This window comes from Oryza sativa, chromosome 2, assembly GCF_034140825.1.
Source record: "Oryza sativa Japonica Group chromosome 2, ASM3414082v1".
In the NCBI taxonomy this organism is placed as follows: domain Eukaryota; kingdom Viridiplantae; phylum Streptophyta; class Magnoliopsida; order Poales; family Poaceae; genus Oryza; species Oryza sativa.
Genome location: NC_089036.1, coordinates 33,274,051 through 33,335,360, shown reverse-complemented (window position 1 = coordinate 33,335,360; position 61,310 = coordinate 33,274,051). Strand labels below are relative to the sequence as shown.

Below are 61,310 nucleotides of genomic sequence, written 5' to 3'. Positions count from 1 at the left end.
CCTGAGCAACGGAAATGCTTAATACCGTACTCTTGCACTTCGTCAGTTGGTTGAGTACACTGTGCAAGTACCAAATTGGTCTTCTTAAGTGTTACTACTAGGTTGATCACTTGTTGAACCGTTTAGGCTGTCGATCATTAGCATTCAGGGTTATCACTGCAAAGTCCCAAACAAAAAGATTCTCCCAGGGTCTATTCTCCCCTGAACCGTTTTCCCATTGACCGGCCAATGCTGCAAGAAGCTGGATGCAGAGCTAGGAGTAGCTGCAGTGCCCCCACTCCTGCACCTTCCTGCAGACACTCAGAGAGAGGGAGAGATGGAGGACTGTGATGACTGACCAGCACCCCTGCTTTGGTCTCCATGGATTCAATGCCAACTGCACTGCAATTGCTGCCGGCCCCCTGAGACAATGTCAGGCGCTGTCAGCTCTCGCGTCCATGCGATTGAATGATCCATTGCTGGCGTTTGGACCGTCGCCTCTCCTCCCCTGCCTCGCACACAGTCTGCAGCGCATGCATGCATCCATCATGTACAGTGCAGCATTGGACACAAGCCTCTCCTCCTTGCAGCTGCAGCCTTCAAAGCCTGCACTTGCTGTCTGCCGCGAGACGGTGTCTGCCGGCCAGCACCGTGACAGTCTCCGGCTCAAGTACCGGTAGCTGTGCCACTGACGCGCGGGGGCCACCTGACTTCGTCCAAAGCGTCCACAGCACTACTACTGGCACTGCACCACAGGGATTGCCTTCCCTGACACAAGCCTCCACATGGAGTAATTGTTACTGAAGAAATTCCCAGAAATTACATGTCCCGCGTTACAGCTTTCGGTTCATCCAACAGCAGAAATTAACCTGAGAGAGTGTTTGGGAATTAGTACTAAACTTTAGTTTCTCTTCTAGAGACTTATGTTTTTTAGAAAGAGGCTACTCCCAGACACCCCCTCAGTTTTCGTAGTACTGGCACCTGCCTATATGTGCTGGTTTTCGACGCGTACTCTACTAATCTGGAGTTTACTCCAAAACGAGGAAAAACTCAGCTGTCACTGTATCATCTTCATCACCGAATCCAGCGGAGCACGTACTGTATGACGTATCTGTTCTGACAGCGAAGTTGAACAAATCCACGGCGCCCAGTATTCCCACGACAGAGCCCACATGAGCCCGTCTCCAGCACGTACGCGTACAATAAAAAGGCTGTACTACTACTCTGTATACACATCTGCGGCTCTGCACCCATCTCGTCAGCAAAACGAAACGCATGCATAGAGAGGAGAACGTTCAAAACCATTCATTCATCAACCGGAGGATCAGCTGCACAAGCAAGCCACAGTGCAGCATGCGGTGAATCGCACGTGGAGAGGCTCAGGTGACCCCACGACTTGCACGGTTTTGGCTCGCAATATCGCGACGAGACGAGGCCGTGACGGCATGTTATTCTGCTCACACTGTCTTCGCCTCCCCCACTACCACGACCACTCGCGTGTTAAGCCCGCATGTGCTTGCACCTGATCCCGTGGCACGTACTCCCTCGGTCAAAAAAAAAAAAAAGAGAAAGACAAACCCAGACCGTCCGTCTTATTTAAAAAAATTATAAAAAGAATTAAAAAGACAAGTCACACATAAAATATTAATCATGTTTTATCATCTAACAACAATAAAAATACGAATTATAAAAAATTTTATATAAGACGGATAGTCAAAGTTGGATACGGAAAACTAGGATTTGTCTTTTTTTTAGGTGGAGGGAGTAATGGAGATTTTTTTTCCCGTTTTGGACGGGTTGTTCAGTCAGTCATGGCTGGGAGAAAAGGCTGTGGAGATGAGATTTTTAGCAGCGGTGCACACATGCGTGCACGGGCAACCTAGACAGTTGGGATTTTACTACTGACAGGAAGAGGTTGAATTAAACTAGTGTCGTCATTCGCGGCAACTCTGAGTTAGGACAGACTGATTGCCCAGATTATTCGGTTTTTAGTGTATCGGCGAGGGCATCTGACGCCCTCGGGATATGAGGCCCTGCAACGTGGTGGTCGCGGGCGCCGGAGTTCTCTCCCGGTTAGTTTACGGAGCAGGAGGAGGTCGGCGACTACTTCTACTACGCTCTCGTTCAGTTTCAGATTCTTACCGCTGTATCGTGGCGTTTAGTTTAAAATCCCTCGCGCGTTTGGGGTGAAGGGATCCGATGTGTTTTTTGCAGGGATGTGGCCTGGTTTTCCGTGTGTAGGGGAGGGAGATGTCACGGCGCGCGACAGCATTTCTCGTGACAGCCGCTTAACTAAACGCCTCAATCTGAGAGCTGGTCGTCAGGGATCAGCATCTGTCAGGAGGCCGCAACCAGTGGTTCAGCTGCAAGTGTTAAGAACAGTAAATGATCAGCTGGTGGTGGTAGTAGTGCTGCTGCTGCTACTTGCAGTCCCTGCAGTGTCAGCTGAACGTCAGGGGACCCTTCAATTCGCTGGAATTGTACTGCGGTGACATCATACAAACCCTGGACCAAACGAAACAAAACTAGGACCTTGATCACTTGATGCGGCTCGGCTTGGTTGGCTACTGGATTTAACCCACTCTTTGCTTTCGTCCACCCTCGATGGCCGGTTTCCAGTTGAGTAAACAATGTACAGCTTGTGTTGTTCACACCAAAATTAGAAGTTTGGTTGAAATTGGAACGATGTGATGGAAAAGTTAGAAGTTTGTGTGTGTAGAAAAGTTTTGGCATGTTTAGTTCACACTAAACTTCCCCCAAACTCTCAACTTTCTATCACATCACATCCAAAACTTTCCTACTTACATAATCTTCTAACTTTTTTTCCAAACTACCAACTTTCTCCAAACTTCTCCCCAATTTCAGAAACTAAACACAGCCTTTGATGTAATGGGAATGTTGAAAGTTCGAAGAATTATTTTGGAACTAAACACGGCCACAGTTTCTTCATAGATTTGTTGTTACTACTCCAGGAGTACTATCTTTTATACCGGTCAACGCACAGCTTACAGCAAAATGCAATCCCCCCCCCCCTGCTAGTGAACAGTGTCTCATATCCCATCCAATGACCCAAAACCTGCACCTGATTGAACTACTCAATGAGGCTGTATTTAGTTTCTGAAATTAGGAAAAAGTTTAGGGAAAGTTGGTAGTTTGGAAAAAAAAAATAGAAGTTTATGTGAGTAGGAAAGTTTTGGATGTGACGTGATGTGATGAAAAGTTGGAAGTTTGGGGGAAATTTGATGTGAACTAAACATGGCCGCACAATGATAGAAGTGCAATGTGCAAAATGGTAAGCAATCAGCCAATCACCACAATACTGGACCGCGTTATCACTCATCGGTGTCAACCGCTGCGGCAACGTGGGCCGAGGCTTCGAATTCGCCGCGCCGCGTGACGGCCCATCAGAATACGAGATGGGCCGGCCCACCCGCAGCGAACTCATCCCTGCCCAGGCCAGCCCATCCACTCTGGGATATTGTGGCCGTCCGATGCGATCATGCCAAATCTATCCAACGGCTGGTGTATCTGAAGCGTGTCGATGTCTTCCTCCGAAAGGAGCAGCCTCCACATCAACCGCCTCTCTCATTAATTAGCGGACCATTTCTAATTCACCCCTCGCATCTTTTCGAATTTTCGAGAGCTCAAAGCCTCGAACCATTCCCTTCTTCCTCGTCCCAATCCAAGTTCCAACCATCCAGGGCGGGGGTTTTCCCGTTAATCCGCGCCTCTCCGTGTCGGATTGAATTGAAGCGGAGAGGGGGAGGAGGAGGTGGAGGTGGAGGTGGAGGAGGGCGGCGGGTGGCGATGGCGATGGCGAGGCTGACGCCGAACGGCGTGGCGGCGGCGCTGGCGGGGGACACGAACCTGAAGCCGGTGCTGCAGATCGTCGAGCTGCGGGGCGTCCAGGTCAACGGCGCGGGCGTCACGCGCGGGGAGAGGTTCCGGGCGGTGGTCTCCGACGGCACCGCCGCGTCCTCCGCGCTCTTCGCCGCGCAGCTCAGCGACCACGCCCGATCCGGCGCCCTCCGACGCGGCAGCATTGTGCAGCTCAGCGAGTACGTCATCAACGAAGTCGGCCCCAGAAGGTTTTGTTGCCTCCTCCTCCACTTTCCCCCCCATTCCCCTGCCTCTGATCGATGTGTGATTGCGTGCGATTTTTGGCCCGTTTCGTTTTAGGGTTCATGCTTGCCCCTGGTTTTATGTGTGTCAGTCTGCGTGTGGTTTAGATTCCCGCTTTCAGCTAGTTTGCAATTTAAATTAATACTTAGTACTTGCCATTCTGTTGGTAAATTGTCGATGAGCTTCATGTTTCCTACTAGATACTAGTAGAGGTGCATCAAAATTTTTCTGACAATGGTTTTGTTTATGACATCATTTGATCGGTGCTTGTTAACCATTTGTCCAATTGATTTTAATTCTGATTTGAATTATTATTGTCAGAAAGAGGCCTCGGTATTGCAGTACTAATCAGTGGTAACTAAGGCTGTCCTGTGACACAAATTGGTGTTTGTCGATACTCAGTAGTTAATTGGCTGGCATTAGTATTAACGATTACAAAATAGTGTGATATATGTGCTTGGGTAGCCTTTGGTGTTCGCCATTTCTGGCAGGTAGCATGTCAAACGATGAAGGTAATATGGTCAGTTTGACTACTACACACTTTACAGTGTTGTCTGATTTAGTTCACTAATTTAGTTGTGTGCCTTTTTTTCTCTAGCCAACAAATCGCCATGTTTGGGTGCATCGATTTGGCCAATGTAGTTAGATATTGATCAGCATTAATGCTGCAACTGTCTGGTGCTGTGAACAGTTTGGGTCTAAGTACTAAGTATTTTTTATCTTTTAGCTGTAGCCATTCAGTTCAACACAACACCGTACTAAATGCATTTCTTTTGTATCTGGTTCATAAGTAATTGGAAGCATAGTTGTGTCCATTCAAATCATGTTGGCAAGGCGACAAATGCAAAAGTGAAGATAAGTTTCTGACCAAAAGGTGTTGTAATTAAACATAGTATTCATGTAGCAGTGTGAATCATCATATTCTGAGCCTTTTGCATTCTTATTTTCAACTGATCTACTGGTTGATAGAGCAGAATCAAGAATTGTTTTTTGTTGGTTGAGCTGACTTGTTGCAATACCTGTAGGATTATTGTCATTCTGAACCTGGAAGTTCTTGTTTCGGAGTGTGAGATAATTGGGAATCCTACAGCGCTTTCAGAAACTGGATCTCCTATCCCAAATCCGACAAGAGTAGAGCAATTTAACGGAGCACCTCAATATGGTTTGATGGCAGGGAACTCATCAAATACAACCACAAAGCCTAGTGACAATGTTCCATTGTTCCAAAATTCGATGGCAGGAAACTCCTCTAACTTTGCCACTAGGCCCAGTGACAAAGTTCCGGTCTTCCAACCAACAGTCCAGCCATCTTATCGCCCTGCACCTAATTACAAAAACCATGGAGCAATCATGAAAAATGAAGCCCCTGCTAGAATAATCCCCATATCTGCTTTAAATCCTTATCAAGGCCGCTGGGCTATCAAGGCTAGAGTTACTGCCAAGGGAGATATCCGCCGATACCATAATGCTAAAGGTGATGGGAAAGTATTCTCTTTTGACTTGCTTGATTCTGATGGGGGAGAGATACGGGTGACATGCTTCAATGCTCTTCTTGATCGATTCTATGAAGTTGTGGAAGTTGGTAAGGTCTATGTGGTATCAAGAGGAAACTTGAGACCTGCACAGAAGAACTATAACCATCTTAACAATGAGTGGGAGATTTTATTGGAGAATGGATCAACTGTGGATCTTTGTCCTGATGAGAACAGTTCCATTCCCACCCAGCGGTTTGACTTCAGACCGATCAATGAAATTGAGGATGCCCAGAACAATGCTATCCTTGACATCATAGGTGTTGTTACATCGGTCAATCCTTGCACCACAATACAGAGGAAAAATGGCATGGAAACTCAGAAAAGAACTATGAACCTGAAGGATATGTCTGGTCGAAGTGTTGAGGTAACCATGTGGGGTGACTTTTGCAACAGAGAAGGCTCACAGCTTCAAGGAATGGTTGAACGTGGGATCTTTCCTGTGCTGGCTGTCAAAGCAGGAAAAGTGAGTGATTTCAGTGGCAAGTCTGTCGGCACAATTTCTTCAACTCAGCTCTTCATCAACCCTGATTCTGCTGAAGCTCATAGTCTCAGGCAATGGTTTGATAGTGGAGGAAGAGATGCTTCTACTCAGTCCATATCCAGAGATATCACGCCTGGAGCATCAAGGAATGAGATCCGAAAGACAGTAGCACAGATCAAGGATGAAGGTCTTGGAATGGGGGACAAACCTGACTGGATTACGGTGAAAGCCACCGTTATATTCTTCAAGAATGAGTCCTTCTTCTACACAGCTTGCCCTAACATGATTGGCGACAGGCAGTGCAATAAGAAGGTGACAAAGAGTACTAATGGCAATTGGACCTGTGACAAATGCGATAGGGAGTTTGAAGAGTGCGACTACAGGTATCTCCTGCAGTTTCAGATTCAAGATCACTCGGGAACAGCTTGGGTGACAGCATTCCAGGAGGCTGGGCAGGAGTTGCTTGGCTGCTCGGCAACAGAGCTCAACGCACTTAAGGAGCGCGAGGACCCTCGGTTTGCAGACACCATGCTCAATTGCTTGTTTCAGGAATATCTGCTCAGGCTGAAGGTCAAAGAAGAATCATACGGCGATGAGCGCAAAGTGAAGAACACCGCGGTCAAAGTGGAGAAGGTTGATCCTTCGGGTGAAAGTAAATTTCTGCTGGATTTGATCTCCAAGTCCTCGGCGCTACATTAGCAGACTGTGCTACTCTATCAGCTGCTCGCTCGTGCGTGGTGAGGTGAGCGAGGTGAGGTGTTGCAGTGCCCATAGCCCTCGCCCTCCTGCTCGATTTTTGTGCCGGTACTTTAATATTAACGCCACTTAATAGTTTATATCCAGATTAGTGCTTTAATAGTTTATATCCAGATTAGTGCTGATATTTCCATTTTTGTGCCGGTACTTTAATATTAACGCCACTTAATGTATCAGCTTTTATACCTTTTTCTCGATCAAATGATTGCCTTCTAGCTGCAGTGCAATTTCTCCCTTAGTTTTGGTTTGTACATGCCTGCAAAGCCTTACTCTGTCGCGACTAAGAAATCTCTTGTGCTCTTCCATGCAATCGAACATCTGTTTTACATTCGCAAGGCTATTAGGACTTGGGTTAGATGCAAACAAGCGGATCCAGAGAAGAAGTTAATATCCGTGCAAACGAAAAAGGAGCATTTATTCTTTCAATAACAAGGTGTTTAAGGTGACTATGTCAATCTCAAGGTACGTTAGTCAAATCTCTCGGAGAACATAGGAAGTGTTCGTGTGTAGAAAAAGGAGCAAACAATACATACGTCGACTCTTTCTTTTGCACGAGAACGCGAGTCGCGATCACAACTTTGCTATACAAGTGTGGTATTCACAGACGTCCAAAAGCGTACATCAATCTCAGTGGTTTCCCCCTCTATTTGCATGCAACACGTGGATCACAAGAAACCCGAAACTTTCCCCTGTACAACCGTAGTGCTCTGCCCTGAAAACTTGATCGGCACTCTCACGTCGCCAGCTTGAGACTGCATCTCAGCCAGTTTTTTTACTCGTAGCAGAATCGACACTGGTATCGGTATGGCAGAAGGATTGCTCTTCCGTGGACAAACACCCTGTTCAGTGGCAAAGAGAAAGTTGGGTAAATAAATCAAGATGCAAAGCAAAGGGGAAAAAATGCCAGAACGTGAGAAAGTAGGTCGAACAGAACAGCCTGTTCATCATACATCGTTTTCAGTGGAAAGTTGTGTCTGGCTGGCCCTGATCAGATTCCGCCATTTGTCCTGAATAAGCATCATGATTCATTAGAAGAAATAAAATGCACGAACAAACCTAGGAGTTGAAAAGGCAATTGCACCTTAAGATCCACCGAGGTGCGGTACGAATATGATGAGAAGGCTAGTCTTCTAATCTCGGACCATTTGCCAGCCCCATATCGGGCCACACCATCGACCAGCTTCACAACCTCACACAATGTCCATGCTCGATGATGCTTCCGCTTCCCACCCCGCTTTGTTTTGGGATTGTCATCAGAGTCGCAAAAATCCTTGTCCTGCAGACCCTGAACATCCTTTTCACAAGATGTTTCTACATGTACTCCTTTCTTCCCAGTGTTCTTCTGCTAGCAAGTTGAAGAAAAATATTATATAACACATAATACAGAAGTAGATTACACAGCATTAAGCCATTGAGGTACTATGTGTTTCAAATATATTTCTAGTCAGTACTTCATTCTGAAGTTGGATTTTCACTATATTGTCCAACATGAAGAAACATCATACTAGTGGAACTTCTATGGCTTTGCTTACATGGTTCTTCCGTTCACCTTCCTTTTCCAAATTCACTACATCTGCAGCAGGGGCCTCAGTACATTCCACAGAAGGCTCAGGATCCTGATGCAATAAAAAAAGGATTCAGGTAGCTACATTGAGATAATTATACCAAATCTAATAGCGTATGACACATGAAAATATGGTTTTGTCCTAAATTATTCTGAATTGGTATATGGTGCAATATGGTACATCAGATCAAATGGAATATTGGCACAATGATGAGGAAACTATCAAATAAAGACTACAATGGCAAAATCAGTTAACAAAAAGTTCAGAGATTTCCCACATTTAATTTATGAAATATAGCACACGGTGTTTGTAGGAAGTACCATGGGCAAAGAGTGAAATTGTGAAAAAGAAAATTAATAATCTGCTTGATTGAAAATGGGCATGAGTCTTTAGTTAGTTGGCTTCCAAGAACATTTTCCCTTAGATAAGTTTCTTAGGTCAGATGCATTCTGAGCAGGAAGCAATTTACAGGCCAAAATGCGTTAACATAATGCTTTATGGAAATCCATATTATTTTGATAAATAGAGAAGGTACTTGCAATCTCATATCAAAAGAAGAAATTCTAAAAAGGAGCAGAAAAAGGAAGCATCTAACATAAAAAGAGGACATCCCTAAAATAGTTCCAAAAATGGAGTAACCAAATATATTGTTGGTCCTGTATACTTGTATAGTAATCGAATATTTGCGCAAATGTCACAATGATAATAAATGGTAGTCAAATTGTCCAGAGCTGGAAGATTATATAATGCATAGGTAGACAATTACCAAAAATGGAATGAAGTTACTCCTAGGGCGCCCCCTTCTCATCCTTGAAACATAAGGCACATGCACACTACACCCTCCAAGAGTATCTTCTCTAGTAGGATAGGCTGTGCTCAACGAATCAACCTCATGCAAAGGCGCTATCCGTGGTCTCAATAACACCTCATCATATACATGCCTTTTTCCAGGTGAAGAAAGTCTCCCAGTGGATTCATGAGTGTCAATATCTGAGAGCTCCTCAATGTATCTTTTTGTTGGCTTTCTAATTCTCTTAGTAGTTCCTTGTTCGGCAAAAATAGTTACTTGTGGTTCATCATTATCTGTTGGTACTCTTTTGAGTCTCTTGGACGATCTCTGTTGCTCCTCACTATGATAGGAAAGACTTGATGGTAAATCTCTCTCATGTCCAGGATTCATTACTTGGTCCCTAACCAAATTAGCCTCAAGTTCCATCTTTGGTATTGCTTCAACCACTGGTATTTCTTGTTTGGCACCCATGGCAATAACTTTATAATCCCTAACAACACAACCTGAACTTGGAACATCACATGAATTGATCAACCCCATTGCAATCCGTCTTTTGAGCCATAGCTTGTCCTTGACAGTAGTTTGACGCCCAAATGTGGCTCTAAATGCTTCCTGAAGTTCTCTCATTGTAAGATCATCCAAGCAGACTTCTCCCTTTAAAATGGAAAAATCAGGAACTGAACTAGTAACCCCAGAAACAGATTGTCCTGCAGATGCCTCATTTACAGGTTTCGAGCAGGCATCAGCCTTTTCTTTATCAGAAGAAAGGTCATTTAATACTGTTGATTTTGTAGTCTCAGTCGAAGCATTGTCCTGTTGGGCAATGATATTTGCCCCTTGTTCTGTATTTAGTTTATCCAGCTGCTGGTCATGAACAGCTGAACAATTTGAAGGAAGAACTATCGAATCATTCAATGTACATAACCTGTCTTCCTGTGAAATGATATGCATCTATTTAGTGTTACATCAACTTGAATATGTAGATTGAAAGAAGATGTATACAGGTGCATGTTTAGTGGATGGTTTTAAGGGAAGTGCTCAAATAAAAATAGATTGCCCTGGGATTGTATTTCACACAGATCAATCTCTTATTACCACATCTTTCAATGATCTACAGTCAGTCAGATATGTCTCACCGCATATCCTGTGTTCACTTAAAGAACTCAGCATCTTCTCATTACATTGAAGCTCATCCCATAGTTTTGATCCATCCATCCATCTCTATGTCAGTTCTTGATGACGATAAAAATATGTTCCTAACTAGTACTAAACAAAGTTGTTACATACAAAAGTGGAATTTGTTGAGACCGCATACAATTGAACTTTGAACTGCTAATTAGACAAAAAAGAACTAATCCATATTTTTACCATGCCAGAATTAGCTTGAAAAAAATGACCACAGAGGTACCTAAGAACAAACTAAACCTATTATCTAATAGAATTAACATACTATCTGGTCATAAAATGCTTATACTCAATCGAAGATACTTCACTTCGATTAGTGAGGGTATTGAATGAAACAGAAAATAGGTTTAGTGAATCATGTTCATGATGCACAATGGATAAGCAATATACCTCATAGGTTTAGTGAATCATGTTCATGATGCACAATGGATAAGCAATATACCTCTAAGCCAGCATCTAACTTTTGTGTCTGTACATCTGCAGTGTCTAATTTGGAAGGCCCCTCTGTGAAAATATAGTAATAAGTCAACATCTCAAGTAATCAAACCAATCGAATCAATTCATTAATCATGCTAGCTTGCAAACTACAATTTATCCTCACATGGCATGATATTCAGTTATCGATCTAAGGAAGTATGATCACCCAAACAGAAATGACAATAAAGTAGAAATTGAGATAGAATAATATTTCTGAGGGCACCTTCAAACTCAGGCTTCTTCACTATGCAATCATTAGTAAAATATTCCTCCACATGTGTTACATCGTCAATAGAAGGCAGATCATCATCAACCTTCTCATCATGAAGGAAAGTTTCAAACTGTAAGACCTCATCCTCCGTAGCAGGAATAAGTGTTCCATCACCTTCAACCTGAACATTTTATTTTAAAGAAAATGTGTTTCTCAAAGAACTGACTAAACAATTGGAACCAATTATGTATATTAGTGTATAGCCAATAGACCCTATGATGAGAACTTACCCGAACTAACTGGTAAACAACAGGATCAGAATTGTCATTCTTATCAAAGTCATTATCATCACTTCTGTTGTCCAGAGCATCTTGTGGACCACCCACCTCCATAGATCAGTACAAGCTTCATCCAATACCCTTACTAATCGAAGTCTACCAAGGTGAAATTCTACAGTCAGCTAATAAGTTTAGGATTAAGATTAAGTCAATTAAGTAATTCAGCAATCCTGGAGAGTAGAGAGAACAAATATAAAGAACATTTGCAAGGATTTATGACTAAACAAAAGGATTCAGGTAATTGTTGGACAGACTATTGCGATATGATCCACGCTATCTTTAGGCACCACTCTTTTTCCCCTATTACAAAATGAGCAAATCCATGTGTGGTGGGAATGACAAAAGCGATCACACACCATAGTGAGATCCTCAAAATCCCACCAAAAACTACTGAACTGGCAGACAGGGGCGGATCCAACTTGGGACATGGGGGAACAAACAAACTGTTTCTTGTATTAAGGTTAAGGCTCTGAAATCAATAGAAGAAGCTTCTTCCAGATCTAGAAGAGAAACTAGGGTTAACGCAAGCAAATTCCAGACAAAAGTACTCCCGGTGGGAGAGAGATGAACCAGAAAGAGGATGTGGATGCTCACCAGGATCCCCTCCCCCTGCTCTGCGCGCCAGACGGAGATCGGCGCCCCTCCCCTGTTCAGCCGCGAGATGGCGCAAGGAGCGGAGGAGACGAGACGGGGGATTTTCTTTTACGCGAAGGGAAGGGGGAGATACGGAGATACTCGAGCTGCTCCACTCTATCTCAGTTTTTTTACTTTAAAACTGCACTTAAAGTTTGAGATGGATAATCTTGTGCTACTTCATAATATGATATTTCGAAATTTTTGTTCAATTTTGAACACTTTTTGTTCCATGGATAATTGCGTGAGTTAATTAAAAAAATTATACAGTGATAATGGAGTCTAACTAGAGGGCGATGGTATATTATACTCCCTCCGTCCTAAATTATAGGCGTCCTCCTTTTAAGAAAAATCAAGCTCAGTAACTTTTAACTAACAATCATACTAAATATATATACGCTAAGTATTATACATGTTACTTCCTCCGTTTCACAATGTAAGTCATTCTATCATTGCCCACATTCATATAGATATTAATGAATCTAGGCACATATATATGTCTAGATTCATTAACATCAATATGAATGTGGGAAATGCTAGAATGACTTACATTGTAAAACGGATGAAGTATATCACTAGATTTATATTTTAAAGTAGTTTCATGTGATGCTAATTTTATATTCGTTGGCAACAAAATATAGAGTAAATTAATGGTTAGAGTATGTCAGTAAAGACCATGTAAGAAAAATACATGCCTTATAATTTGAGACGGATGGAATAGAAGTTAAGCAAAATACGATATCATATTATATAACGAGTCAAAATCAGTGACACAATGAATTCTCTTTGAAAAATAATATAGTCGAATCGTTTTTTTTATTTTAGTCATAATAGAACTTTTTTTTACCTAAACATGATTGGGGGACTTTGAGAGAAGATAGGAAGAGGGGATAATGTCACTAGCCAAAACACATGGGGGGAGGGGAAGTTGCTTACATCCATGGTATGTTTTGATAATATACTATTATTATTAATTTTGTTCTTCACTGTAATACGATGTAAAACTAAAAAATTAACATATATTACTATTTCATTATTCACTTTTCTTCTTATTTTCTCGATCTTTTTTATTTTCAATGACAATATTGCTAGAGGTCCGCGGAGCCGATAACCATGTGGGGGTATTTCAATGAAGCTAATTTTGCATAGTAGATATTGCTAACTATTATCTATAAACTTAGTCAAATTTGTTTAAGCTTGACAGTCAAAGTGACTCATAATATGAAATAGAGGGGTAGTTGCATGCCTATGCATTACAATATGATCTATAGATAAAAATATGATTTAGTTTATTTCTAATCCATTTTTATGAGATGTTGGCTTTTTTTATTTCTTTAAAGAAGTTATTTAGGGTATAGTTTTTTGAAAAGTGAGGTCAATTTTTTAAGGGAGAAGGAGCATTAATACTTAGATGGATTCTTTTTTATTTCTTTAAAAGTTTTTTAAGGAGAAGAGAATTTTTTTTTTGAAAGATATAGGAATATGTTTTTAAAATAATTAATATCTCCCTCACTGTCGCTCACCCCCTTGTCGTCTTAGGTACTCCTCTAGGCTTTAACTTTTCGATTTCGAAGTAAAAAAATCGCTCTTCACTGGTTTACCAAATCCGATCAAAAACGATAAAAACCAACGATTTTTAGTCAACGCCGTACGGAAAACTAGCTAATACCGACCGGTTTTCATAAATTCAGACCTAACAGTTTCACAAAAGTCAACTGGTTTTCATGAAATTCCATCGGTTTTATGAACCGTGCCACCCTCCGCTGCCTTCTCTCCCTCCCACCTTCCTCAGTACACTCCTCCTCCACAGACCACAGCTAGTCGTCGTGCCAGCCTGCTCGTACATTGGAGCCGAATCTAGTTCGAGAAAGAACCACCATGATGACTATCAGGAGGAAAATAAACATGGCGGGCGCTAACAGGTATGGTGGTAAGAGCAGGTACAATAGCTGTCTATAAACCAGCTATAAAACATATTTTAAAGAGTTAAAAGAAAAGAGAGAAGAGCAGCTGGCTACAGATCTGTAGCTAGCTGCAGCACGAACTTCAAAACGTAATATTTGTATGACATTGTGGGACCATATATTAATAATACAATAAACAATTATTGTATAAATTGACTATTATATTGGTTATAGATGATTTATAGCTAGTAGTGAGCTATACTATTGAACTTGCTCTAAGCCCATCGTCGACAAGAGCTCGTTAGGCTGCATCCAAGAGACAATGTCGCAACGTGGGAGCAGAGCAGAGAAAGACATGCGGAGCTCTCGTCGCGGGCTCATGCTCAAAGGGAGAGTACACTTCTCGTCGGAGCTTCTCGTCCACCCACGGAACAGGCCGGCATCAGGGACCCGGAGTCCCGGACACACGCGGGCGGGAAGTTTAGGCCCATCTCGATTTTACTAGCTGCGTGGCCAGCGTGGGAGCGTGCGGCGTTGCCAACCGCCAACCATGGCACGCGCGCACGGGACGAGGCGCGTCGGCTGCCGGGAGAGCGCCACCGCGCCAGGCGCCCGTGACGTGCATGCGACGGCGTGGCCGCCCCGTGCGGGACGTTTCAAACAAAAACATAGGCAGATTGGTCGTGCGACGACGTGCGATAAAAAGTGGAGGAAGCCTAGACTAGACGAGACAAGCTGCGTGCGTGTGCGCGTAGTGGCCAATGTGGGGGCGGCTGCGGCGCAGTTGATCATTAGCCGCGGCGCAATGTCGCGGTGGATTCGCTTTCCTTTCGTCGTCCGGTGGACCGCGCGCCCATATGCGATGCGCCGCTGCGCGAAAGGGAGGATCGCGAAGAGACGTGCGGAGGACGCGCGCGAAGACTATCAGTGTGGGCCTGACTCGTGAACTCTTTTGGGAACGTTTTTGCTGCAGCGAGTCGATGTACGTGCACGTCTGGATCACCATATTCTAGTGTACCGACCAGTGTTCAACACATCAATCATTTTATTTTAGATAATAGAATAAACATCCCGGCATTTACTTATCAGAGCTACATCCAATTATTACAAAGTATCACTTTAACAAAATGTGTAGTTTAAATGAAATTAAACACACCCAACAAAATAAAAAACCAAACCAAGATAAGAAGAACACATTTATTAAAGTCTGTTTATGAATTTCCATCCATAGCTTAAAAAGAGTTGCATAACCGTCGTCTTAAGCATCAATCATGGTGGGTGGTGTTTCATCGCCAATTTACTTTGTAGGGTTCAGGTTTATAAGTTAGTTTTTTATACAAGCTTTTGCGTCGGCACTGGCCTGCACCATCATGAACCGTAGTTAGAAAAAGAGCACGATTCGAATATCTTACAAGGAAAGAAATTGTTCATTGTATCCAGCAGAGAAACGATGCACCACCCCCGCGCCTTTCTTTGCTCCGGGAAAGAGCTCGCTTTGCCGCTCGACGGAAAGCTTCTCTGTTTTATGAACTAACTAACGACACGTACGTTAATCTAGCATCCCTAGCATCCGGCTAAACGGGCTAAAGTAAATGGAAATCAGTGAACGGAGCACATGCATGCCATACGGAAGGGCCCTAATAGTCACAAAAATTTCCGATCGTCCAAATACCGTTTTCATACCGAGCGTCATTTTTTTTATATAAGAGGTACCGTTTACAACCGTTACCAAGTATTGCAAATTCTAATTTCTTTCTGCATCATACTGATATCAACGCCGAGTAATTTAAATGATAAATATGATCAATCACCGATTGATTGAGCGTCGGTTTCGAAGAGATGCTATCGATTCTCGTTGTTTTCACTCACTACATCTTTTTTTTCGCGAACTCATCACTCACTACATCGATAGACTGTTTTACTGTTAACGCTTCAATTTCCACTGCGGGAGAAAGAAAATGTACAAATTGTCGACGGGCAGTGTCTTTGCATGACTCGAGTTTCGCTTTACCAGCACGCCGTCACCGCGCGCCGCGCAGAGCCCTCACCGTCCGTTCCTCCCCAACAAACTCCACCGCTGGGGAAGAGACGAGCAACTAAAAAAAAAAAAGGCGAAAACTCGAGTGCGCGCAGTGTCATCCGCCCCCGTTTCCACCTGTGCGCGCGCGCGGCGTTTTTCAACCCCCACGGACACCTCCGCACGAACGCACCAACCAAACCAAAAAGCCCCTGCGAATCTGTGATCCTCTCTCCCTCGCCGCGATCGCGTTCGTCCCACGGCCGCGCGCGCGTCGCGGGGGCGTCACTATGTCTCCGCACCACAGCGGCCGTCTCGCGCCGCCGCGCCGCAACCGGGAGAACCCGTCCTTCTCCGCCGCGCTGCTCGACGCCATCTACCACTCCCTCGACGCCGATGGCAGCTTGCCGGCGTCCCCCGCCGACGCCGAGGGGTCACCGGTGCCCGGACGCCGCCGCCGTCCTTCGCAGTGCAACAACCTGTCGCCGTCTGCTTCTTCCGTGCGGTCGCCGCGGCTGCAGAAGACGCCGCGGCCGTGTCGCGTGCGGCCTGACCCACAGCCTTCGCTTCTCTTGCCGCCGCCGCAGCCGCCGCCGCCGATGCCGGAGTCAACAGGAGACGTCGCGGAGAAGAAGAGGGGCAGAAGGAAGAACAAGAATGGTGCCAAGTCGGCGCCATTCGCGTGCCTTCTGAATGCTCTGCTTTGCAACAGGAGGTCAGCCAGGTCGGCCGAGCCGACGACGCCGCGGGCTCTGGCGGTGGCGCCGGCGGCAGTGGCAGTCACCGCCGCTGAGCCGGCGTCCGCGAGGTCGATCCTGTCGTCGCGCGCTTCCCGGCGACAGCCCGCGGCGACGGGTGGGATCCTGACTCCGGCGAGGCGGGCAGTGCGGTTCTCGCCGGTGGCGGTCGTGGTGGACGACGGCGAGCACGGGTGCCGGGACGCCGGGGTGGCGAGGCTGCGCGGCGCGGAGAGGGAGGTGGCCGCGGCGCAGGAGTCGGCGGCGGAGGCGGAGAGGAGGGTGGAAGAGCTGCTGCGCGCGCTCGGCGTGGCGGAGGAGAGCGAGAGGGCCAAGGAGAGCAGCGAGTCCAGCTCCGACCTGTTCGAGCTCGAGAGCTTGCCGGCGTTCGACGACGCCGAGCTGCCGCGGCCGCGAGCTGCCGCCGGACTCGTGCTGGCACGTCCGCGACCTCGCGTTTGTTGAGAGTTGCACACAAGAATTAATACCTCTTCTTCGACGTGTAAGCTCAATGCAGCTATGCAGCGTGCTTACGCTTGTCTGGATGCTGAATGGCTGATGAATGTTTGGAAATGGCACTGCATTGTCGAGTGAAAAACAAGTACAGGCATAGCATTTTGCATGGGGCTATCACATGGCGCTTTGTTGTTTTCCCTGCCACAGAAAAGAGTGTAATAAATTTCACCATGGTGCCCAGGTTTCTCCAGCCGGCCCGGCAGATTTGTTACTCTGATGTCTTTCTGCCCGTTGTTTCCATACAAGCAAGTAATTTTTTTAAAAAAAGAGATTTGGAACGAGAGACCTCCAAACATTTTTTTTAAGAAAAAAAAATGAGTGTATTAGGGATTGAACACAATATTTCAGGGTTGAAGCCATACACCCATTACCATTGCACTACCAAGTACATCTCCATACAAGTAATTGATTGTGTTACTTCCATTGTTTATCTACAATTCTACAAACGTAGGGCTGTTTTGGTTTGACGTCATACTTATCTTACTAGATATTTGGTAACTTTAAGTAGTAGTTGTTTGGATTGCTTTCAATCTTTACCAAATCAATACAATTAATACTACTATTCTACTATACTAAAACTGGGTACTGCCAAATCATACCCAAAATTTGACACTACTAATAAATTAGTGGGATGGTAGAGAACCAAACAAATCCGTACTACCGTAAGTTTGTCTTACAAAACAATTTCAAACTCCCTTGTCGTGTTAACTTTTTCAAACGTTTTGAGGTCAAGAATGCTGTCAAAGAAACTCTTTCGTTCTAGAACACAATTTATATTTATGAAATAAAGGGGGAAAAAGGAAAAAGAAGAACATATCCATGCATCTCAGAGTAGTTCAGGAAGAACATGACCTGCGCAGGACGCTGCTTGTTGGGCAAAAACATTTGGGCTAGTTGGCCTAGCTCTGTATCGCACATATGGCCCATCGGCTCACATGACGAAACGGGCCGGAAATTCCACTCTCCTGGACTCCTGCGCTTGGAGCCGGCCCAAACCAAACCAAATCCCAATCTTGCAAAAGTTTTTACCGCTATCATTCTATCAAGGGCTGTTCTGCAAAATTTGCTACCATCAGTTCGTCGGACCGGGAGCGACTTCTACCATTGGATGTAGCATCAACGGTGGGCGAGAGCCCGCGCCGCTCGCCGGAGGTCTCCTCGCCTCGCCGCCTCCTTCTCCGGCGTGTGCCCCTCCTCCGCTCCTCGTCCCCAAAGCCAATGCCGCCTCGATCTCCTCGCCGACCTCCTCCACAGTACAGCTGGGCCGCCGCCGCCGCCGCCTCCTCCCCGCGCTGCCTCCCTCTCGCGGTCTCGTTCCAATATTGGCCTCCCTCTCAGGTCTCCGCGGCCGTCTCCTCCTCAACCCCACCATGGAGCGTCACGAGGAGGTGGGTTGGAGCCTGGACACCGTACCTGGCTACCTGTTTGCTGCTGTAAACTGCCAACTTGTTCTTGTTGATCTCTGCACTAAGACCTAATCTTCTTTTGTATCAGGAGTTGCCTCCTAATGTCCCATAAAAATTCCTCGTGTGTCTCTTTCCTGGTTTTGGGCGCTTCGGATCAATCCACTTTGGGCTAGAAGAAGCTTATGGTAAGGTGCATTTTCCCTGCTAACAATCTGATTCTGGAGGAGAAACAACATTAGTGCTTTTCGATTCTCACAGATTTTTTGTTAACTGTTCTGAACTCTTGATGATAAATTGGCACGTACTGTTTGGATGTAGAAAAGGACATGTTTTGCATTTCAACTTGTTGTATGAGAACAAGCCTTTTGTCTTGCAATCTGATGAAACACTGTCATTCTGTTATCAAGTTCCATTAGATTTTATTTTGTTGTTGTTGTTGTGAGATGTTGAGTATGCTTCTGAAAGCGTCAGTGGAGAGATCCTGACTTCATGAGAAGGGCAATAAGTGGGTTGAGCAGTGCGAATGGAAATTTTAGGAACAAATTAATTGATGTTTTTGAAGAGAATAATGTTTCAACTGATTCACAGCGATCATCTTTGTCTATAAAACAGAACTCTTTCAACTTCAGCTCCTTAATTACATATAGCAAACGAAAATGACAAAAACTCGGTTATATTATGTCCATGTACTTATTTGTTTGGCTGTGGGTTTGTGCTTTTGCAGCTTGCTATCTAGTGAATGAGTAAGTTGAGCTGAGAGCTAGGGGTTTGAACAAGCTATTGAATCTGTCATTCTTCAGAAACAAGTTCATTTAATCCGGTATGCTGGATAACTGCACATCAAGCTTGAATCATGGTGTCTTATCAGTTCCGGTTTGGTTGAACTAAATCTGGGACAGGTGATACTTTTGGAGCATTGGTCTCACTTCTGCTCACCTTGAATTTGCTGTACTTTTTGTCCTCGTAATGAAACCTGATAAGTTATATGACATGTTGGTTAGCTGTTATTCCAGCTGCACTTGTTTCAGGTTTTTTTAGCAATATGTCTCCGGCATATGACCATTGCTGGGTTGTGAGCTGGTTACTTTCTTGTATGGGCTAATGTTCTTTGGAGTTTGGATTTGACACACGTCCAGAAAAACTTCAAATAACCTTTGAGGTAATAGTTTTTTTACTACATTTTTGCTGGTAGTGTCTTGCTTGTTATATTCTTTGAGTGGTTTCAATTGGAGCAGCATATGGTGTTATCAGTTTTACATTATCAATTAACCATGCTAACTTTATCAATAAGATGAAAAGAATCCATCAGTGTTATTCTTAGTATTACTTCCCTAAGAAGTATAGCATTCACTGCTTTGGATCTGCTGTGATTTGTTGAACTTTTTGGAAACAAGAAATTAAGGAGTATCTAGACCTTGTATTCATAGGTGCTGTCACGCCCCGAACTAGCCCCGAACAGAACCAGCCCGTGACGCTCCAAATTAACCTGTTAACCGATACCAGTCCTAGGAAATAGTGCTGGTATCACAGGAAAACTGAATACCATAGCAACAAAGGTCTCTTTATTATAGAGTAGGATTACAGTCATGTTGGGCTGCGGACAGATCCCAAGCTCACAACTGCATTACAAAAGAGGAAAGCGGAAGCCAAGACTTGGACCATTCATCACAGGCGCGACTTGGGAACTAGATCGAAATCCTAAAACTCATCATAGCCGACTTGCTCCTGGAAGAACTCCTCGTCAGCGGGATCCATCTCATCTTCTTCAGCAACTGGGGGGGATTATTTATATAGAGCAATAGTGAGTACAGGAGTACTCAGCAAGTCATGGGAATTATGTGTTTAATGAAGGCTTCAAAGGAAAGGCTGTTGTTTTTACAATTGATTTTAGTTAAACTCCTTTTTTTTAAAAAAACAACTAAGTGAGTGCTTCTCAAACGACACGGATGAGACAATGCATCTCGTCCGGTCGGAGTATGTGCATTGTATCAGTCTTTGATTGATTCAAGATTGGCACCCGGCCACAACTTTCAAACGGCCACCCGGGCCTAGCTGATCCCGTCAACCACAGATGTTCCAAACATCGAACCCAAATCAACAATAGCAATTTCACAAAGTAGTAGTCAAACAAAACTACGCTAAGGAATCACCTTACATCCGCTCATGACCGTGGGCACGGCTGTTCGAACAGTTTAATAACCTCTGCAGAGGGGGCACACTTTACCCACACGACATTACTAACACGGATCACCCAGCCTGTGCAGAACAGCCACGTCTGGTGTCCTTGAGGCTTTCATGACAAGGCATTTCGAGAGCCGACACAGGTTTACCATATGCCAACGAGAGGGGTCCCAGACCAACAACAGGTTAGGTCCCAGACCATACTATGCCAGGAAGCCCAGGGGTCCTCCCCAACACCACCCTGGCAAATCCACTTGTCTCCCGGCATCAAGGCTCCCCTGATTAGCTAATTACTCAGCCAGGGGTGTCCCATTCCACCCATGTGGTCGTACTTGTTATATGTTCGGATGAAATTCCAAAGGAATAGGTCCTTAAGTGCAAGAGCGGGAAACCGTGCTCCCGAGACGAGACGGGCACTGTGACGAGAGGCCGACGGCACGAGAGTGATCTCTCCGGCCTCGGGCCGGGGAAGAGGAAGAAGATGAGTGCCCGGAGTCCCCTTCACGCGTCCTTCGCATGCACCTGCTCTCCTGGTGCTTTGGCGACGAATGGCGGAGGTGCAAGCAGGGCAGAGCGACGATGGTGTGGCAGGCGCTGACGGCGGCGGCGACTGGCCGGTCGGCCAGCACGGCGCGCGCGCGCGGGAAGCAACGGGTGGCGCGGCGATTTGAGCGGCGTCGGCGGGAGCGGCATCGAGAGGGAGCGAGAGCAGAGAGAGAGAGAGGGGGAAAGAAAGAGAGAGAGCGAGCTCTCTTGCTCAGCGCCCGAGCGGCGCACGTGCCTCGCACGTGCGGGCAAGGATGGAGGGGAGAGGAGAGATGGGCTGAGAGGAAATGGCCGGGGAGAAGAGATCGGCCCACGAACTCGAGGGAGGCAAAATAGACTTTTTCGAGAAGATTTGATTCGGGACAGATTGAGGTTAGGGTTTGGATTCGACGATGGATTGGGGATTTGAGATCTGGAATGGCACGGACACTGGACAACAAACAAAGAAACATTTTTCGCATTTATGATTTTTAAGAGATAGTTTTCCCACTAGGTGCCACGACGGAACGGGCGCTAGAGACCAATCCCCCTAACAAGAATCTCGACCCCGAGATTCAGCACCTAAGGGAGCAGCTCCGGAAACTCGGCGCGGAGATGATCTTCTCGTTCCCAGGTTGCCTTATCTTTAGAATGGTTGCTCCATTGGACCTTGTAGAACTTGATGGTCTTTCTTCGAGTCTGACGCTTTGCCTCTTGAAGAACCTTGATCGGTCTTTCCTTGTAGGTCAGGTTGTTTTCTAGCTCGATGTTGCCCAGGGGAACTTGTTCTTCTGGAACTCGAAGACATTTCTTCAACTGGGATACATGGAACACGTTGTGCACATCTGCGAGACCTTCAGGTAGCTCAAGCTGATAAGCCACTTCGCCACGTCTGGCTGTTATGTGGTAGGGACCAATGTAGCGGGGTGCTAACTTGCCGGACATCCCAAACCTCTTCATACCGTGGAGGGGTGATACCCGTAGGTACACATGATCTCCTTTTTCGAACTCAAGATCACGCCTCCGATTGTCAGCATAATTCTTCTGACGGTTCTGAGCTGTCTTTAAACGTTCTCGGATCAGCTTAACTTGTTCTTCTGCTGCCTTGAGTATGCAGGACCGAACACCAGCGCTTCGCCAACCTCATTCCAGCACAAGGGAGTGCGGCACTTTCTTCCGAACATTGCCTCATTCGGCGACATCTGAATGCTGGCCTGATAACTGTTGTTGTATGAGAACTCGGCATACGGCAGGCAACGATCCCATGTGCCTTCAAAATCTAGGGCACAAGCACGAAGCATGTCCTCTAAGATCTGATTTACTCTTTCCGTCTAACCATCGGTCTGCGGATGGTAAGCCGTGCTGAAGTTCAAATTGGTCCCGAGAGCCTCATGCAACTGCTTCCAGAACCTTGAGGTGAACTGAGTACCTCGGTCTGACACGATCTTTTTCGGACAGCCAAATCGACATACCACGTGGGTCATGTAGAGCTCTGCCAGTTTCTTTCCATCAAAGGTAGTTTTCACAGGCACGAAGTGAGCCGATTTTGTGAATTGGTCCACAATTACCTAGATGGAGTCATACCCGCTAGGGGTTCTTGGTAAACCGGTGATGAAGTCCATCCCAATTTCTTCCCACTTGCATTCGGAAATTGGTAGGGGTTGCAGCAGACCAGCTGGTCTCTGGTGCTCTGCTTTAACTCTTTGGCAAATGTCATAGAGAGCCACATATTCCGCGACATCTCGCTTCATTCCAGCCCACCAGAAATATCCCTTAATGTCCTGGTACATCTTTGTACTTCCTAGATGAATGGAGTAGGCAGACTCATGGGCTTCTTTTAAAATGATATCTTTTAATTCTTTCTTGGCTGGTACGCAGATGCGAGATCCGCACCACACTGTGCCTTGGTCATCTATGGAGAAACCGGTGTATTTCTTCTCGTGTATTCTTTCTATTAACTCTTTTATACCTTTATCATCTTTCTGAGCTTCCCGGATTTGCGATTCCAATGTAGGTTGCACTGTCAGGCTAGCAGGGATGGCCGACTGTACCACTATCAGCCTTAACTTTTCTAATTCTCTGCACAGACGATCTTGGTCTGGCCATACTTTAACTGCATTGCAGTAGGTCTTGCGACTCAGTGCATCAGCGACCACATTGGCTTTACCGGGATGGTAATGGATCCCAAGATCATAATCCTTGATTAGTTCCAACCACCTTCTTTGCCTCATATTTAGCTCTGTCTGAGTGAAGATGTATTTAAGACTCTTGTGATCGGTATACACTTCACACTTGTACCCGATCAAGTAGTGCCGCCAGATCTTAAGGGCATGGATCACGGCTGCTAATTCAAGATCATGGGTGGGATAGTTGACTTCATGAGGTCTAAGCTGCCTAGACGCATAGGCCACGACCTTACGATCTTGCATTAAGATATCCCAAGCCTTGCCTTGACGCATCACAGAAGATTTCAAAGTCTTTTCGTATATCTGGCAGGGTGAGAACTGGGGCAGTGGTCAATCTTTTCTTCATTTCTTGAAAACTGTCTTCACAGGCTGCTGACCATTCAAACTTCTTTTCTTTCTTTAGCAACTCGGTCATAGGTCTGGCTAACTTAGAGAAACCTTCGATGAATCTTCGATAATATCCAGCTAGGCCAAGGAAACTGCGGATTTCTGACACATTCTTGGGGGAATTCCAAGCAAGTACAGCTTCAACCTTCCTGGGATCTACTTCGACACCGTTAGAGGAGATCACGTGCCAAGAAATGCTACTCGGTCCAACCAGAATTTGCACTTCGAGAAATTGGCCAACAATTGATGTTCTCTTAGCTTTTCCATTATCAGCCTCAGGTGTTCAGCATGTTCTTCCGCATTCCTCGAGTATATCAAGATGTCATCAATGAATACCACGACAAACTTGTCCAAGTACTCCATGAAGATCTTGTTTATCAGGTTCATGAAGAAGGCCGGAGCATTGGTGAGTCCGAAGGACATCACCGTGAACTCATACAGACCATACCGCATTGAAAAAGCGGTTTTTGGGATATTCTCAGATCTGATTTTAAGCTGATGGTAACCTGACCTGAGGTCAATCTTTTAGAAAACTTTCGCTCCTTCAATTTCATCGAACAGATCGTCAATCCGAGGCAACGAGTACTTGTTTTTTATAGTTACTTCATTCAGGGCTCTATAGTCAATTACCATTCTCTCAGAGCCATCCTTTTTCTTAACCAGAAGCACTGGGGCTCCCCAAGGGGATGAGCTAGGTCGCACATAACCTTTACTCTCCAATTCTTCGATCTGCTTTTTGACTTCTGCTAACTCATTAACTGCCATTCGGTAGGGTCTTTTTGCAATTGGTGCGGTGCCTAGTGCCAGTTCTATGGCGAACTCAATCTCTCGGTCTGGTGGCATACCCGTTAACTCTTCTGGAAATACGTCGGGATATCCACAGACTATGGGCACTTATTCCAAGGGAATGGCTTGCAAACTGGTTAGGATAGACCGACTTGCGGTAAGGGTGTTAGGGGTAAAGCGAACTTGCTTTCCTCCAGGTCCTTGCAAGGTGATGGACCTTTCGGCACAATCTATCTGTCCTTTGTGCTTAGCCAACCAATCCATCCCTAGGATGATGTCCAAACTTTGCGAGTCTAGGATTATTGGTTTGGCTAGGAAATCAATTCCCTCAATTCTAATGTTAACTTCGGGGCATATTTTAGTTGCCCCTATATCCCTTCCAGGGGAATGCACTATCATTGGAACTTGCAATTTTTGGGTTTTCCAACCATTTCTTTTTACAAAAGCTTGCGATATGAAAGTATGGGAAGCTCCTGAATCAAATAGGACGATTGCGGGTACGGAGTTGATAGAGAACATACCCATCACAACATCTGGAGCATCCTGAGCGGTTTCAGCTTGAATGTGGTTCACCCGGCCTCGACCGAAGTTGTTGGAAACATGAGATCCCTGTCCACTAGCCTGAGAACTAGGACGAGACGGAGCTGGTGCGGGAGTAGGAGTCCTGGCGGTGCTGCCATTAGAACGTCCTGAGTTGGAGTTGGCAGGATCCTGTGGGCATTGCCTGGCATAGTGTCTCATCTGGTTGCATCAGAAACACTGAACAGACGCCATTCCTGATGGTGCCTTGAAGGAGGACACACTATTCGGTGCAGTATTACTGCTAGGGGCACGCTGCTGCGGCTGAGGCGCCAGGCGGTTAGTCTGAGGACGAGGTGCATAGCTTGGCTGGCGGTTAGCATGAGTGACTGACTGGTGATATTGCATGGGTTGTCCAAAGCGAGGGCGAGGTGCACCTCGGGAGGAATTCCCCTGATGATTAGACTTGCGTTTCTTGTATTCCTCGGTAGCTTCTTTTCTAGCATCTTCAAACAGAAGAGACTTGTTGATCATGTCATGGAAAGTGGGGAAATTATGAGCAAGCAACTGAAGTCTCATCCCAACTGCAATTCCCTTTAAGAACTTCCTGATCTTCTTCTTATCGGTGTCCACTTCCTCAGGGGCATACCGAGCCAACTTGTTGAACTGACTCAGGTACTAATTGACACTATTATTGCCTTGCTTAAGCCTGTTAAATTCCTCCTTCTTCATATCAATGGTGCTTTCAGGCACGTGAGTTGCACGAAAAGCCGTAGCAAACTCATCCCAAGCAATGTTAGTGGGGTCAGGATGAGCATTGCAGTAGTTTTCCCACCAATCAGCGGCAGGTCCTCTTAGCTGGTGAGAGGCGTAGAGTGTCTTCTCGAAAGGAGTACATTGTACCAAGTTGAGCTTCCTTTCAACATCCTTCAGCCAATCATCAGCCTCAACAGGCACGACGGTCTGAGAGAACTCGAGCGGACGAGACCTCAGAAAGTCCGTCAGCTTGGATCTGTTGTTACCCATGTGGGGATGGCCATTTCCATGTGCATTATGCTGAAAGCCGGCTATGGCTGTGGCTAATCCCTGCAAGATCTGTGGCTGTGGCTATGCCATCAAGTGCTGCATGTTGTTTTCAACATGGGGTGGGGAAGGCATGCATCCTCCAACAGGGTCGCGATTAACAGTGTGGTGAGAGCGGTGAGAACCATGGGACTGCTCAACCTCGGCATCGCGGGATGCTGTGTGGTGCGAACGGTTAGTGTGGTGAGACTGCTCATCAGCCGACTCGTGATCTGCCTCTGGCTCAACTCTGCCTTCTTCAAAACCAAAACGGTTCGGTGCACGGGTAGCGCGGCGAGGACGGCTAGCCATCTAAACTCCCTGAAAAAGGGCGGGGTGAGAATCGGACAAGCACTTAATGAAGACAAGGAGCAAAATAAATAACAGCTCAGATAGCACACACTAGGCATAAACTGGTTTTCTCAAATCATAAAGACACCTGATACAACGGATGTGGACAAGTCACAGAGCTACGCCGAGCTTGACTGTACGCACACCACCTAGGAGAACCAGACTACCAAACAACACCCACATCAAACACACGGACGCACTACCTCGCCACGACTCCGAAAGAGTTGGCGGCGGAACAAAAGGGCCTAACACACGGACAACTGCTGAAGACTGCCTCCTCTACTCCTCGCCTGCCTGGCTGCCTCCTGTGGTCAGTTCCTCAGTCGAAGAAACGTAGATCGGCGCACGCGAAGGGACCGGCGGAACCTGTCGAGGGCCGGCAACAGCACGGGCCGCTGGCGGAGGGGGAGTTGGGTAGTCGAAGCGGAACACTGTGGAAGAGCCAACAACACGCTTCCGCGCAGTGCGGATGAAGCGTGGGCCACGGCAGGAGGAAGCAACTAGAGTGTGTCCGGGGGTGTAGAAGGGGCTAACTGGGTGTGGGTAGGGAGAGTACACTGGTGAGTACGGCGCACGCGAGCCGGGGGAGTGCGGGCCACTGGGAGTGCGAGCAGAGCCGCGGGAGCTGTGGGAAGACAGGTGGCTGGCGTGGCAGAGGCGGCCAAAGTCCCAAGAGGTAGTGTCAACTGAGGTGACACCGTCCTCGGCCAGGCGGGTCTCGAGTGCAGCGTAGCGGCGTGCAAGGGAGTGGTAAGCCTCAAGGAGAAGGTCGTGCTGGGTGGCCTGAGCCTTAGAAAGCTCAACCATGCGAGTCAGCACAGGCTGAGACTCGTTGTACGGGCAAGGGTACCTGGTGTCAGTGCGGCCAGAAGGAAGGCGTGGGAGCTGCCGGAAGGCAGAGCCCCCGAGGCGGTGGCTGTAGTCGTGGGCCAAGCGACGAAGTGCAGTCCAGGAGAGGTCCTGGTACGCGATCTGGAGAGTGGGCCTGGCCATAGTGAAGTGGTGTGGGCGAAGGCCAGCCCCGTGTATACCTCCACAAGGGTAAAGGTATACCGAAAGCTCACAACGAGGGGGAACACGGTCCACGGAGTACCCCGTGTACTCGGGACACGAGAAGCCAAGGAAGCGGGCGAGGTCACGAAGCTGAGCGACGTGGTGACCCTCACCAAAACCATGGGAACTGAAGCTGGCGTTCACTGCCATCTACAATTTTGAAAGAGGGAGAAAAGATCAGTAACCATTTTAGCAACAAACTACTGAAAATAAAGAAAGCAAAAAGAAGGCTTAGCTTTTCACAAGTAGTTTTTGAACTTAATATCCTTAGGGTCGTCCTAAACGTCGGGTTTCGTCCAAGGGCCAAGCCTGTGCTCTGATACCATCTTTTATCACGCCCCGAACTAGCCCCGAACGGAACTAGCCCGTGACGCTCCAAATTAACCTGTTAACCGATACCAGTCCCAGGAAATAGTGCTGGTATCACAGGAAAACTGAATACCACAGCAACAGAGGTCTCTTTATTATAGAGTAGGATTACAGTCATGATGGGCTGCAGACAGACCCCGAGCTCACAACTGCATTACAAAATAGGAAAGCGGAAGCCAAGACTTGGACCATTCATCACAGGCGCGACTTGGGAACTAGATCGAAACCCTAAAACTCATCATAGCCGACTTGCTCCTGGAAGAACTCCTCGTCAGCGGGATCCATCTCATCTTCTTCAGCAACTAGGGGGGGTTATTTATATAGAGCAAGGGTGAGTACAGGAGTACTCAGCAAGTCATGGGAATTATGTGTTTAATGAAGGCTTCAAAGGAAAGGTTGTTGTTTTTACAATTGATTTTAGTTAAACTCCTTTTTTTAAAACAACTAAGTGAGTGCTTCTCAAACGACACGGATGAGACAGTGCATCTTGTCCGGTCGGAGTGGATGAGACAGTGCATCTCGTTCGGTCTGAGTATGTGCATTGTATCAGTCTTTGATTGATTCAAGATTGGCACCCGACCACAACTTTCAAACGGCCACCCGGGCCTAGCTGATCCCGTCAGCCACAGATGTTCCAAACATCGAACCCAAACCCACAACAGCAATTTCACAAAGTAGTAGTCAAACAAAACTACGCTAAGGAATCACCTTACATCCACCCATGACCGTGGGCACGGCTGTTCGAACAGTTTAATAACCTCTGCAGAGGGGGCACACTTTACCCACACGACATTACTAACCCGGATCACCCAGCCCGTGCAGAACAGCCACGTCTGGTGTCCTTGAGGCTTTCATGACAAGGCATTTCGAGAGCCGACACAGGTTTACCATATGCCGACGAGAGGGGTCCCAGACCAACAACAGGTTAGGTCCCAGACCATACTGTGCCAGGAAGCCCAGGGGTCCTCCCCGACACCACCCTGGCAAATCCACTTGTCTCTCGGCATCAAGGCTCCCCTGATTAGCTAATTACTCAGCCAGGGGTGTCCCATTTCACCCATGTGGTCGTACTTGTTATATGTTCGGATGAAATTCCAAAGGAATAGGTCCTTAAGTGCAAGAGCGGGAAACCGTGCTCCCGGCACGTCCCCCGGTCTGCGATTTTTGGAAATTCATTTAGTTCGTAAGCACCGACCCAGGTGTCGGTGACATGGGATCAGGAGTATCATGACTAGAGGTTTGAGGCAGACACAATCGCACACGTGGCCTGGTACCCCCGAGGGACGTCGGGCCCGAGGGTGATGCGTTCGCCCTCCTCTTAGTCCCCCCGAGGGGGTCGGGCCGCACCCCCCTCCGCCCCGAGGGCCGAGGCGCCCCGACCCCTCGTGGGTTTTTGCTCCGCGTGTATGGGTTAGGTGAGCACAGTGGGGCTCACCTAACCACATTTATTGCGGTTGGGCTGAGCGTGTCACGCCGTATGTAACGCAGTGCAGTGCACTCGTTTATCCGGTCTATGACCAGTCACAGACCGGTCAGATCGCGGGTTAGGTGGCGACAGGCGATCTGACGCACACCTCGCCCCATCCCGTCAGGACGAGGGCTTCTAGGCGCTCGTCCCCAGCTGGAGCTAGCGTGTTACCTCCCAGAGATGGCACGTTAGTCCTGGTCAGATATATGCCAGGCTTCATCCTAACCATTACAGGCAAGATGTTGTGTGAAGAAGGACGAGCATGTAGGTTGCTAAGCTGACACGTGGTGGACAAGAATGACCGACGTGACTGGTCTGATACCGGTCATGTCGTCAGCAGACAGCCACGATTCCACGTCGCGCCTGCTTCCGGCGGAAGTGGAGGTAGGTATGGGCCGTCCCATCAGAAGGTCATTCGGACGGCAACCATACAAGTCTCCGTCTGTTTATGAAAAGGTGGGGTAAGTCCCCACAAAAAAGAGAGAAATGGTGCATGTGGTATCTCCTTAAGATATAAAAGGAGGACCTTGCCCACTGAGATGAGGGAGTAGACTGGACTTTTCCAGATTAGAAACCCAGAACAAGGGAGAGGCTGGCTGATACTTTGTAGCTCCTTCATACACAGATCTCCCAAAACACAGGAGTAGGGTATTACGCTTCTCAGCGGCCCGAACCTGTATACATCGCCCGTGTCTTGTGTGTTTCCTGTCTCGCGAGCCTTCCACATACAGAGAGCTTAGAATCTCTCCATGAGTCCCCGGCCGAACCGGCAAAGGGGGGCCTGCGCGGTCTCCCGGTGAGGAGCCCCACGCTCCGTCATCTGGCGCGCCAGGTAGGGGTCCAGGCCTCGGGACCCGAGGGGAGTGCTCCCAACTCCCTTAGATTGATTGCTTGGATCGCCGAGATCCAAGCATATCTCACAGATAAGACTCTACCCGAGGACCGCGAAGGGAGTGAACGCGTCCATCGCATCTCCAAACGCTACGTGCTGGTAGAAGGGACCCTCTATCGGCGCGTGGCTAATGGAATCCTCCTGAAGTGCATTCCTCGGGAACAAGGTGTTGTGCTTCTTGCCGATATCCATGAAGGCGAATGCGGAGCCCACTCCGCCTCGCGCACCTTGGTTGGTAAAGCTTTTCGCCAGGGTTTCTATTGGCCGACAGCTCTTAATGACGCGGTCGACCTGGTCCGGCGATGTAGAGCGTGTCAATTCCACGCCAAGCAAATCCATCAGCCGGCCCAGGCCCTGCAGACCATACCACTTTCGTGGCCATTTGCTGTATGGGGACTCGATATCCTGGGACCGTTTAGGCGGGCCCCGGGCGGGTTTGAGTATCTGTATGTCGCGATCGACAGGTTCACTAAGTGGCCCGAGGCTTATCCGGTCGTCAAGATCGATAAGCACTCCGCACTTAAATTTATTAAGGGCATCACGGCCCGGTTTGGAGTGCCTAACCGTATTATTACGGATAATGGCACCCAATTCACTAGTGAACTCTTCGGCGACTACTGCGAAGACATGGGCATCAAGCTCTGCTTCGCCTCACCTGCCCACCCCAAAAGCAATGGCCAAGTGGAGCGCGCCAATGCGGAAATCCTCAAAGGCCTTAAAACCAAGACCTTCAACATACTCAAGAAGCACGGCGATTCATGGATCGAGGAGTTGCCAGCGGTGCTCTGGGCAAACCGAACTACACCAAGCCGAGCAACCGGGGAAACGCCTTTCTTCCTCGTCTACGGCGCGGAAGCGGTTCTCCCATCCGAGCTCACCCTGAGGTCTCCTCGGGCTACCATGTATTGCGAGGCTGATCAAAATCAGCTTCGCAGAGATGACCTCGACTACTTGGAAGAGCGAAGGCGGCGCGCGGCCCTCCGAGCCGCGCGCTACCAGCAGAGCCTGCGGCGCTACCATCAGCGCCACGTCCGGGCCCGATCACTCTGCGTCGACGACCTCGTCCTACGCCGCGTCCAAACGCGTGCTGGATTGAGCAAGCTTTCACCAATGTGGGAGGGTCCGTATCGAGTGGTCGGCGTCCCCCGGCCGGGCTCCATACGGCTGGCCACGGGCGATGGCACTGAGCTGCCTAACCCGTGGAACATCGAACACCTTCGTCGCTTCTACCCCTGAGGGGGGGGGTCGGGTGTCAGGTTTCGGGCTCGGGCCAACCCCGCACCCCCCTCGGGCGTGCAGGGTTGGCCGGGGGCTACAACATATGCATATTCTTTTTTCTCTTACATCTGTATTTCAATAAAAGCAGTTTCAATTTCCTAAAGGCTGTATCTGTGCTGTTTTTTCCTTTTGAAGAATCTTGACTTGAAATAGGTCACTCGTGCTCAATCCTGCCCTCGGGGGCTCGGGTCGGCTAAAATCGCCGAACGGGGCCCAGAACCGAGCCGTGCCCCGAGGCGTGGTGAACTCCGGGGGGGGGGGGGGGAATCGGCAAAAACCCACAATCGGGTCACCCATAACCCTCGGTCACCACGTTCCCGGCCTGGCCAGTCTCGACATGTGGATCTCCTCAGGCACTAGCCCCGACCCGCGCCTTTTGAGGACTAGAACTTGGGCACGAGCCCTTATTCAAGCTAAGACACAAAAGGACCACGGCACAGATCATCCTCATCTCATACTCACAGCAAGATGAAATTAACACAAAAATTTCTTCATTTTTGATTACAGATTAAGTTGATCTATACAAAAAAGAGGCCCGAAGGCCTTAGAAGAAAGAAAAGAAGAAAAAACTGAAGAATGGCGGGGGTCTGGGGGCTCAATCCGATGCGCCCGGATCGCCGGCCTCGACGTCACTGTCGTCTGCACCACCGGCATTGCCCTCCTCGTCGGAGTTGGGGGCGAACGCAAGCCGAGGGGCCAAGCCATCGAAGCTGTCGACGATATGGTCGGCGGCATCCCGGACCTGCGCGCGCGCGCGGTCCTCGGTCCCAGGAGGGAACTCATCCAGCGCCATCCATGGGGAGAAATTGGGGTCCCTGGCCTGGTAACTCGCCAGGACGAGCTCCACCGCTCCTTGGGCGAGGTCCCTCGAGGATGACTTAATTGTCTTCTCGAGCTCCTCGGGGAGCCGTTGGAGAGCCCCGGCCATCTTCGAGAGGCGCTGGACGAGGCCTCCCTGGTTGGCGGCGTACTTTACGGTCCGCCCTCTCCAGAGGCCCACTTGCCGACCGGCGCAATCTAGGCGGGAGACGGCGTCCCAAAGCATGCCGGGCCCTACCTCGCCTGCCAAGCGGAGGGCTTCGACCTCCCCGGCGGACGAGTCCAGCGCGCCCTGCAGATCGGCGATGGTGCGTTCGGCAGCTGTGAGGCGGGCGGCTAAGTCGCTTTCGCCCGTGGCCGCCCCGCCGCTGCGCGCCCTCGCGTCCAGCTCCTTCGCCCGCGCCTCGAGCTCAGCGGCCCGTTGGTTCAGTACGGCCCTCTCGGCGCGGGCACCTTCCAGATTGCGGCGCGCCTGCTCCTCCTGCGCTGCCTCGCGGAGGGACAGGCTGACTGCCAGCTGTTGCGCCGCGGCCTCGGCCCCCTCGAGAGCTCGCTCCCGCTCGGTGAGCACGTCCTCGCGGAGGCGGAGCGTGAACTCTTCTTCGGCGCAGGCAGCCTCGTGCGCCGCCAGCGTTGCTTCCCGGATGGTGACAGCGGCCTCGCGGTCCGCCAGATCCCTCTCCACGACGCAGGCGCGCTCTTCCAGCGCCATGGCGCGCGCCTCAAGGGCCTCTTCACGCTGCCGGGACGCCGCTTCGGTCTCCGCCGCCCGCTGTTCTCGGGCAGCGGCAGCGTCAAGCACCCCCTGGGCGGCGTCGAGCTTCTTCCTTAGCTCCGCCTCCCAGCTCCCGTATTGAAGGCGGAGGGTGTCCTGCGCCTCGTTCATCACGGTGGTGGCAATGAGGGCAGCCCCCCGCTCCTCCTCCACTTCCTTGGCGATCTCCGCCAGCACCTTCTTACGGGTTTCAAGCTCCGAGACGTGCCGGCGGTGAGCCTTACGGCCCACCTCCACCATGGCCTCCACCGAGCGTCGCCCCTCTTCGACACGCGCCCACGCGGCGTCGAGCTCCGCCCGCTCTGCCTGCAGGACCTCCACCTGGGCACTTAACCCATCCAACACCGTGGTGTTTGCGGCGGCCAAGGCCTGCAGAAGGGGCTCTGCGTTCAGTGGGGCGATAGAAGGCGTGGGGAAGAGCCGCCTTGGAGAGGATGCCACGCGGCTCGGGCCGCCAATGGAAGTGCCGGACTCGGGGATGTCCCCCGGACCCGGTTGGTCCTGAGCGTCGCCCGAGGGAGTGGGCCCAAGCGACGCGCCCGCGGCCTCGTCGCGAGCTGCCTCGGAAGTCGCCATCGCCTCGTCCTGGCGAAATCCGACTTCCTCCCGAGCGGCTTCCCCGGCCTGGCGGGCCCGGGCGGCCTCCTCCCGAGCAGTTTCCTCGGCCTGGCGAGCCCGGGCGGCCTCCTGGGCGGCCTCCTCGGCTTCCCGTAGGCGATCCGCGGCCTCTCGCCGGTCAGATTCCCGCCTGAGGGCCTCTGCGGCCGCCGGATCCTCGGCCTTAGACTGGCCGGACTTGGAATGGCGGGAGGGATGCGACGGGATCTCGCTGAAACAAAAGAAAAAACCAGAAGACGAACAAGATGGGTGAGTGAAAACTCGTGTCGAGAGAATGAATACAGCCACGATGGGTGAGAGACGAACCTGCGAGGGGGTCGGTTAAACGACCACTTTGGAGGGGAAATGAGGTTTCCCCGAGATGGTTCTGTCTCCCCCATCTTGCGGGGCCGCTTCTTCTTGCGCTCCCCCTCGGGCTGCGATGTTGGCGCGGCCCCCTCCGGGCGCCTGCTGCTGGCACGCGCCGCCCTGCCCCCTCGGGGAGGAGATGGGGGAGGTGTTCCTCCCTGCTTCCTCTTCCCCCGGGCGTCGGCAGGGCGGCTGCTCCCCGGGCCCCTGTCGCGGGACCCAGAAGCACGACCCCCTCTCGGGGTAGATTGTTCCCCCCTGCGGCTCCCGCCTACGCCGTCGTGACCCTTTGGAGCTCGCTCCTCTGAGGCCCCGACCGCCATCATAATGGTCAGGATGGAGGCGCGGTCTGGATCGCTGCAGAGGGGGAGGATTCCTTGGGGAATGAGGGCCGCCTCTACGGAGTTGAGATTCAGCACCCGTTGGACCAATATCTTGAAGTCCTCAGGAGCCCAGTCCCATCTCACTCCCTGGTGGGTCCTCGTGAAGTCTTCGGACCCGGTGTACTCCCAGGCGCCCCGAGCGCGTCGCTGGAGCGGCGCAATCCGACGACGGAGGTAGTCGCCGTACACCATGGCCCCTGTGAGCCCCTGGGATCGCAGGCCCGCCAGGCGGTCGAGGACGGCGTCATAGCCATCCCCCAGATCTACCGGCGCCCGCCAGCTGGAGGCCTGCGCCGGGGGCTGGCTCGGAAGTCGGAGGCGCGCCTCGTCGGCGAGGGGAGTGTAGAACCAGTCGCTCTTCCAGTCGTCCCACTTCTTGCGGAGGGTGCAGGGGATGTAGCGGTTCAGCACCGGCCCCCGTGGCTGGAAGTAGCAGCCACCGACTACCGATGGCGGCGACACCGACTGCACGGTGAAGAACCACCGGAACAGCCGAAGAGATGGGCGCACCCCAATGAACATCTCGCACAAATGCGCGAAGATGGCCAATGTCATCACCGCGTTGGGGGTGAGGTGCGCCATCTGGAGATCGTAGAACTCCAGAACATCCATGAAGAAAGAAGAAAATGGTGGAACCAGCCCTGCCATTGCAAAGGGGAGAAAGAAGACGGACCGCCCCGGGTAGTCTGGCGCCGGGCGTCCCTCGCCCAGCGTGACTATCTCCCGGCCGGTGGCAGATTCCGGCATGAAGCGGCGCGGCAGCCCAGCCTGCCTCTCGCTCACGATCCGGGAAGGCGGCAGCACGCTACCATCGAGCAGAGCGGAACCCCGTGCCATGGCGCCGGAGGAAGAGAAGATTAAGAGCGAGCGCGTGTGGCGAAGGTAGGGCACAGGAAAGAAGGAGTTAGGGCGCAAGCGGTGAAGACAAGGGGAATAATGGCGAAAGGAAGGAAACAGATCCCTTCCTCAGTGCCTTTATACTCTTGCCAACGCTGTGCCCGGCTCCTCGCTTCTCGCGCCCACTATTTCGCCCCCTCGTTTCTCGCGCCCACGCTTCCACTAATCACATTCGCCCGCTTGCGGCGCATGAGGTGGATATGCGGTTGTGGCAGTCGAGATAGATCATATCGTGCGCGCGTTAATTACGCTCGCCGACCGAAGCGACGTTACCATATCTCCAGACGAAACGAATCGCCATGTCCAGATTCGTGTGCTACTCAAGTAATGTGGCAGTCTTGAAGACACCGCTCATTGTTGACAGCCGAGTTACCATTGCCGATGTGCGTGGTTTGTGACCGTTGGGTTTCTGCCCAATTGTGGAGACCGGTCCCACCTGTCACCAGGTCTTAGGAGTGGCGTCACGCCCGACCGTTTCCCTTAAAGAGGGCGATTGCCCTGGCATAACGCCGGGGGCTACTGTCGGTGACATGGGATCAGGAGTATCATGACTAGAGGTTTGAGGCAGACACAATCGCACACGTGGCCTGGTACCCCCGAGGGACGTCGGGCCCAAGGGTGATGCGTTCGCCCTCCTCTTAGTCCCCCCGAGGGGGTCGGGCCGCACCCCCCTCGGCCCCGAGGGCCGAGGCGCCCCGACCCCTCGTGGGTTTTTGCTCCGCGTGTATGGGTTAGGTGAGCACAGTGGGGCTCACCTAACCACATTTATTGCGGTTGGGCTGAGCGTGTCACGCCGTATGTAACGCAGTGCAGTGCACTCGTTTATCCGGTCTGTGACCAGTCACAGACCGGTCAGATCGCGGGTTAGGTGGCGACAGGCGATCTGACGCACGCCTCGCCCCATCCCGTCAGGACGAGGGCTTCTAGGCGCTCGTCCCCAGCTGGAGCTAGCGTGTTACCTCCCAGAGATGGCACGTTAGTCCTGGTCAGATATATGCCAGGCTTCATCCTAACCATTACAGGCAAGATGTTGTGTGAAGAAGGGCAAGCATGTAGGTTGCTAAGCTGACACGTGGTGGACAAGAATGACCGACGTGACTGGTCTGATACCGGTCATGTCGTCAGCAGACAACCACGATTCCACGTCGCGCCTGCTTCCGGCAGAAGTGGAGGTAGGTATGGGCCGTCCCATCAAAAGGTCATTCGGACGGCAACCATACAAGTCTCCGTCTGTTTATGAAAAGGTGGGGTAAGTCCCCACAAAAAAGAGAGAAATGGTGCATGTGGTATCCCCTTAAGATATAAAAGGAGGACCTTGCCCACTGAGATGAGGGAGTAGACTGGACTTTTCCAGATTAGAAACCCAGAACAAGGGAGAGGCTGGCTGATACTTTGTAGCTCCTTCATACACAGATCTCCCAAAACACAGGAGTAGGGTATTACGCTTCTCAGCGGCCCGAACCTGTATACATCGCCCGTGTCTTGTGTGTTTCCTGTCTCGCGAGCCTTCCACATACAGAGAGCTTAGAATCTCTCCCTGAGTCCCCGGCCGAACCGGCAAAGGGGGGCCTGCGCGGTCTCCCGGTGAGGAGCCCCACGCTCCGTCACCAGGTGTCGGGTTTTTCCAAGTCTTTTGTAAAACCCAAGTTTTACCGATCGTTGGATATTTTAAATTTGAGGGGAGGACTTCGACATGCGTGTCCAAAGGCCCGTACATCGAAGTACAGCAGTCGACAAATGAGGTTTAAGTGTTCAATTATTCAAGGAGGGTAATTGCAGCAATTAGGATTAGGGCCGGTAGGCTATCTCGCAAGCCGCGGCCAAATTTCTTGTGTTAATCCTATCCATGCATTATTTGCGGAAAAGAAATACTTAGATTTAAATTATAGGTGCAAGATGATCAAAGGTGACTTGCCTTGCTCGAGATCTTGAGCTTGATCCTCGAAATCCGCGCACTCCGGGTCTTCGGGCTTCGAAGCTACACGCGAACGAGACGACTCAACAAACGGCGGAATTAAAGCCCTATTATTGACCTCTAAGCGTGCCATTAGATAGATCTCGAGATTTGAGGATTTTTGGAAGTTGAACGGAGTCAAACGGATGTACGGTTGAGAAGATATTGAATTTCTAAGATTATTGGATTTTTGGTCTAAAGAAAAAAGGATTTAATTAAACCCCTTTTTGGAAAAGAAAAGAGGGAGGGAGGGAGATTGAACTTTCCTCGGGCGGCTAGGGCGCGGCTTGAGAGAAATGGGCAACTCGGCCGCGCTAAATGGGCCGGCCGGCCCGAGAGAGCATGGCCCATTAGGGCGCGCGGGAGGAAAGGGGAGAGAGAGCCGGTGGTCCGGGCTCACCTCGCGTGGTCCCGAGTGGGACCCGCTTGTCGGCGGCTCGGCTCACCAAGAGCGAGGTGCATGCGGCGCGACACTAGGGTTGGGGGGTGGGTGCGGTGCACGCGTGTGGCTCGCGGTGGACGCGGCGCGCGGGTGGCCCACGCGCAGCCTCTTGGCTCTCCGTGGGCCGCGCGCACGCGAGCAGGGACGGAAGGATTGGCTGACCGGGGTCAGCTTGACCCGGTCCGGCCGAGCTAGCTCTGACGTGGCGCCTTCGTGGCTGCCACGCGGGCTGGCGGGAGGAAGACAAAGGCGCTGGCTGCTAATGGACGGCGGGCGGCGGCGGTTTCTCCGGGACACCGTGCGACGACGAGGGCGACGGGGTGTACACCGGAATGACAAGGGGAAAAGAGAGGGAGCGAGCCAACGGCTCGGATTCACCTGAGGGGGTTCGACGGCGGCGGATTGTGGCGGCGGCAACCGGTGGCGAGAAAGGGGGATATCGGCGACGGCGTGACGGGAGATCGATTCGGATTGGACGGAACATCGCCGAGGAAGTCCGGCGACGGGCGGCTACTACCGAGCGCGGCGGTGACGGCGGCGAGCCTACTGCGAGCGGCGGCAACGGTCAGGGCGGCGCAGGCTAGCTACGGGGAGACTACACAAGCTACTGCTCGAGTCTGAGGGGAGGAGGAAGAGCGAGGAGGGAGAACGGGAAGGTGTTCTACCGAGACGAGACGGGCGCTGTGACGAGAGGCCGACGGCACGAGAGTGATCTCTCCGGCCTCGGGCCGGGGAAGAGGAAGAAGACGAGCGCCCGGAGTCCCCTTCACGCGTCCTTCGCACACACCGGCTCTCCCGGTGCTTTGGCGACAAACGGCGGAGGTGCAAGCAGGGCGGAGCGACGATGGCGCGGCAGGCGCGGGCTCAGGCGCGGTAGGTGCTGATGGCGGCGGCGACTAGCCGGTCGGCCACCACGGCGCGCGCGCGGGAAGCAACGGGTGGCACGGCGATTTGAGCGGCGTCGGCGGGAGCGGCATCGAGAGGGAGCGAGAGCAGAGAGAGGGGGGAAAGAAAGAGAGAGAGCGAGCTCTCTCTTGCTCAGGGCTCGAGCGGCGCACGTGCCTCGCACGTGCGGGCAAGGATGGAGGGGAGAGGAGAGATGGGCTGAGAGGAAATGGCCGGGGAGAAGAGATCGGCCCACGAACTCGAGGGAGGCAAAATAGACTTTTTCGAGAAGATTTGATTCGGGACAGATTGAGGTTAGGGTTTGGATTCGACGATGGATTGGGGATTTGAGATCTGGAATGGCACGGACACTGGACAACAAACAAAGAAACAATTTTCGCATTTAGGATTTTTAAGAGATAGTTTTCCCACTAGGCGCCACGACGGGACGGACGCTACAGGTGCAAAGTTGTAAACTCAGATTCTCTGCTGAGAAGAATCTTGACACTTCAATAGTACTACCATACCTAGTTAAGCTTTGTTGCCTGATGGGTGTTACTTTATTCGTTGCTGCTTAGTATCCCCCTATTGTTTGACATTTCTACGGTTCTTGCTTTTCTGTAGAGTCTGTACTAATACCACTCCATTTGTTGGGCTTGTTCTGTTCTTTTGTGAGACAAACCTGTACTAGCACTACTATTATATCTGCTGAGCTACTGAATCACTGATGTACTTTGCAAACATCTCTTAGATCAAGGGAGCTTAGGTAGACATAATTAAGCTGTATCATGAGACCTAACAGTCTAACAAAGCAACGAAAACCTTTAGTAGAAATAGCAACTAGTGCTGGGGAGAATAATTCTACTTTGGGGAAGCCCAGCACGCATGGAACCCTGGAAGTGGATAGTATGATACTCCAGCATGCAGTTTCCCTTTTCTTGCCTTCCGTGTTGGTCCAGGAATCGCCCAATTTGGCGTTTTATATTGAACCATTTGGTCTCTCTTTTCCATTACGAGGAGAGGGATCAAGTTGTGCCCAATGGGCAGCGAAGAATGATCATGTAAAGACTCTTCTCTGGTTTCTAACTTCCTATGGCTTCTTGGTTAACTCTCCTCTTGCTGTAAGCATGCAGTGAGCCTGACGCTTCAAAAGATGCTTAAATCTTGGGCACACTAGTAGTAGGCTATTGGTGATTTGGAATGTACAAGATTCTTGTTATGGGGTGATCTACAACTATAATGGTGTGAGTACTTGTGCCTACGTTTGACCCTTCCTAGTTTGTGGTCGCAGGAATGCAAGTTGAAGAACCTGAAAAATGCATGCAGTACGGAACAATCGAAATGCTGGCTGCTTTATTTCCAGGAATTGAGACTTGTGGAGTCGGAAAGCAGGTGTTCATGATTTTACGTACAATTTTTAAGTAGTTTCTGTTCTCTTATGCTGGTAACTTGGTTGGGGTCCGATTGTATTTTGCAGTGGCAGTCGTACATGTACTCAATTGTTATGTTCAACCCATCATGCATAATACTAGTAGTATATGCAACTATTCAAACCCCCATTTAAATACAGGGAACATTTTCTGATTTTTGTAGGAACCGAACCTTTTCAAAATAGTTTTTAAAATTCTTTCTAGGAGAATTAACATTTCCTGTGTTTTGATAATGGCAGCAGCCTACCTAAACTTTAGTCCTGTTTTCATCACAGTCAGCCACCATGCAATGATAGACATAAAACTATACCTTAAATCAGTCAACTATACCTTAAACTTAGGAAGAGAAGTTGCCAAGCCTGTGGGAGCCTCAGTGCGTGTCCAGAGAATAATTTCTTTCACTTTCTTTAACTAATTTTGCTACTACTCCTGCCATAGATAGCAACCCCGGACGTGCACCCAACCAACCTACACTTACCAGCCGCATTGGATGCCGTTGCTCCCCACACACACCGAACCAACGGTGAGCATGTGACCTCAGGGTGGGCCATACCCTGACGCTGCCAACTGGAAGATTTTGGCCAAAAACCGTGTTTCCTCCATTGTTAATTACCCTGAGGTGACATGGCAACCATAAGTTTTTGCTATGGGTACATGGACCAATCTGCGTCTTATTGTTTTGGTTTTATTCTGGGAAAGGTCAGGCTGGTTTTTTAAGGGCTGGAATGACAACGATAATGATATCCATAGGAGTATGATAAGTAGGCGTGAGATAAGATATGACGTTTTAAGTTTCCATCAACTATATATTATCTTGTAGATTTGTCGAGATGATAGTGAACGGAAGGTTTTTCTTTTTTTCTAGTGCTGTTATCATTTGTTGTCATAACCATGTTCACATGTTATGTCAGTAAAGTGTATTATAAATACTATAGTTTAGGAGAAAAGTAAACTTAACTATAAAAAGATATTTTTTATAGTCACTCCTACAGTCATGCATATCAAGTTGCGCCATTATTCGTTTGTCTGATACTTTCTTCGGAACAAAACAATCATTTGTTACAGCACAACACCAAACCACCCTCGGTCATGATAATGCTAGCTCTTTATCGACAGCACCTCTAGAACAGCAATATGTATTTGATCGATAGATCGAGATTCTATGTACGAATTGGTCCCCCTCCTTAATTAAAACCAACCAAAAAAATCAGCTCATACAAGATTAACCTATGGGAAATTTGCTATTGGTAAAACCAAATTATATTTCTCCTTTTTCTCAGTTTTCTCTCCTATATGGTCCCCACCTTGCAGTTATATAATCGGTGCTCCAGATGTAGGCATACAAAATTGCAATAAAGAATGGTTTTGTAGGCGTCGCTTGGAACAAGGAGGAGGATTAAAGAACATCCCCCAGTTGGAATGATGCAGTCGAGGGGGGCAGCAGCGGAAGCGACGGCGGGGAGGAGCCGAGGAGGCTGCAGGCGCAGCGAGCAGCAGCAGCTTCTTCGCTCGGCGGAGGCACCGAGGGAGGAGGCGCGTGGTAGCCATGCTTCTCCCCTCATCGTCTTCTTATTCCTACGCCTCCAAAGGTCATAATCCAAACCTTTCTCTTCTCCCTTCCTAGACGATGTAGCAGTAGCTATACCCCTGATCTTGTGCAAGTGCTGAGACCACTGGGTAATCTTGGTTTCTTGGAGCATATGTTTGTTTGCTGATCTTGTGCAAGTGCTGAGACCACTGGGTAATCTTGGTTTCTTGGAGCATATGTTTGTTTGAGTGCGTGTTCTTGATCTCCAATCTCCTGGGTAGTTTGTCATGCTTGACTTTTCGTAGTCAAAGAACGATTCTTTTATAGGATTGTAATGGAGCATATTCTTGATGCCGAGGCTTATTACGCTTAGTGTTTGTGGATTTGACTGGATGCATGTCGTTTTGGCACAAAGATTGATTGAGTATGGAGATTGTTGACTAGTCGTGTGTGGCTTGTAAGGCTACTATTGGATGTCTTTGGGGCTCTAGGGAGGATCTCTCAAGTCTCAGTGTCAGACTCGATGGCAGCAGTTGTTGTCATGCATGTTCTTGGGAATTTAGATCATATATCATCATCATATAAGCTTGTGTTTATCACTTGATGTGGGAACATTTCTAGTGCTGCCTTTCTCTCGACCATATTTGAGGACGAGTGATGTGTTGATGACTGATGAAGTGATGATATACTCGGACTATAGAAATTCAGTCCACCTATTCTGTGTGTTCCTATAGATAATTTCCTGCTGGTTAATACTCTTTATATTTGTTGTATCTTTAGGTTGTGTTGTATGGATTTATTTGGTATATTTTGCTTCGGTTGTATTTTCCCAGTGCTATTCATATACAGTACATGACAGTCTTGCTTTTTTTTTTCTGAAGGAAGTTTTTGGTTTGTTGATCTTTGTCTACAAAACATAGCTAAATATGGGACAAAGGAACTGTATTTTTCCGACTTTTAAGAATTAAAATGACAGATCAATGAAATCTTGTGTGTTTTAGCTCTGCCAATTAGCTAAACTTGGGTCATATCTGAGGCTTACTCGAGGAAAACACCAAGATAGACATTATGAACTTGGCAGTTGGCACATTGAACAAACAGTTCATTTTGTGGCACGTGCATTTATTATCTAGCATATTAGATGAGTTTATTAGTTTCAATTAAGACATCAATTAGAAAGATTGGAGGAATATTATTTCTTTGGCAAGCATCTTCTTCAATGTTAGCATAAGTACAACCTCTAGTTACAAAGAAACAATGCTGCCCTCAAACATTTTTGTGTTAGACCATTCATTTTAACTATTCTTTTTTTGAAACCGATCATTTTAACTATTCTCTCCGTCCCAAAATTTAGCGACTAGTCCTAGGTTGCTATATTTTGGGATGGAGGGAGTAGAATTTTCTTGACCTTTTTGAGAGTCCAAAGCACTCACTAAACTCAGAATGTACCACATTCAAGCCCTGGTGAAGCACATGTGCAAATTTCCACACTGAAACATGCACAAATATGTATCCATGTGTGCTTCTTAAATTGGACAACATCAACACTTGTAGTACCTAGCAGTCGGGCCATTTCAGAAAGTAGAAAATTTTATTTTGTTTTGTTTGCCTAAACGTAGTAAATAAGAAGCTTGTTGATAAACGCAAGATTCATGTCCTGTCCTGGCTGATTCACTAAACAGATAGTAGTATCTTCAAGAAGCAACTAAATATGTATTCCTGAAAAACTAGGTAGAAGGGACAAGATATTGACATAAATTTGTGGAGGTAAATTTAAAACATTGCTTGCTACGCATGAGTGATACCTGCTTATAAGCATAAGCAATAATTTGAATTGAAAACTTAATTTTCGAGTTGATTTTGGTATATTTTCATCATACTAGTTTATTTTACAGCATTTGCCTTTATATCACTAAGAACACATATATAAAAGTTTTACCCATAAATTATTTTTTAATCACTAATAAACCGTTTCACTTATAATAAGTATAAGCGAAACGACGAGGCTGCTAAATTCTACACAAGTACTGAATCTAAACTTTCTGAGGATGTTATTCTCTTTTGTTGTTTATCTGGTTTGGATAATGCCAGGATACTTCCTGTGTTTCCTCATGATTCCTTTTGTAATTTATCAACCTACACTACATTTTCCTGCTGTCACCAGGTGACTCCTTCAGGAGAACTGTTGATGGTCCTATGAGGTCAACGTTGACTTTTGATAATAATCATTCTGTAGTGCCAAGTCAAAACATTGATTACGGCCAGCCAATGGTAAGATATGCTAATGGAGCCAACATTAGATCTGGCAAAGTCAGCTCATCCTATTCTTTATAAGTAACCGTGCATCTGATTATTTTCTGTATATTTCACAGGCTTGCATTTCATACCCATACAACGATTCTGGTTCAGGAGTTTGGGCATCCTACAGTTCACGCTCGGTGGTATGTTCTTCTAACAAGTTCTCTCTCAATTCTCTCAAGGTCTTCAAACTTTTGCAGAGGAAGCTAACAAACTAGTAGTAACATTTTTTTTATCAACATATGTAATTATAAGGGTATAATTCATGCATCCAGGTCCTGCTTAGGAGATCCCATTATTTATCTATGATCAGTCCAGCCTGATTTGATTTAGTCTAGAGGCTTAAAATATGTCACTTTTCCCATTTGTCGTAAAGAAACTGCCTGGTTTTGCATAAAAATGGATTGAGTCATCAACGTAACCTCAACAGGGTAGTATGTCTGAAGCTCTTTATATAGCACAAAAAGATTACCTTTGAGCATTATTTTAGGTTTTGCCAACCTCACCTGTAAATGGTGTAGGTTGATGCATTAAATTAAACTAGTGAGAAGACATAACTAATGTCTATTTGAGTAATGCAGTCACATGCAGTTCATAATTCTTAAGAACTAGTACTAGATATACGTGAGTTTATTCACTAGATCAATATTATTCAGGGAGAACATGTAGTAGTTATGCAAACCATGTGCACACACATCTCTTGGGGCATCCAGCTTATTTTTATCTATATTTTCATGGGTCTTGCCTAATCAGTTGTACTTAAAACAGTTCCATCCTCAAATTGTGGGAGGAGGCACATCGCCAAGAGTTCCCTTGCCCTCCCTGGAGATAGCAGATGATGGGCCCATATATGTCAATCCCAAACAATATCATGGAATTCTTCGCAGAAGACAACTGCGTGCTAAGTTAGAGGCCCAGAATAAGCTCGTCAAAACCCGAAAGGTTCTTGCCACTGCCAACTGATCCATTGATGTTTTTACCTTCCATTGCCATCTCCTTGTGCATCTTGCATTAACCTTTTAATATTGTTAACCACTCTGCTTGGCTTAATATTGTAAACAATCTCCATGTGCAGCCTTACCTTCACGAATCTCGGCATCGCCATGCAATGAAGAGGGCTAGGGGCACTGGTGGGCGATTCCTGAATACCAAGCAGCTCCAGCTGCAGCAACAGTCTCACACTACCTCCACCAAGACCACCACAGACAGCCAAAATTCTTCAGGTTCAGTCCATCTACGGCTAGGTGGTGGCGCAATCGGAGATCAAACTCCATTTCCGTTCAAAGCAATGGATTCACAAGCTAACATCAAGAGAGCTGCAGCTTCTGCTTCCACCTTCACTGTAACTTCTGCGGCACAGAAAGACGACGCCTTCTTCGACCGCCATGGCCACCATCTCAGTAGCTTCTCCGGCCATTTTGGCCAGGCAAGCGCACAAGGTGGCGTCGGCAGCATGCATAACGGGTCACAGCAGAGGGTTCCTGCTATGAGATGAGATGAAGAGCAGCTTGCAAATCATCATCATATATGGTGTGGTCTGGTCCCTCCTTAGGCAATTCATCCTTGGCTTAAGTTTCATGGCTTGTTTAGGACTTCAGAGACGCTTCATAGTGCTGTGCTTTTGCAGCCCATAAGTCTGGGCTTAATTGTGATGTGTAATATCCATGTATTGGTGTGATGAAGTTGTCCCTGTTTGAATAAACTCTTTGTCTGTTGGTTATACAATGTGTTGCAAAACTTTACAGTAGTGTTGTGCAATGTGCATTAGGACAAGGTCTGAAATGCCCCTCATTTTTGTGAATCACAAAGGGTAGGATGGAAACCGGAAAATTGTGTCAAAATTAACATATTGGAAATCTAGGACATGTATATGTTGTACTAGGTGGTGTTCCAACTAATTTCAGCTTACTATACTGTATGATGGAGGGAGTAGTTATTTGGGACAAATTTAAATTCTAAGGGCTTACTCGGATCACAGGATTGTAAAAATATAGGAATAGGGAAATCATAGTAATATGATAGGAATGTATGTGTAAAATAGATGATTGAAAAACACGGGAATTTTATAGATATGATTGGTAAACATGTGTTATGTGTTCGGATAGACATTGGAAAAACATAGGAAAATAAAAAAATAAGGTAGGAGTGAATGCAAATTTTCTTTTGTTTCTCTATTGATTCCACAGGAAAGGAATTTTTTCCTCCGATTTTTCTTTGGGTCAATTCGTGTGAACCGAACAACAGGAAACAAAATATTTCCTACCTACAGTATTTCTTTGAAAATCCTATAAAAATCCCTCGATCCGAAGAGGCTCCAAAAAAAGAGCTATAATTTGAGACAGGAAAGTACGTTTGGTGTATTCCACAAGACCACAACTGGCTTGCTGCCTGCATGCGCATGAAGAAAATATCGCTGTCTAATTGCAAGTTATTCGGTGTCAATCCTAGAAATAAAGGCGATTAAATTCCATGAATGAAAAATCACACGAGTTAAACCCATTCCAAAAATCAATAAGCACAGCACACACGCTATAAAAGAAAACCAACATTATGTAAAATCGTCAAAAAAAAATTCCGGTAAAAAAAAACATTATGTAAAATGAAACATTCCTCTTTTTCTTGATTCATCATTCTCGGTAAAATCAGAGATGAAGAACAGCCACGTATTAGCGCTGCTCCTCGCCTCTGTCCTTCTGGTGTCAATGTCATCCTCAGGTAACAATGTAACATAGGAACACTCCTCTCTATCTCGCTGCAGTTTGCATTTTGCAATGAATGTTAGGAAACGATAGGCGAACAAACGATAAAAAACAATAGATCAATCACAAAAGACACGAGATTTAACGTGGAAAACCCTCCCAAAACAGGAGAGAAAAAACCACGGGCAATCCACGTGATAACCCACGTGAGATCGTGGGCATTGGCTCCGTTCAGATCAAGACTCATGATGGCATGACACGCACGCTAAAAGATGTGAGACACATACCAGGGATAGCGAGAAATCTCATCTCTCTCAGCACACTTGATGCAGAAGGATACAAATACTCTGGTTCAGGTGGAGTTGTAAAGGTATCGAAAGGTTCTCTTGTTTACATGATTGGTGATATGAATTCTGCAAACTTATATGTCCTTAGAGGAAGTACATTACATGGTTCTGTTACCGCTGCTGCTGTTACTAAAGATGAACCTAGTAAGACTAACCTGTGGCACATGCGTCTTGGACATATGAGTGAACTTGGTATGGCAGAATTGATGAAGAGGAACTTGCTGGATGGCTGCACTCAGGGTAACATGAAGTTCTGTGAGCACTGTGTTTTTGGTAAGCATAAGAGGGTAAAATTCAATACCTCAGTTCATCGCACCAAAGGTATACTTGATTATGTACATGCTGATTTGTGGGGGCCTTCTCGTAAGCCCTCTCTTGGTGGTGCTCGTTATATGCTTACCATTATTGATGATTACTCTAGAAAAGTGTGGCCTTATTTCCTGAAACATAAAGATGATACATTTGCTGCTTTTAAGGAGTGGAAAGTTATGATAGAAAGGCAAACTGAAAGGGAGGTAAAAGTACTTCGCACTGACAATGGTGGTGAATTTTGTTCGGATGCTTTTGATGATTACTGCAGGAAGGAAGGCATCGTTAGGCATCACATCATCCCGTACACTCCACAGCAGAATGGTGTAGCTGAGCGCATGAACAGAACCATCATCTCCAAGTCTCGTTGCATGCTGTCCAACGCTCGCATGAACAAGCGTTTTTGGGCAGAGGCTGCTAACACTGCCTGCTACTTGATCAACAGGTCGCCTTCTATCCCACTTAATAAGAAAACTCCCATTGAGGTATGGTCTGGTATGCCTGCGTTTTTGGATGCACTGCTTATGCTCATGTTGATAATGGAAAATTAGAGCCTAGAGCTATTAAGTGTCTATTTCTTGGTTATGGTTCAGGAGTAAAAGGATATAAGTTATGGAATCCTGAAACTAACAAGACCTTCATGAGCAGGAGTGTTGTTTTCAATGAATCTGTTATGTTTAATGATAGCTTGCCCACAGATGTCATACCAGGTGGTTCAGATGAGGAGCAGCAATATGTTAGCGTGCAGGTGGAGCACGTGGATGATCATGAAACTGAAATTGTTGGTAATGATGTTAATAATACTGTTCAGCACTCACCTCCTGTTTTGCAGCCACAAGATGAACCTATTGCCCATCGCAGAACAAAGAGGAGTTGTGGAGCTCCAGTCCGTTTTATTGAGGAATGTGATATGGTTTATTATGCTTTTAGTTGTGCTGAACAAGTGGAGAATACTCTTGAGCCAGCCACATACACTGAAGCTGTTGTTTCTGGAGACCGTGAGAAGTGGATCTCAGCTATGCAGGAGGAGATGCAGTCTCTTGAGAAGAATGGCACATGGGAGCTTGTGCACTTGCCAAAACAGAAGAAGCCTGTTCGTTGTAAATGGATCTTCAAGAGAAAGGAGGGTTTATCTCCTAGCGAGCCTCCGAGGTTTAAGGCAAGGTTAGTAGCAAAATGTTTCAGTCAAATTGCTGGTGTTGATTATAATGATGTGTTCTCTCCAGTTGTAAAGCATAGTTCAATTCGCACATTCTTCAGTATTGTTGCTATGTATGATCTTGAGCTTGAGCAGTTAGATGTGAAGACAACATTTTTACATGGAGAGCTTGAGGAGGAGATATACATGGACCAGCCAGAAGGGTTCATAGTACCTGGTAAGGAGGATTATGTTTGCAAGTTGAAAAGATCTTTGTATGGTTTGAAACAGTCTCCTCGTCAATGGTATAAAAGGTTTGATTCATTTATGTTGTCACATGGCTTTAAGAGGTCTGAATTTGACAGCTGTGTGTATATTAAATTTGTTAATGGATCACCTATATACTTGCTGTTATATATTGATGATATGCTGATTGCTGCCAAGAGCAAGGAACAAATCACTACATTGAAGAAACAGTTGAGTAGTGAGTTTGATATGAAGGATCTTGGTGCTGCTAAGAAAATTCTAGGTATGGAAATCACTAGAGACAGAAATTCTGGTTTGTTATTTCTTAGTCAGCAAAGCTACATTAAGAAGGTTCTTCAGCGTTTTAACATGCATGATGCAAAGCCTGTTAGCACTCCTATTACACCTCATTTTAAATTATCAGCTTTACAATGTGCTAGTACTGATGAGGATGTAGAATACATGTCTAGAGTTCCATATTCTAGTGCTGTTGGTTCTTTGATGTATGCCATGGTTTGCTCCCGGCCAGATTTATCTCATGCTATGAGTTTGGTTAGTAGATACATGGCTAATCCTGGTAAAGAACACTGGAAAGCTGTTCAGTGGATTTTCAGGTACCTCAGAGGCACAGCTGATGCTTGCTTGAAGTTTGGCAGGACTGATAAGGGGCTTGTTGGATATGTGGATTCTGATTTTGCTGTAGATTTGGATAAGAGAAGGTCACTCACAGGTTATGTGTTTACCATTGGTAGTTGTGCTGTGAGTTGGAAGGCAACATTGCAGCCTGTTGTTGCCCAGTCTACCACTGAAGCAGAATACATGGCTATTGCTGAAGCATGTAAAGAATCAGTTGGCTGAAGGGATTGTTTGCTGAGCTTTGTGGAGTTGATTCTTGCATTAACTTGTTTTGTGACAGTCAAAGTGCTATATGCCTCACCAAAGATCAGATGTTTCATGAGAGGACAAAGCACATTGATATCAAGTACCATTATGTTCGCGATGTAGTCGTGCAAGGTAAGCTAAAGGTATGCAAGATAAGTACTCATGATAATCCTGCTGATATAATGACAAAGCCTGTTCCTGTTGCTAAGTTTGAGTTTTGCTCAAGCTTAGTTGGTATAGTGGTTTAGCCCGAGAGGCTATTTGGCGCCGAAAGTGTTTTTTTTGTCTTTGTTGTGTTCAGGGTGAAGGATTGATTCATGCTACAAGAAGGAATTTGTCTCAAGGTGGAGTTTGTTGAGTTGTGATCCAAATTCATTTGCACTTAATAAAGGCCAGCTTCTGTCGTAGCTGGCCTTTATTAAGTGCAAATAAATTTGGATCACAACTCAACAATGAAGTGTAGTAGTAGTAATTTCTTCTGCGCAATGACCTTGTGATCTGCAATGTTTGTGTAGGATTCGCGGCCAGCTGGCCAAGTGCACGCCGGAGTACACCTGCACCGCGTTCATCTACAGGGGCGCGTGCGAGCCGTCCAAGTGATACGCGGACTGCGCCGCGGCGTACAAGGGCGTAGGCGAAGGCCAGTGCTTCCCTCAGCAAGGGTGCAAGTGCTCCTACTGCTGCAAGCCGTAGCCGCATGAATCCAGCCAGGAATGGGAGATCGAACGCTGAAGTTTTCATTTTCTGTTCTTACTGCTTCTGAACTCTGATTTTTTTTTGTCACTGAGAGAGGATTCTGATGAACTCTGAAGTTTATTTGAAAGAGGGTTTTGAACTCTGAAGTAGCATGAAAGGTTTAAAGTTATGATCTGGACTCGCACATGAAAGAAACAATCGATCGTGTGGTTTCGTGGACAAACCACCATGTCCTGCAATTAAACTTGGTAGTGGTAGGATTGTCATTTTCTTCAGCACTAACACCGAAGATGAATGGATCGGACTGAGTTTTCAAAGAAAAAGAAAAAGGATCAGACAGACCATGAAAAGCGATTGACGCGAAAAAAAAAAGATTAACTAGATTACCTTAAATTCATCAAATTAAATGATGTTACACAGGCAATACTTGAGAAACAAAAAAAAACTTATTAAAATTTTAAAATTCGTAAACTTCTAAGATATTACAGAAAAAGTAAAAATGACGGTATGTAAATTCAAAAGTAACCTAAGGAACATACTTGATGTGCGGACCTTAGTTTTATAAAAGGGTAATTTTTTTATCCTTAAAAAAGTACCGGAGTTGCCATATTTTCTAGTATAAAATTTGATACCTCGAGGCACATAAAATTTAGTGTAAAATTTAGATGCCTCGAAGTACTTTTTCAAGAACCATAAAATTTCTCTTTATAAAATCCTTGAGCATGATAAGTTATTGAGTGTAAGAAACATATATAACAATTGACCATCTTCTATGGATTTAAAGATGCATACCACATCACCATTCTTCCTCCATTGGAATATCCTTGATCTTGATGGCAGATATACTAGTATATGGGCCCTATTTGGGGTTGTCTTATAATAGGTGTGGCTTCTTTCAGAATCTCTAATTCTCTCAACAGTCCAAGATTTTATTCAGATTATGAGAGTATGTATTATAAAATTCAGAAAATAAACTAGAAGGTAAAAGTTGGGAAGCTCATCTTTTTGTATTATCACCAGCTAACTAATCACCACATGCTTCTTAAAATAGTTGTGATCGAAGTGATAGACTTAATTGACCCTGCAAATCAACACACCAATTATTGGAGCCTCTAAATTTATAATCGCGGACTAAATGATTGAGTATCTGAGACAAGATAAATGACACTTGGTAAATAAAGCCCAATAATTTTAGAGGAAAATAGAGCTAGGGACGAGCTCTGGTCGTGGGGGTGGAGAAAGGTTCACACTTGAGATGAGGCTTAACTATTACAAGGTCCAAGACTCAAGTTAAAGTTCGGTTTCAGCAGTACCATTGTCTTGTTTTGACGATATCCGTTAACTCAATATGAATTTCGATGTAAGGTTAGATGAAGTGGAAATATGACGAGGTAAGATTTCCGTGAAGTATCACAAAGTGATATCCTAATCATAAATTAAGAGGTAGCACACGCCTTATGTCCAAAAATAAATAAGGTGTAAAATAGCATGCCTTATTTTGGCATAAACATATGTTTTAGATCTTTATTAGAATCAAAGTATTGATGGTATATCTTATCCCATGAAAAATAATAACATTCCGATATGGTAAACACAACATCAGTATAAAACACCTCCATTACACACACTGTATATAGTACTACCGGAGGTAGAGCACCATCAGACACAAGCAAAATTCAGGATAGCAACTACTGATCCAACGCTCGGCCAACGTTTGCTGGAGATGAAGACTAGCCAACTACTAGCACTGCTCTTTGCTCTTGCTGTCGTTCTTGCGGCGGAAGCAACACCTTCAGATTCAGGTAGTCTCGTACATATATGTTACCTGCGTCTAAAAAAGAATTTATTCCCCGAATATTTATCCATATTCATCTAACAAAGTAAAGTCCCTTTTAAAAACGGAGGTAGTACTATTTTTTAAGACGCTTTAATTTGATCATCTCTACACCAAGTATACACACACGTGTGTATGTTTTTCTCTGTATATAGTTTTTTTTTCTCAGAATTGTTCATCGCAAAAAAAAAAGTTATTGGAAATTGTTGGGCAGAGCCCTGAGCGAGAGCCGCTTGATCCTCCATTTGTGCAGGTGGCGTGAATACGGACGAGTGCATTGGGCGGAAGATACTGAAAGTGCCGTGCCAACGGTGCTTCTCGGAATGCATTCGCTCGTACTCGGACGGGATAGGCACCTGCCTCGACGAGAACACATGCAGTTGCGCCTTTGGCTGCGGCTTTAATCCGCCCAAGGCGTCGCCCCCGCCTCCCAGCGAACTGATATGATATGGAAATGACGTTTATACATGTCCATGTGCTACTGCACATCAAGCTTTGCTTGTTAGAACTTCGTGTCTTCTTCTTCTTCTGATCGTCTCACATAGACATGTGATGTGATCAGGTTTTGAAGAACTATATGATGCTACTGGTTGCTTTGTTTTGCCTGTATATATATATAATGATTGATGAATAAGAATCATTTCTTTCTTTCAAAGAGTTACCGCTCCATTCAGATGGACTGTTTTTAATTTAAGTTGTTCGTGTTTAATCTTACCAATCTTTCCACGCAGCAATGAACCTGCACAGGCACCTGGGCCATGCTATGGAATTCATATATCTTCTGCATTAGAGGGGTACTAACGCAGAGGATGAGTAGTACTGCGTATTAGGGATACTGTAAACCGTCCGATCGAGAACGGAAGGATCAAGTCATGCGCTACAGTATTTTCGACCCTATAGTTATAGTAAAGCATCACTGTTCATGGCATTAATTCACTGCCCTTCACACGAACAGACTGTAAACGATCCGGATCCATATGCTATGGCGGTTTGGCCTGAGCCGTCCAATGGGATAAGGTGGTTTTCGGTTGGACTGTCATTCCCTTAGGACTCCGGTCTGTGCGTGCAGTAGTGTTGGGGGGCAATATATATAAAAGAGTAAAGTCCATCACCGGTCCCTAAACTTGTACCGCTGTGTCATCCTGGTCCCTAAACTCGTAAATCGACCGTTCATGTCCTCAAACTTATTCGACTATGTCATCCCGATCCCTAAACTTATAGATCACTCGTTTAGGTCCTCCAACTTGTTCAGTTGTGCCACCTCGGTCCCTAAATTTGGATTTGAATATCATCTGGGTCAAATAGGACGGTCTAAAGACTTTATATTTAAAAATAATTCATAACTTTTTCATGTGAACTCTAATGAAGATAAACTTTATATCAAACTTGTAGCCCTCAACACGATCTACAACTTTGTAGTTGAATTTTTTTTATTTTAAGTCATTTTTTGTCCCAAAATGTAATTTTAAAATCAAAATTGCAAAATCTATAAACATGCAACAATATTTTGGGACCCTAAACAGTTTTAATTCAAAAACTTTTCAACTACAAAGTTGTAGGTCGCGTCGAGGGCTACAATTTTGATATAAAGTTTGTCTTCATTAGAGTTCACATGAAAAAGTTATGAATTATTTTTTGATATAAAGTTTTTAGACTGTCCTGTTTAGGGACCGGGGTGACACAACTGAACAACTTGGAGGACCTAAACGAGTGATCTGCGAGTTTAGGGACCGGGATGACACAGTCGAACAAGTTTAAGGACCTGAACGGTTGATTTGCGAGTTTAGGGACCGGGATGACACATCGGTACAAGTTTAGGGACCGGTGATGGACTTTACTCTATATAAAAAATGGAAGCTACTAAAATGTACGCGTGTCACTTACTTAAGTTGTATTCTAAACGGTACTTAATTAGGCTGTGTTAGCCAAAACGAGTTGGGAACCCACTCACCACTTTTTTCACGCGCACGTTTTTCAAACTGTTAAACGGTGTATTTTTTTAAAAAAAATCTATATGAAAGCTGTTTAAAAAAATTCATACTGATCCATTTTTAAAAAATAAATTAGCTAATACTTAATTAATCACGTGTTAATGGGCCACTCCGTTTTTCGTGCGGGAGGGATTACTTCACATCCCATACTACCGAACACACCCTTAGATACGGTAGCTTACTTGTTCTTCGTAAACACATTTCCCAAACCACTGTTGACGTAAAACACGAGGCCTGGGAGATTTGCTTAACTCCAGTGCAGGTCCAAAGCTTGCCTTTGGGTGTGTTAGCGTGCCAGTTGATTTGATCCTGCAATCAACAAGAAATAGAAATAAAGAAATCGCGGTTAATTCTATAAATAATAGCCGATCGGCTAAGTGCCGATGACATATCATTTATCTTTGAGCCGATGTCATATGTGAATCGTTCGGCGACTATAAATAGATAATAAAGAACTAAACCTACTCGATTGGCTGTAGATATTACCAATATATAGTTCTTATATCGATATATATTTAAATCAAGTGATTGGGATAGATCGGTCGCCATGCCGAGACAGTATAAATCACCTGGATCGAAATATATATTAATAACAGGACTATATATGTTTATAGCATAGCCGATCATATAGATCTAGCATGTATCGGCTAATACTCCGATACTACTCTATATCAGGATATTAAAACAAGTATAATATATCAAATAAAAGCTTAATATACTTAAATATAATAAGATCTTTGACATAAAGGGCGGATTTAACATGTCATTGAAGCATATAGAGCGAATATAGTTAAATCAAATAAGATAGGCTGAAACTCCGATACTACCCTAATCGGCAACCAGAAGGCAGGCTAGAGATTGATATTCTAAGCACGACTTAATAGATCAAACTCAACTGATGCAGCATTAAGTATGAAAAGAAGAACAATATCTAGACAATCAAGCCGCTGGAAGTTTCATAGAGTGGTAGATTTCTTATATAATCTAAATCAACATCAAAATCTAACCTAATCGGCTGCCCTCTACTAACAGATGTTAGCCGATTATAGGTTAGATAGCGATATTGCCAGAGATTATGTATGATATATGATAACTCGACGAATTACGTAAACAAGATTAGAGTATCATAAAGATGGAAGCACTAATCCCGAGAACACAAGCCGTCATAACAAGTTTTACCTCTTGTTGAAGATCGAAACCGATGCAGCTCAACCCGAAAGCAAGAACTCGTCGAAATAAAACTAAAGCAAAAAGATGGCGATGCGCCGAAATTGTATTGAACGTGTGTGTCTTTTTTACATAGGGCTCAGGGTCTATTTATACCCGAGAATTACAAGATATGTCCATATCGGACACGACTATTATCTCTAACAAACTCTAAGATACCATAAGTCTTTGCGGCAGACTTTTGCCCTAAGCATATCTCTAAGGAAATTACATAAAACATCCTAATTAATAGATACAATTGCCTTTTCAGGACTCTATGCACGTGCAGCAATCATCTTGAAGCATATCAACTCAAACCCAATGTTGGATACGAGTCATATTGCTGGAATCGGCTATATCACCTAACCCAGTCTGATTCAGATTTAGCCGATTCTAGTCGTAGCCGATCTCGATCCCATCTTCACCTCCGATGTTGATATTACCAAATTTGGTCGTTAACAACCACGAAATAGTGTATTTCGTGCAAAAGTCTTTATATAAAAGTTTTTATAAAAAACAAATTTATTTTTAAAGTTTATAACAATTAATATCGGATTAATCATACATGAGTGACTTATCTTGTTTTTGACTGCCACCGCAAATTTCGGTTGACAGGCAGAACGAGCGCAGCCTTTACTCCTACTACTTATCTCTTCGATGATTTATATTCCAAACGTTCTCCATGTCACGCGGTACATGCGCTTTCCATTCCTTGTGAAAATTGACGATAAGCACCGATACATCACCATTAGTTGATACTACTATACAACCCTTTAAAAAGATCAGCGCAAACGAATATACCATATCAATGCTAATTACTCCTGGGATTACACCGCGATTAATTCCTGCTATCCATATCCTATTTGAGTAAGTGATTCCAAAAATAAAACTGCAAACAACACTATAACCACCAAACAAAGCTAGCACCGTTAGCAGTAGCATCGATCAGCACAAGTGAAAAAAAAAAATCAACAGCGTCAGAGATGAAGGCCATCCACGCAGCACTGCTCATCCTGGCCATCGTCCTCGTCGCTTCATCATCATCACCACCAGGTACGCAATACTTGGCGCTAGCTTGTATCCATCTCTGGTTTTTTTTGGTGATCGAGGCTAGCTTGTGATCAGCTGCATGGTTGGGTTGAACGAAATGGCAGGTGGCGTGACGGCGCAGCTGGAAACCTGCACGGAGGTGATCAACCGGGAATACCCGACGTGCGACAGCGGCTTGTGCGTGGCGAACTGCCAGCGGCAGTACAGGGGCGGCATTGGCCAGTGCGTCGGCAACAAGTGCAAGTGCGACTACTCCTGCGCCTTCCTGCCGCCGCCGCCGCCACCGGCGACGGCGAGAAACTAACCGGTTGGTCGACGATGGGAAAGCACGGCGGCGCGTGTCACGTACTTAGCTTACAGAGGTTGAATCAGGATTAATATATTTACTCCTGTGTTTTAGTACAGGGTGACCCGCGCGTTGTCAGTATTGTTATGCTCGGAGAGGCGTTTGATGAACAAATAAATGAAAGAAAGGGTTCCCGTTCTCATGGTATACATCGGTTTGCATGGGAAAGCTAGTCGTTTCACCCCTCAAGTGGAAGGCCATTTGACCTCCTAAGTATTGGCTACAATAATTATATTTTCATAGTAACATACCTTTTTTTAATAATTAATATTAAACTTGACCTTTGCTTCAACTAAAGCTAAATCCACTTATTACAAAGTTTTTGGCTTGAAACTCAAACACGACAGAAATAAACAAAGGTACATGAAAAGATGACACAATCACACCAACCAAGAAAAATAACAACTTATTCAATGATTCGGAATTTCTCGTGCACGAAAAAGAAGGGATTTCACAATACGATTTCACTACATCCCCACCCTGCGCTGCTGACTACCCATCCCAGTGCGCCACCGCTCAGCCTTGTCGGCACCGGAAGCCGCCAATGGCTCTGGCATGCCCCTTCCAAGCATGCAATTCAACTCCTCCCTTCTACCCCTCTCTTGTTTGATTTTTTTTCTCCCATTCCAGCAATGTCCCGGTCCTTTCTCATCTCCGACGGCTAGCGCCACTAAATCCATCCCCTCCGCCAACCGTCACCTTCCATCCTCACGGCTCAAGCAGCACCCAAGTCACCTACCTGTCTCTGCACCCACTAAGATGTTTCCACCACCCCATCCATCCCTCTAAAGCCACCCTCCAAAACCCCTACCCTGCTCCACCATGGCACCAACTTCTAACCCTAAAACTATAAAACCTAGGTCCTCTGCTGGAGTTTTATCGTCCGAGGTCACCTCCACCGCTGTCAGGGGAAACTCGTCGCCACCGTGGTGGGTGAGTTACCCACTCCTTCTCACCCGAGCTCTAGGACGACTCCGTGACAATCCAAGAGCCATGGAGCATGTGAATGACAACTATGTCTTATATTAAAAAAACAAAGTAATACAATTGTATGCATGTCTCATTAGAAGCTCGACTTAGCCAACAAGATATTAAAGCATGCGGAAGGTTTTTCTAAGAATGTTTGACTCAAAAAGGGAAAAAGGGCCTATTTGATTCAACTTAATTGAGAATGAAACAATCACATGCCTATCAACGTCAGAACGTCATTTGAGCCAACTGCTCAATGAAGCAAGTTTATGAGAGTGGTGTCAAGTGTCGACTGTTACATTCAAGTAAGTTTTTTTTTTGAAGGAATCATAGATCAGGTGATGTTTATTGTCTTTTATAAGAGTGCATCTACACATATGTTGACAGAAAATCCCACCTCCTATCTTTCAAATTTTAGATCATTGGATATGCTTCAAGATTCGTGCAGACCCCTTAACCCTAACTCCTCTCCTCCTCCCCCATCCAGATCGCGCCGCCACCGCTACTCCTGTCTCTCGCACGCGATTCCCAGCCGCCACCGCCCTACCGCGCCGCTGCCCGCCTCGCCGGCTGGCCAGAGGGCGTCAACGGCGCCGGCGAGGCCCCTCGGCCAGCCTCCTCCCCCTCGTCCTTCCCCTCCTCCTCCCCCCTCCATCCTCCTCGAGCCGTCGGCGGCAAGATGCCCCCGCCACCAACGCCGGCCCACCGCCGTCCTCCAGCCCCGCGAATCCGGTGCCGCCGCCGGTGCCTCGCCGCCCACCGCCGGGCTGCCGCCTCCCCCGGCCATCCCTTTAAGCCCGGCGAACTCTTCCTTCTTCCCCCTCCCCCTCCCACCCTTCCCACCCCACCCCACCCCAGGACCCTAATTCTTCGCCGGAGTTTGGGTTGTCGCCGGCACCGGAAAAGAAGAGGAGTTCGTCGGAGTTGGAGAAGAAGCAGCTGGAGCACGAATTGCGAAACACATCCAGTGAACTAAAATTTGCAAGATTTAGAGGTAGGTTTTTTGTTGACTGAAGTGTAGCAATTCCTTTATTATTATCCATTTGGTGAATTAGTCCATGGCCAATGCTCCATCGTGTCACGTACCCCGGCACTCCTTGTAGGAATCAGGCCAAACAAGCAACGCCTTGTGTCCTTATGCAAGGAGACATGACTCTTCTACAAGAAAGGACGCAACACCCCGGAGCATGGCGCAGCTGCGAGATGAGGGTGCGGGTTGGGGCAGCGTGTCTAGGAGCTCATGGCTTGAGCTTGGTGTTGCGGTCCCCTCGTTCCAATCAGTACGTAGTACAAGATTGACCTCTCGCCCTAATCTCACTTCGTTATTTGGTAAGGCTAGAAATTACCTCTCTATGACTGTTGGGTTCTGGCTACTTGCATTATGGGCTATAACATCTTTAACATATGCTTTGGATTGACTATGACCCATCTAAACATTTTCCATGCCATACGGAGCATATGCGCTTTTTTTTTCTCGTGAAAATTGACAAATTAAAATGCACCGAAATATCACCTTTAATTGGTACTATTGATTAGGTACCAATTTGGTACAACCCTTAATACAAGGCCACTATATAATCCTAAAGATCAGCACAAACGAATATAGCAGTATCAATGCCAATTACTCCTGAAATTAAACCCGTTCCCGTTATCCATATCCATACAACTTACTGTAGTAAGTGATTCCAAAAATAATACGAACAACAACACTATAAACGCCACACTCCCATTCGGTACACCTAAAAGAAACAAAGCTGCAGCTAAGCACCGGTAGCAGTAGCAGAAGTCACAAGGAAAAAAAAAAGCCAATGGCGTCAGAGTCAGAGATGAAGGCCTTCCACGCAGCACTGCTCCTCCTCCTGGCCATGGTCCTCGTCGCATCATCTTCATCAGGTAGTACACAACACTCGGAGCTACTACTCTCTCTCTCTCTCTCTCTCTCTCTCTCTCTCTCTCTCTCTCTCTCTCTCTCTGGCTTGTGATCAGCTTGGTTTGAACCTTGAACGAAATCGCTTCAAAATTCAAAAAAATTGAACGAAATGGCAGGCGTGATGGCGGCCAAGATAGCGGGGCCCAAGTACTTCCAGGACACCTGCTCGGCGGTGTTGAACCCGGGCGCCCCGTCGTGCGACAGCGGCGAGTGCGCGACCAATTGCCCGCGGCAGTACAAAGGCGGCGTGGGCCAGTGCATCGGCACGCAGTGCAAGTGCGTCTACACCTGCGCTTCCCCGGCGCCGGCGAGCAACTAATAACCCGGCCGGCCGGCCGATCGATCGGTGGTCGATCGACGACGATGTGCAGTACTGTGTGCACAGGGGCCGATCATCACTCACGCGTCGATCAGGCTTAAATTTTACATACAGTGTGACGCGTGCGATTGTTAAATTTTGTGATGCCTGGAGAGATGTTGATGATTAAATAAAGAGACTATTTATATGGGATTGTCCTATTTTCAGCAGCGCTAAATAGAACGCTGTGTGAACCTCTCTCTGTTTTTTTTTTGGTGTGTGGGGGGGGGGGGGGTCTCATGTGCTTCATTACAGCGTTGGCCACGAGAGAGTTCAGTTGCTTTGTTTTTGCAGATTTTCTTTTAGAGTGAATTTAGTTAATATGGTCCTCAATTTAGTTCCTAACATTTTATATTATAAAAAAATCTTCAAAATTTATCATATAGCTCAATATTAGTCTCTAGATTCAACGAAAATGTGCGAAGTGAACTTAGTTCAACTGATTAGGTTGCTTGTGATAGAATCAATTTACCCTTGCATTTATGGCTAATTATTTTATCAGTGGTAGACGAGACGTTTATGTAGACTTCGTCAATCTCAAAATATACCGATCCAATTCAATGCTCGCATTTATATCTAATTATTTTTCAGTGGTAGACGATGCATTCATGGTGACTTTGTCAACCTTAGATATACCGATCCAATCCAGCCTTATGTTTGTACTGTGTTTTTTAATAAAAAAAACCAATGAAAATGCCACATCGGTATGCCGCATCTTCGTTGCAATCTTAATTCCTATTTTATCAATGATGTAACTATGTAACCTAAATTAAAAGAGCAATTCTATGGTTTTTGAGGAGATACCACGAGGTACTAAAAATCTAGTGTAAAATTTGGTACATCATGCTACCTTTGCTCAAATTAAAATTACGTAGAGTGAAGCAGAATTAATTCTCCCGAGGAAGGCTGTCAAAATTAGTCAAGCACATGAACAGTCAGCATGGCCGTGCATAAAGGATATTAGGTTAGGGCTGTCAAAATTATCATCGGCCTGCGGCCGGCCTAATCATTGATGGCCGCTGTTCCGAGCTCAGCCTGCGAGACAGAATCCGACCCGATAGAGGTTGGGTTGGGCCGGACTTTATATGTCCGTGTCCTCCGTTCCCCTTTCACCCAAATCTACAGATTGCTTTCGCAATTAAATCTGGTACTAATAGGTTTCGCCTTCCAAGTTCCAATAGAGAGCGATGGCGTGGATGACCCCAGATCCGTGGATAAGCCTC

At 46.9% G+C, this 61,310-nt stretch overlaps 6 protein-coding genes and 1 long non-coding RNA gene across 15 annotated transcripts in view; 6 read left to right on the top strand and 1 right to left on the bottom strand.

Annotated features, from left to right (window-relative positions):
* Positions 1 to 3,550: 3,550 nt before the first annotated feature.
* LOC4330902 (replication protein A 70 kDa DNA-binding subunit A-like) lies at positions 3,551 to 7,200 on the top strand. Its single transcript, NM_001401988.1, has 2 exons — positions 3,551 to 4,067; positions 5,127 to 7,200. Exons 1-2 carry the CDS (start codon positions 3,787 to 3,789, stop codon positions 6,814 to 6,816), a joined length of 1,971 nt encoding a protein of 656 aa, NP_001388917.1. The 5' UTR covers positions 3,551 to 3,786; the 3' UTR covers positions 6,817 to 7,200.
* A 63-nt stretch (positions 7,201 to 7,263) lies between these two features.
* On the bottom strand, positions 7,264 to 12,128 carry LOC4330901 (uncharacterized). Of its 9 annotated transcripts, none has more exons than XM_066307420.1 (10): positions 12,034 to 12,128; positions 11,694 to 11,939; positions 11,392 to 11,535; positions 11,114 to 11,282; positions 10,856 to 10,917; positions 9,205 to 10,161; positions 8,406 to 8,489; positions 7,955 to 8,215; positions 7,824 to 7,880; positions 7,264 to 7,712 (listed from the first exon to the last, which is right to left on the bottom strand). In XM_066307420.1, the coding sequence occupies exons 3-10, from the start codon at positions 11,491 to 11,493 to the stop codon at positions 7,539 to 7,541; spliced, it is 1,866 nt and encodes a 621-aa protein (XP_066163517.1). In that variant the 5' UTR covers positions 11,494 to 11,535; positions 11,694 to 11,939; positions 12,034 to 12,128; the 3' UTR covers positions 7,264 to 7,538. The 9 variants fall into 9 exon arrangements, with proteins under 9 accessions (XP_066163517.1, XP_015625820.1, XP_015625823.1 ...); XM_015770334.3 differs by having other exon boundaries at positions 7,955 to 8,218; positions 11,796 to 11,939; XM_015770337.3 differs by lacking the exon at positions 11,694 to 11,939 and having other exon boundaries at positions 7,955 to 8,218; positions 11,392 to 11,561.
* A 4,155-nt stretch (positions 12,129 to 16,283) lies between these two features.
* Positions 16,284 to 17,195, top strand: LOC136355292 (protein BIG GRAIN 1-like A). Its single transcript, XM_066307680.1, has one exon. It carries the CDS (start codon positions 16,284 to 16,286, stop codon positions 17,193 to 17,195), a length of 912 nt encoding a protein of 303 aa, XP_066163777.1.
* Positions 17,196 to 18,364: 1,169 nt separating this feature from the next.
* Positions 18,365 to 40,426, top strand: LOC136355481 (uncharacterized). The gene is made up of 5 exons (XR_010739758.1): positions 18,365 to 18,634; positions 18,741 to 18,837; positions 19,377 to 19,551; positions 19,681 to 19,811; positions 40,122 to 40,426. It is a non-coding gene; the product is annotated as an uncharacterized lncRNA (long non-coding RNA).
* A 1,260-nt stretch (positions 40,427 to 41,686) lies between these two features.
* Positions 41,687 to 45,833, top strand: LOC9270863 (nuclear transcription factor Y subunit A-4). The gene is made up of 5 exons (XM_015767946.3): positions 41,687 to 41,849; positions 43,953 to 44,059; positions 44,161 to 44,229; positions 44,855 to 45,028; positions 45,162 to 45,833. Exons 1-5 carry the CDS (start codon positions 41,807 to 41,809, stop codon positions 45,579 to 45,581), a joined length of 813 nt encoding a protein of 270 aa, XP_015623432.1. The 5' UTR covers positions 41,687 to 41,806; the 3' UTR covers positions 45,582 to 45,833.
* A 12,428-nt stretch (positions 45,834 to 58,261) lies between these two features.
* Positions 58,262 to 60,235, top strand: LOC107278083 (putative defensin-like protein 154). The gene is made up of 3 exons (XM_026023480.2): positions 58,262 to 58,793; positions 58,903 to 59,692; positions 59,846 to 60,235. The coding sequence occupies exons 2-3, from the start codon at positions 59,608 to 59,610 to the stop codon at positions 60,046 to 60,048; spliced, it is 288 nt and encodes a 95-aa protein (XP_025879265.1). The 5' UTR covers positions 58,262 to 58,793; positions 58,903 to 59,607; the 3' UTR covers positions 60,049 to 60,235.
* A 1,031-nt stretch (positions 60,236 to 61,266) lies between these two features.
* LOC4330899 (uncharacterized) overlaps positions 61,267 to 61,310 on the top strand; it is a 2,144-nt gene continuing 2,100 nt past the window's right edge. Inside the window, exon 1 of the mRNA XM_066307165.1 lies at positions 61,267 to 61,310. This exon is cut by the window's right edge and continues 1,663 nt beyond it. Within this exon, the coding sequence (XP_066163262.1) occupies positions 61,275 to 61,310 (36 nt within the window). The 5' untranslated portion in view covers positions 61,267 to 61,274.

Coding starts and splice junctions, on each gene's coding strand:
- LOC9270863 (XM_015767946.3), top strand. CDS start 41,807: ATGCTTCTCCCCTCATCGTCTTCTTATTCCTACGCCTCCAAAG. Junction 44,230..44,854: donor CCTACAGTTCACGCTCGGTG/GTATGTTCTTCT, acceptor TACTTAAAACAG/TTCCATCCTCAAATTGTGGG. Junction 45,029..45,161: donor AGCTCGTCAAAACCCGAAAG/GTTCTTGCCACT, acceptor CTCCATGTGCAG/CCTTACCTTCACGAATCTCG.
- LOC4330901 (XM_015770334.3), bottom strand. CDS start 11,493: ATGGAGGTGGGTGGTCCACAAGATGCTCTGGACAACAGAAGTGATGAT. Junction 10,162..10,855: donor AGTTAGATGCTGGCTTAGAG/GTATATTGCTTA, acceptor ATCATTTCACAG/GAAGACAGGTTATGTACATT. Junction 7,713..7,823: donor AACTTTCCACTGAAAACGAT/GTATGATGAACA, acceptor GCCACTGAACAG/GGTGTTTGTCCACGGAAGAG.
- LOC4330902 (NM_001401988.1), top strand. CDS start 3,787: ATGGCGATGGCGAGGCTGACGCCGAACGGCGTGGCGGCGGCGCTGGCG. Junction 4,068..5,126: donor AACGAAGTCGGCCCCAGAAG/GTTTTGTTGCCT, acceptor CAATACCTGTAG/GATTATTGTCATTCTGAACC.
- LOC107278083 (XM_026023480.2), top strand. CDS start 59,608: ATGGCGTCAGAGTCAGAGATGAAGGCCTTCCACGCAGCACTGCTCCTC. Junction 59,693..59,845: donor CGTCGCATCATCTTCATCAG/GTAGTACACAAC, acceptor ACGAAATGGCAG/GCGTGATGGCGGCCAAGATA.
- LOC136355292 (XM_066307680.1), top strand. CDS start 16,284: ATGTCTCCGCACCACAGCGGCCGTCTCGCGCCGCCGCGCCGCAACCGG.